This window comes from Enhydra lutris, unplaced genomic scaffold (assembly GCF_002288905.1).
Source record: "Enhydra lutris kenyoni isolate GAN:26980312 unplaced genomic scaffold, ASM228890v2 scaffoldscaffold12, whole genome shotgun sequence".
Taxonomy (NCBI): domain Eukaryota; kingdom Metazoa; phylum Chordata; class Mammalia; order Carnivora; family Mustelidae; genus Enhydra; species Enhydra lutris.
In genome coordinates this window covers 64307567-64379482 of record NW_019154096.1, presented here as the reverse complement: position 1 = coordinate 64379482, position 71916 = coordinate 64307567, and the positions used below count along the sequence as shown (strand labels likewise).

Genomic DNA, 71916 nt, shown 5'->3' with positions numbered 1-71916 from the left:
CATTCTTTCTTTCTTTCTTTCCTTTTTTGGTAGCTATCTGAATTGTAATCTTTCAATTCATAATTCTTATGTTGCCTCACTTTACTTTTTTTCAGGCTGCGCTTAAGCTTGTTTAACTTTAGATAAAGTTAAAGGTAAAGAATCATTAAAGTTTAATGATTCTGTTTTTTTCTGGAAGTACGGCTCTAGGTTATTGCAAATTAATGTTTACCAAGTGCACACTCCCTGAGACTATACCAATGTGATCATTCTGTTTTATTCCCCATAACCCACCTTCACTGACTGTTAAATAAATATTCTGTTTTTATTTTACAGGCTTTACAGAGTCATTTGAAGAAGTGTGGTGGAATATATGATCAGATTTTGGCTTTTCGACCTACGGGATGGACGCATTCTAACAAGTTAACGAGGATAGCAGACATTATCCCCCAGACCAAAGGAAACATTTCAATATATGGTATAATTATTAAATTTTTTAACTTTTAATGTTTGTTACGACATTTTTAAAAAGGAACTGTAAAAATTAGATCTAAGAAAAATGGACACCAGTGGATCTTTAAAAATCGAGTTTCAAATTGTTCTACACTCTCTAAAGCTGTCCCTTTAGTACATCATACACTGATAGACAGGAACATGGCAGGAGGAAAAAGTCATGGGCTAATAAGACATGGTTCGTTTGCGTGCTTGATGCTGTGTCGAGGAACGCGTAGAAGAGGGACAGATGGTGCCACTGGGCCTGGAAGCTCAGGAGCCACCCACTGTCCAACTGTCAGCAGGAAGACTGGATTAGATGCCATGACGGCAATAGGTACAGGCTTCACTCCTTTTTCTCATTTCCCGGTGGAGGTTTACCTTTGTCCTCAGAAATGGCTTATTGTAATCGTGGCTGATGGAAACGTTTTTGATATGTCCCTAGACTAGTGACTTAATTTCATCCCCTAAAGATCCCAGTTAAAGCAGGACCCCTCTTCCCTTTCTCTGTGCCACTTGATCTTTAGGAAAGATGAAGGGATTTTTTTAAGATTTTATTTATTTATTTATTTTGCTTATTTTTTTTCTGTGTATAAAGCTCAGGGACTAGAATCTGCTTACTTGCTCTGGAAACCAAGAGTCTCTTGCTTGTCACTCTTCACATCTTTCTCCTATTTTTTCCAGGATATTCCTGAAATCCATAGCTGAGTGAAGTGCTTCAGAGAAGTCTAATTTAAAAAGAAAGCCTGATTAAAAATAAGAGTCTATAGAAATACATACGAAGTATCTACACAGAAAAGTAATAGGATTATTTAATGTTCAAAGTTTCTGTATCATTTTAATGTTTTAATCTTTATTCTCCATAAAAGTCATTAACAAACTTTTTTATCGGAAATAAAGTACCAAGGAGTTTTTGACAATACTCTGGATTGCTTTCCTTTTTTATTTTACTTTGGGCTTGTGTATTTTTTTTTTAATAATTGGATTTTTTGTCTGCAATATCTTTTGTGTTACAGGAATCCCCTACAGTGAACACAGCAGCTACCTAGAAATGAAACGCTTTGTTCAGTGGCTGAAGCCCCAGAAAATCATACCAACCGTGAATGTTGGCACCTTGAAATCTAGGAGGACAATGGAGAAATATTTTAAAGAGTGGAAATTGGAAGCTGGATATTGATGTTACCCGAAAGGACTCAGATCTAGTTAAGTAACTTAGGTAGAGCTCGTTACTAGTTAAACATTTAGTGATCTGAAATATGCTGTGTGTGGAAAACCTCGTGAAGGCTCCTCGGATAGCTTGTTTTCTCATTTATGTGTAGTATATGTGCCGCCGAAGCGAGCACGCTCATTTATGTTTAAATAGCGTGTTGCTGGTGCCAGGCATCTCTCAGCATCATCAGTGATGATGGAGACTGCTCTCCCAAGCCCTGGATTCTTGCTCCTTCATTGGGAGCAGGTATCCTCTGCATCTAGCCTCAGGAGAGGCAGCAAAGGTAGCCTTAGGGACCAAAGGTCTCATGATCATAGATAAAGGACACTGAAAGCTTTATATATAAGTAATTATGTATCTTTAAAATTATTTAATATGGAACATATTTTTATGAAATAACTTTTATAATGTACTTAAATAAAAAAATCTTAAATTTGCCATAGTGTCTTTTGGTTTTTAGGATTTATAGCTGTGATGTTCATGCAATTTTATTTTATTTTACTTTTTTTAAAGATTTTATTTATTTATTTGATGGACAGAGATCACAAGTAGGCAGAGAGGCAGGCAGAGAGAGAGGAAGGGAAGCAGGCTCCCTGCTGAGCAGAGAGCCTGATGCGGGGCTCGATCCCAAGTCCCTGGGATCATGACCTGAGCCGAAGGCGGAGGCTTTAACCCACTGAGCCACCCAGGTGCCCCTGTTCTTGCAATTTTAAAAAATTTCAAGGGAAATAATTCAACATTTGATACTAAAGAAGAGGATTCAGAGAACCTAGGTAATCACCTAGTAAAGGATGGGGAAAAGTTTGCATGAATAGATGTTTATCTAAACTGTTTACTCAAGATGTCAGATAACTAGAAATTCAGATTGCAACATTGTTTGTTTTTTAAGTGAGATTATATAATTTATGAATCTTGATGTCGCCCACCACAGACAAAGTAGCTGATCCAAAATAAAAATTCGAGACAGGGGTGCCTGGGTGGGTCAGTGGGTTGATCCTCTGCCTTCGGCTCAGGTCATGATCCCAGGGTCCTGGGATCTAAGCCCTCATTGAGCTCTCTGCTCAGCGGGGAGCCTGTTTCCCTCTCTCTCTCTGCCTGCCTCTCTGCCTACTTGTGATCTCTCTCTCTGTCAAATAAATAAATAAAATCTTTAAAAAAAAAAAATTTTGAGACAGGCCAATGTATGTTAAAAATGTGTTTATGGGATTTAAATGAGAAAACACGTATAATGCACATATGCATGTGTGTGTATATGCATATTTTTACATTACCTCTAGCAATGAAATTATCTGGGGGAATTTCTTAATTAATGTTTTCATGGAAAATTATTTCCAGTAATGATTTCAGTAAGGATAGTATTCTCCATGAACTTTATTTTCACAAGCTTGGATTTTACATTGCTGTGGAGGTCAGAGTTAGAGGGATCGCATTTTTTTTAAGATTTATTTATTAATTTGACAGACAGAGATCACAAGTAGGCAGAGAGGCAGGTGGAGAGAGAGGGGGAAGCAGGCTCCCTGCTGAGCAGAGACCCCCCCTATGCGGGCTCAATCCCAGGACCCCGGGATCATGACCTGAGCCGAAGGCAGATGCGTAACAATTGAGCCACCCAGGCGCCCCTAGAGGGATCACATTTAAGGGAGGAAAAGCTTTTAGGGGCACAGTGGCAATAAGCCCAGTTTACCTGTGCTCTCCGCTGACTTCAATTACACATTTAAAATATTCTAACTTACTTTTCTATAAAATATTCTAACTTGTTCGGGCTTTTGATGTTTTAAACTTTTTGTAACTTATAAGTTGTTCCAACTTACAATTAGAAAAAACTTTGTGTAGTCCTCAAAAACAGGCATTTTGGGGAGATGGTCAAGTCACTTATAGTCATTTTAGTTTATTATTTGAGTAATAGTTTTTTCTTAGAACTGTCCTTTTTCATTGGTAAAAAGATTTTTCATGATTTTGGAGGTTTGACTTCAAAAACCCAAGCATGTTATTTAAGGGCAGCCTCAGCCTTTTTATTATCCAATGCATAAAACCTCTTTCGACACAAACAGCACTATTTACAGCAGCTCGGAATGATTTCGTTCGCTGCCATTGCCGCAGAACATGCAGAACCTCATTTAGGGACCACCCCAAAGAGTTTTAAATATAAGTCACAATCACAGCCAAACTCCCCGAGGCTCAGTCGAGAGCTATATATGAAATTCTTAGTTCCAACACCTCACACTTCGGTAGATAAAAAATTTCAATTTTAAAGTGAAATGAAAGAAGAAGAAATCTACCATCAACCCAAAATAAACGGATGACAGCTCTTGAACATCTTAAACACGTGTAGGGGAGAAATAGGATTAAGCCAGTGCAGAGGAAAATGTTTTACTCCGTATTTGGGACTTTTCAGAAAGCTGCTTCACAACCTTACCTGACACTGAGCATTGAATTCCCAGATACAGTGACACTTGACAGGCCGATTCCAAGTTGTCATGACTTCGGTGTCACGGGAAAATCTTTTCTACTTGATGTCAGTGCCTTCTTAAATCTAAATCACTTATCCCCGATTCCGTATTTATTAGTGTACCTAAATCAACTACTGAGTTATAGGCCTATCAACCCAAGGCATCCAGAATTTCCATATTTGGTCCTGAATAACCATCAATAAGTAGACGAAGGAACTAAGAAGGGAGTCATCTTCAAGTAGTAGTCCTCGAAATAATCTGTCTTGAAAGAATATTAATATTGTCTTGTAACCTTTCTGGTGGTTTTACTACCGCTTGTTCAGTTCACTTGATATTGATCTTGGAAAAACGCCAACTAAAAAGTTACTGGAGGGGCGCCTGGGTGGCACAGTTGGTTGAGTGTCTGGCTCTTGGTTTGGGCTCAGGTCGTGATCTCAGTCCTGACATCAGGCCTCGTGTCAGGCTCTGCACTGGGTGGGGAGTGTGCTTGAGGGTCTCTCTACCGCTCCCTCAGCCCTTTCCCCCCTCCACTGCGCGCTTATGCTCGCACTGTCTCTCTCAAACAAATGGGTAAATCCTTAAAAAAAAAAAAGTTACTTGAAGCCAGCAAACCCATAAATTAATGGTTATAAATAATAGAACAGTTTAGATATAAGAACTACTTCTAATCTGAGTAGTTGGCAGCTTTGAACTTGGCAGTCATTATACGATGCTAATTACGTTGCCTCTTTCCCTTAATATCTACCCCTACCTCCAAAAAGTAGACCTGCTCTTTGCATAGGTCTCATTCCCCCCATGATTTCACAGTTCCATTTTTGGTAAGCCAGAAATAATCTGTAAAGCATTTGTTATAAAGTGTACCAAGTCTACAAAACTGACTATAAATGCAAAATGATTATTTTCTTAAATATTCGTAGCCGGGCCAGAACTAGGGTGAGGCAGAAGAGGTTAGGGTGTGTGATTTTAAGGGGACACTGGTTCTCAAGTCTGACCCTGCACTTGCATGGACTGAGGAACTGGGGAGGGAGAGCCTCCCTACATTTTACACTAGGAAACTCTCTTGCCTAACCCTATTTCCAAGCCCAGCTTCATAGCATCTGATTATATGTTTTGCTGTTTTGGTGAATCCAAAGTGGTTTTCTAAATAAAATACTATTAAAGCTTTGTTTTCAATATACATTGACATGTAATTTTTATAATCTACTGAAGAGGGTACATTTTCTATTTTTTAGATTTTTTTTTTTTTTTAATTATTTGACAGAGATAGACAGCAAAGAGAGGGAACACAAGCAGGGGGAGTGGGAGAGGGAGAAGCAGGCTTCCTGCTGGGCAGGGAGCCCAATGTGGGGCTTGATCCCAGGATCCTGGGATCCTGACCTGAGCCAAAGGCAGATGCTTAACAACTGAGCTACACAGGTGCCCCTGAAGAGTGTACATTTTAAAGAACTTCCAGATTCATCAGCATAGGGCTAATTAGTCCCTGTTTTTCTAAAGCACCAAAACCCAGATTCCTTTGAGACTTACCTTCCAGGATATGTAAACACCTTCAGGGCAAGGTTTATCATATTCATTTCATGATCTAGTTCCTTTTTCTGTGTCTGGTCTAGAGACATTTCTAAGTGCTTGAATGAATCTTGAATAGACAGTGAAAAATCCATTCACATCCTAAGAATTTGACTTCCAAAATTCTTTCACGTGTTTTCCTCAGGTAAAAATAGTTTCTCTCCAGAAGAACCACTGAAAATAAAAATATATTGAAACTACGCCATTGATTGTTTTCGGTACATCAAGACATCTGTTATTTAGGCCCAATTCAGTGCCGGAGCAATTTAGAGAATTAGAAAATACGCAAATACGCTTTTCTTTGTCAAGATGTCATTGAGCTCCCCCCAACCAGAGCTCTTATCAGTCAACATTATTTGTTAATTAACTGCTATGTGCTCCACACTATCCTTGGTGTTGTAGGGAAATTAAGATAAGAACTATTCAATCTAGGGGTGCCCGGGTTCAGTCAGTGAAGCATCTGCCTTCAGCTCAGTTCATGATCCTGGGGTTCTGGGATTGAGCCCCGAGTTGGGCTGCCTCGGCAGGGAGCCTGCTTCTCCCTTTCCCTCTGCCCCACCCTGCTGCTTGTGCGCTCGCTTGCTTGCTTGCTCTCTCAAATAAATAAAATCTTTAAAAAAAAATTCAATCTAGCAAGCACGTATTGCGTGATTATTCTGTATAGGCGAAGGGGTTACAAACCTTCGTTGGGGGACTTCTGCATGAATAAAATGGTCTCAAACATAAGAGAATATTAGGAAAGAAAGACCTGCACAGAAGCACTGTAACAGGCAAGCTGTGAGACGTGGTCTAACACCGAAGGGCGTGGGAGCACTTAAAAGGAAAAATTCAAAAAAAAAAAAAAAAAAAAGGAAGGAAAGATTCATTCTCATAAGGGAGAGTCCATCGAGAAGACAACTTTTTACATGGTCTTTAAAAGATTGACAGAAAATAATAAAATATAAATAAATAAATAAATAAAAGACTGACAGACTTCTCATAAACTGGAGAGCCACACAAGAGACCACCAGGTCCTGGAGGCGTGAGCAGCCAAGAGTGGTGGGGGAACCTGGAGCACTGGTGTGTTGGTGTTGGTGGGTCATGCTCGAGCTAGAAAGGCAGCTGGGGAAGATGACTTTCGAGAGCCATTCTAAGTTGTTGGTGTTGGGCCCATGGTCAAAGGAACGAGACTGATACAAAGCGAAGGTCAAGCAAAGCTTTATTTTGCGCCAAGCATCGAAAATCAAACCGAACTTTCGGGGCCGCGCCTCTTACAGAGAGGGCGACCTCTCTCTGCTTCACAGACTAACTTTTAAGGGCAAAGGCCATGTGGTTGGGCCTGGCCACGCACAGGTGGCCAATGAGATTGTAACACAGAGAAAGCTGCACAGTCATGCTAGGTCACACATAAGTGACCCATTGAATCACAATTTATCCTATAGTAGATATTTGAACCAGCCTATCACCTTGGTCAGAATTGGCGTCCAAAAGGCGCCCAAAGGGCCGGGCCCATACTCCTTGGTAGCTAGGGAGACAGTATGTGCCCCCACTGATTGGATACCTCCACCTGGCCTGACCCACCCTTGTATTTGGGCTTTGTTACCTGGGACTGGTTTCCAGGACTTGTTTTTAAATAAGTCCCCTGGGGGAAGAGTGGGGCAGGGACAGTTTAAGTTTTGTTGCATAAACAACAAAATCACTGTTTAACCAGATGGAATCGCTCTGCCTAAATAGGCCCTTACAGTCAGGAGGTTATTCTGAAGAAAATCAAGAGGTTTTGAAGATTTTGGGGCAGTCAACACAAATGTATGTGTTAGAAATGAAGAAAACGTGAGTTAGGAATCGATACACACACATGAATAGTATAAAAGTATACGAATTAGAGATTAACAGGAGAACTGGGCCAACTCTTGAACCTCGACAAACACATTGTAATTATGGGGTCTCGGTGAGGTGTTGATGTTTAAGACAAGGCCCTTGCCTTGGAGAAGCTTAGAATTTTCTTGGGGGGCTGGGTAAAAGCTAACAGACGTAAAATAGTTAAGAGATAGATTTGCGCGGTTTTATATCTTGAAAAGGAGAGAGGGGGGGTAAGTTGGAGTTGTTTGAGCTACTTGGTGAAAGAGGATATATGAGAAACTAATTTAGCAACACAAAACACAGTATGTAAATAATTCATGAGTGACCAATTGAACTGCTCTTTAAAAAGCTCTTTAATTTAAATAAAACTTGGTTATGTAAGTGTTGCTCTTATGTTTGGGATGGTATTCGCTGGCTTAACTCCCTGTAGAGCTCTTGTAGATTATGGATTTAAAAACACCTAAGAACACTGTTTGCTTTGTCCTAAATATGATAGACGTTTTTTCAAGAAGAAAAAGTTTCATAAAGTCAAATTACATTCTCTGTATAAGCCCCTCTGTTATTTCGAAATGGAAAGCAAGAGCTTGAGATCATAAAATGGCATCAAAGCAGTGCAAAGCAGTGCTTTATACACTATTAGATAATGTTATTAAACTGTTTTTTTAAGTTTGTTTGAAAGAACGGTTACAGACTTCCTGTTGAGGCTCTGAGCTCTGATTACATATCACATGGGATAAGTAGATAAAATTTTAAGTGAACTAAAAGCAACAGTGTCTGGAAGGGGAATAAAAACCAAATACCCTGGTTTTGCTAAATCAGCCAGTTTCTATGTATGAAGTTCTTTTATCCACAGAAAGAGTGCTGAACTCTGTTATGTTTTGAGTTTTTGAAATAGGTTTATTGAGATATAGTCACATACTGATTAATACACTCATTTAAAGAATGCAATTCTGGATGCCTGGATGGCTCAGTGGGTTAAGCCTCTGCCTTCGGCTCAGGTCATGATCCCAGAGTCCTGAGATTGAGTTCCACATCAGGCTCTCTGCTCAGCGGGGAGCCAGCTTCTCCCTCTGCCTGCTCCTCTCTCTGCCTGCTCCTCTCTCTGCCTGCCTGTCTCCCTGCTTGTACTCTCTCTTTCTCTCTGATAAATAAATAAACAAAAATCTTTTTTTTAAGTGTGTAATTCAGTGAGTTTTAGTATATTTATGGTTGTGCAACCATCACCACAAAAGAGTATTTTTATCACCCAAAAAAGAAATCCCAAATCCATTAGCCGTCACTCCCTAGACCTCCCCTCCCTTACCCGCCCCATAACCCTTGCCCATTCCCATCCTAGACAGCAACTAATCTTTTGGGGTCTATAGATTTGCCTATTCTGGACATTTCACATACAAGGAATGGGGTATGTGTTCTTTTGTGATATGCTTTTTTTCACTTGACATAATGTTTTCAAGTTCCATCCATGTTGTAGCATGTATCAATACTTTGTTCCTTTTTATGGTCAAAAATAGTCCATTGTTAGAAAATGCCACATTTTATTCATCCATTCATCTGCTGGTGGACGTGTGAGTTGTTTCCACTCTTTGGCTATTATGAATAATATAATGCTGATACTAACATTTTGTATAGGTTTGTGTGTCGACATACAGTTCCAATTCTCTTAGGTAGATACCTAGAAATGGAATTGCTGGGTCCTATGGTCACTGTGTTTAAACTTTTTGAGGAACTACAAAATTGTTTTCTGGAGTGCTGCCTCACTTTACATTCCAGTTAGTAATGCAGGAGGATTCCAACCTCTCCACGTCCTCTTCAACGCTTCTTATTGTCTATCTTTTTGATTACAGCCATTTTGGGGAGTGCGACGTGGTATCTCATTGTGGTTTTTATTTGCATTTCCCTAATGATGTCTTAAATTCAGCATCTTTTCACTATTTCGAAAGAAGCCACGTACAGAGACCTCAGCTCAATGCAAGTTCTAAAATGTATTATTAATCCTAAGCAAAACAGTTTTAAGACTTTGGCTTTGATTTGCTAGAAAATGGTGGTGTTTCAAAATCACATGTCTACAATTTCGTTTCAGTGAGTTTTTTTGAGTTAGTAACAGAACAAATTTAAGATGTGTAGCAAGCATTCCAGGTATCATGAGGTGATTATATACCAGGCAGGTAAGACAGACTTAGTGCCTCAGCTTACAGAAAGGAAGCAAAACCAATCATAATTATAAGTTAGAAAGGAGAATTTAAGATAGGAGGGTTTTAAATATCAGGGTGGATAGCACTAGTTGACCTTGAATAAGCAAAGCTCTTATAAAAATGGCCCGCAATATTGCTGTGATATATAACCATAAATCTTAACCCAGATTTAAAATTTTTAAAATTGCAGCATGCTATTTAAGATCTTCTCTGAAAGCTAGATAAGGAAATAAATAACTTATCTGGGTCCTGTTTAGCCCTGAATCCTATAATTATATAATCCCTGGCTAACATCAAGTTTTCCTTTAAGAACATAATAAGAGCATACTGTTTTAAACAACCCAGCGATTCATATGTCACGAGAATAATCAGCCAAGAAACTTATCTTTTTGTTTCAAAGCTGTTGACTTTTATGTAACTCTATACTCCTTCCAGGTTGTGCTCTGGTAATTTATTCATTGGTATTACAAATTTTAACAAGTTTCTGACAAAGAACAGGTGACATAAGTTGGGAGTCATTAGAAGTTCAGCATAAAGTTCTTTTTGTCACCCTTCAAAATCCCCGGACAGGAGGAAACAGATGGGTTTGGTTACATTAGCCTTGCTGTGCCAAATAAACAGTCAAAGAAAACGTTAACTATCCTTTTGCTGCATGTCTGTAGCTAGGCTAGGAATGGTGCTTGATGCTAACCACGCAAGCTTGTCAGCTGCTAAATATTTAACAATAGAAGCTGGAAATTTTAAAAATATGTAACATTAAAAAGTGTGTTTGAATCCCCATTGGATGACTTTATTTATTTATGAAGTCATCATAAAATAGACGCTGATTAAGGGTGAGACCGAGAACACATTGAGTAGAGGAAGGGGTTTGGATTCCTTAGGGAAGTCCTCAGGGATCAGGTAGCATTCCAAGTGGGCTTTTAAACACGAGTACAATTGGGATTCTCAGTGGGAAGATAAAGCTAAGAGCGGCATTTACATCTTTAAAAAAAAAAATCGAACATAGTTATGAGTAAAAGCTCCCTCTCGAGAAAGAGATGGAATAACATTCTCACATCCAAGAAATAGGTAATTGTCCATTGAAGTCGTTCAGGTGAGAAGCAGAGCAGTTCAAAAACCACCAACAAGACAGATGCCTGCCTCTACAGGGCTAGAGGAATACACAGAGCAAATGAGACACAATCCATGATAGTGGAAATGGAATGGTGTGGGCAGAAGCAGAGTCCAAAATGGGGGTGGAAGGATGAGGAGAGTCGCTGGACGAAAGCCAAGCCAGCTCATCGTCCCCTCCTGGCATTCAGTCACATTCAAAGCAACAACTCGACAAAGACAAATCGGAAGGCTTTTGAATCTTTCCTGCAGTGTCACAAAAAGGTCAGAAAGAGAGCCTCATTTTCAGTGTATTTTACCAAGTTACAATTTACTGCAAAGGAGAGAGTTCTTAAGCTACAATATTCATGGAATTTCAATTAAATTGATGGCCAGATCATGCTTATTTTTTTTCTCCTCTCTCTATCCCAAGACTCCTTTAATACCTGAAAGGTATTAAAAAGGAATCGGTTCAGAAGGATGAGAGATTTCAACAGGAAATGTCTGGAGGACAGAAAAAAATAAGCTGGCCTGCATAGATGATAGATAGTTTGATAGAGGATCTGCAGTGAAATGAAGCTGTGTATTCATGTGCATTGTGTGTATATAATGATGTAAGCAAAAAACTAATGATGCTGTTAACTTGAGGCGAAATAACAGCTGTAGAAGAAAGGAAATGGAACCTACAAGAAAATAAATGGAACCAGTATGCTGTGTGGTTCTGCAATGAACAATATGTACATACTCATGCTGATGTAAATAGTGATGAATGATTCAATCAAAATCAACCATAGGGTGCTATTAAGGAATGGGGAAAGGGGAAGGTGTGAGAGAGAATGGCTACATCAGCTCCCTGCTGAAAACTCTGCCATTGCTTCCAACAGAATAAAAGTGAAATTCCTGGCTGTGGTTTTGAAACCCCCACATCATCTGGTCCCTGTCTGCCTCCCTGTTCTCATATCCTCCAGCTCTCCCTTTTGCAACCACCAAGGCATGGCACAGACTTCTTTCTCTTCTTTAAACAAGTCATGGTCTTTCTTTCCTCAAGGCCTTTGTTCCTGATCATTTCTCTGTGTGAATTGTTCTTTTGGCTGAGAATAAGTCCATCCCCGATACCCATTCTCCTCTTCTTCCACAGTAACAGAACTTTAGCTCAGCTCATGGCTGCCCAGAAGAGAAACCACATTTCAAGCTTCTCTTGCAGCTAGGTGTGTCTATGCGACTACATTCTAGCCAAAAGGAGGTAGGCAGAAGAGGTAAGAAATTGCTGAACTGTGCCCTTAGAGAGAGGTGACTTGCCCTTCTCCTTCTCCCATGTTGCTATTGGAGCACAGATGTGGTGCCGCCATCTTGGACTATACAGATGGTGGAGCAAGAAACTAGAAGGGGCCTGGACCCTGGAAGACCTACCCTCAGGCTGTTCTATAAGGCAAAAAAATAGACTTCACTCCCTTAAACTATTGCAGTGTCTGTTACATGCACCCAACCCGTATCCTAATTAACACAGCTCTTACCATAGATCTTCACGATGCAACTCAACTCAGATGCTGTGTCAGAGGAATGTGTCTTGACCACCTTACCTGAAGTTGGTCTTTTTTTTTTTTTTTTAAAGATTTATTTATTTGAGAGAGAGAGAGAGTGAGAGAGAGAATGAGAGGGGAGAAGGTCAGAGGGAGAAGCAGACTCCCCATGGTGCTGGGAGCCTGATGTGGGACTCAGTCCCGGGACTCTGGGATCATGACCTGAGCCGAAGGTGGTTGCTTAACCAACTGAGCCACCCAGGCAGCCCGAAGTTGGTCTTTTTAATCTCTACTACTATGTTTTATTTTCTTTATAGCACACAATGGTATACTAAATTGTTTTATTTAGTTATTTGTTTTGTAATTGTCTTTCTCCTAGAATATAAGTTTCATGAATGCAATGATTGTATTTGTTTTGTTCATTGCCTGGAATAGTGCCTGGCCCTGTGAATAATATATATTTTTGAATGATTGGCTATATCACACTGCAAGTTGATAGGTAAAATAGATGAATCAATTTAAAAAAAAGCGTCAGGGTGCCTGGGGATGGCAGAATCCGTTAAGCATCTGAGTCTTGGTTTTGGCTCAGGTTGTGATCTTGGGGTCATGAGATTGAGCCCTGAGTCAGGCTCCATGCTCAGTGCAGAGTCTGCCCCAGATTCTCTTTCTTCCTCTCCCTCTGCCCCTCCCCCCACTCATGCAGGTTATCTCTCAAATAAATAAATAAATAAATCCTTAAAAAAAAGTGCCATACCCAAATTATTTAGAAATATAGAGGTAAGTTTGGAGAAATAGCAGATAAAATATTCTTAAATGGCTGCTTCTAGAAATCAGGGCTGAAATGGGGAGAGGTGACACAGGGTGCTGCTGCTTTTTATTAAAAATGCTTTAACATTATTTGATTTTTTTTAAACTTTGGAAGAGGTCAAAGTTAGAAATAAACAAATCAATAAAACACTGTGGAGTCATCAAGTGATGTGTGGAAGCATGGCTAATAATGTGGAAAGACAGCCATGACATGAAAATAAAGTGAGTGGGTTACATAACAGATTGGTATGTAGAGCAAGATCCAGTTTGGTATATGTACAAAACACATACGCATAAAAAAGACCGTATTATAGTCAATGCATATGGCAAATTCCTAACTTTAAATGGAAGTGGATATTCAATTTTTTATTAATAGAATCAGTTTTTCCTCATTAACAATGTTGAATGAATATAAGACTTCAGGTTTGAAGGGATACCGTGTTGCCACAGGCCTTGGCCAAGCCCTTGCTTTAGCCATTTAATGAGAAGTTTTACCCATTCTAAGTGCAGTAAGGAGCCACTGAAGTATATTAAGCAGAGCTGGTGCGAAAAAAAAATCGGTTGTAGGTAGATTTTTCTCCCCTGTATTGTGGAAATGGTTTGGAAAGGCAAGCTTTGAATCACAGAAATGAATTAGGAAGGAGGTGAGGCCATCAAGGCAAGAAAGGAGGGATAGGAACCTATCATAGGAGAGTAGCAGTCTGGTAGAGAGAAGGCGGCTGTCTCAGAAACAAGAGGGTGCTGTTAGCAGGATGGGTGGTGAGAGTGAGAAGTGTCCGAGGCTGTGAGCTCCTGGAAGGCAAGGGCCTTTTTGACCTCATAGATTACTCCATCCCTTGCCCACCTAGCACAGTCTCTGGTCCATTCTGCCATGAGTAAATGTTGTGATCTAAAGAAGAGGAGAGAATCAAAGATGAGGCTCAGAAGTCTGATGAGGTTACCTGGGTGAGGGATGGGGTGTTCGTTGAACAGTGACATGAGGACCGGCGTGGGTAGAAGGAGACCGGGGAGGAGCTTGGACTTGCACTGTTGAAATTCCTGGTGCTCATTCATCATGAACACCTATCACGATCTCACCTCGAGATAGGTTTGCGGTCACCAGAATAAAGATGGTGCCTTGAGTCAGAGAAGGGAATAGTGCTTCGTTAGAAGAGTATTGGGTGAGAGGAGAAGATAGGACAGACCCTCTGAGCAGCTCCCAAATTAAAGGACAGTTGGCTAAGGAGGAGAATCAAAGGAAGTGACCTGAGAGGCAAAGGCGGGGATATCGGGCATCACAAAAGAAGGGAGAGTCCGCAGTGAGAACAGTTGCCAACAGAGCATCAGGATCAGTCCTGAAAAACACCCGTTGCGTTTAAAACAAAAGGGTTGTTGGTGACATCGAGTGGGGGTTTCAGGATGCCCAGGGCAACTGGAGATTGGGAACCATTTTACTGTGTTAAGGAGACTGGTGGAATGATCTACGACCTTTCCTCCTTTTTAGTTCTCTCCCCCTTTTTTTTGAATGTGTCTCTGAACTTGTACCCACCGCTGCACTGTCACCTTCTTATCAACGTTCCAGTGGCGAGTTTGGCAGCAGGGAGGTTTTTCCACTTGGTCACACTGGTAATCTGTGCACTATCAGGAGGCTGACAGGGACTTGTTTGTGGTGGTTCTGAATGGGGCTGCCACAAAACCAGTCCTCCAAGTACTTGGCTTTCCCTGCTGCATGATTATACCCGTAGTTCCTGCATGTCCTTTCCATCTTTCCTGGAATAAAGACACATACACATGCACAAATCCAGAAAAAGGATAATCGACTTTGTGATATTAAAAATTACACTGCCAGGGGTGCCTGGGTGGCTCAGTGGGTTAAGCGGCTGCCTTCGACTTAGGTCATGATCCCAGGGTCCTGGAATCGAGTCCCACATCGGGCTCTCTGCTCTGCGGAGAGCCTGCTTCTCCCTCTCCCCCTCCTTCTCCCTCTGCCTGCCACTCTGCCTACTTGTGCTCGCTCTCTCTGTGTCAAATAAGTTAGTAAATAAGTAAATAAATAAATATTTAAAAAATTAAAATTACACTGCCACCATAGTCTAGATTATTGATTGACATTTGCATTGTGTATTTTCTGAACTTTCTTGCTCAAGGATGTTCTCACCCCTGGCTATTTTCTGAATATAGCCTTTTCCTCTTCTTTGTTCATCCCTCAAGCCATTATTTCACTTTCTATCCTAGCTCCATAATACTTTTCCTTTATAATCAACCAGGCCTGTTTCTTGATTCTCCTTGAACAACACAAAATCTCTCTCATTTTTCTCATCTTTCATGATTTCCTCTTTGTAATAATTCTTGGAAGCAGTGATTTGCAAAATTATATTGGAATATTAAGGGCATATTGATTTTGTGGTAGAGTGTACTGTGTTCAAACGAAGTGCTTCTAATTATATACTACCTGTTTTATCATCAAAACATTCATTCAAAAAACACTTCACTGAGCACCTTCCTACTGGTGGGTCCCACACGTGTGCCGTAAATACCCATAGCAAATACAAGCCCCAGCAATTATGCGATACATTTGTGAATGACTGAGAGACCTCAAGCAGCCACTGACAGGAGGTTTGGGGGACAAGATGAGATGAGATTAGTCTTCACACTTGGAAAATCCGGGAGATAAAGCCAGGGTCGCGTTCCACAGGGGGAATGGTGGTCTCTGTTACAGCAGCCCAGACAAGGGCAGCTGAAGCGATGAATGGCAGGTCTTGAGTACCTTTTAGTGATGAACAGGAGTGGATAAAGCAACCCACACTCCACCATGCCTCTCTGGTGATGAACACCTCTTGACTGGAATAGCGACCAACCAAAGGGAAAGGGGGGTTTTTCCAGTTCCATTTAAGCCTGGTGAAATTAGCCAGAGGAGCTGGGAATATAACATCATTTTTTGATGGTCTGAGGGGCCAGGGGTTAGCTCTGCAAAAATCATCATCATACAACTTGTAATTAATGTAGGGCTCTACATTAAGAAGAAATCTTGCTTAGGCATCAGATATAGTAATGAAAACCTTTGGCTTAATGTCCAGAGGCTAAAATTTAGGCCTGGTTCTGCCACTAATTTTGTGACTTTTAGCAAATTAATTCACTTCTCCAAATTAATGAAACCCAGTCTCAGTTTCCTCCACTACAGTCGAGAGAGCAGATTGCTCTCTAGATCATGCTTCTACAATTCTGTGTGTCTTTTAGCTCAGTTTCTTTCTTTCCTTCTTTTTTTTTTTCAGTGTGTTTCATGTTAGTGTTTCATGTTTCATTTTTCCAGGGCTTAGACATAATGGTATTTATCAGCCTAATTATTGCAATGAATCTGTTCTACAGTATTAAAATATGTCAGATGAGAAAATGTTTTGTGTACTCCTCACTTAATATTTACCTTTCTTGTGTATAAACAGCAGAACTCCCCCGGCTTAGATATGGGATCACGGAGGTGGACCAATGGGGAATCAGTCCCTTGTAAGGGTACTAACTGCAATATGGTTATATTAAGTCTAAAATAGGGCCAGATGCCCACAGCAACAGAACAGGCTGTCAGTAAGTGGTGGAAAGAGAGAGCAGAGCATTCATTCTTTAGTATTCTCAGGGTATAGTCAACACATAGAAACAAAACAAACCCACAGAGGTAGATTATTCATTTTGATCAATAAGGTATTGGTACAGATCATTGGTACAGATCATTGATAAGGTGTTGGTACAGATCATATTATATCAATTGCCAAATGATCATTTATGGTTCAGAACTGCCATTTCCAGAATCACTTAGTGATGCGTTGCATTAACAGGCTTTGGCAGGACTAAGGGAACTCTTTGATGATTCCCTGTGTGGATAACACACCACAGTATCTGTGTGGTACATAAAATAAAGTGATGGTCCAAGAGGCATCAAAGAAAAGGATGCATTTAAAGGTTTGAGGTGGTTATGGGGAGAATCGAAAATTGAAACATAAGGAAGTTGAATGGCCCTGAGTAAGAACTGCTCATTTCGACTTGTAGGAGAAAACTTTTGCATCCCATTGCCTTCCACGCATCCAGGATTCCCTCTATAGGCTTAAGATAGTCACATTTCCAGAGGGGGGATGGATCTATTCCCAGTAAGGAAACTCAAGACCAGGCAATGGCCCCTGGTGGGGGCACAAGGAAATAGAGCTATTTTGCTTTTGAAAAAAAGAGTAGCTTTTAAAAGTTGCATTTCTCTCTCCTCTCTTTTTCCTCTCTGGATTATTCTCCAGAGGCAGGTCCTCAACCACAAAAAGCAGGGCTACAAACAGTGCCAGGGGTCAAACCACTGCTAATGCTCACCCATTCTTGCAACTCCTTTCCTCCTGACTGCATAGCTAAATGTTCAAGAGATAATAAGCATTTCCCTCTGTTTATCCCTAAAGGGTCCATGGAGACATTTTTTTCATCATTTCCTGGCTTGGTGAGAGAGGATGTTGTCAACCATCTGCCATTTTACTAGTGAGATTACAGTGTCAAGACCAAAGGGCAGCTGGTTTGCTTCACCGATAAAAGAATGAAAGCCCTTGCTTGTAAATAGCTTTGTCTGTGTTAGCAACCTCTTACATGGTCTTGCTACCCTCACATTCTCCAACTGCAGCTTCAAAAGCTCTGCTCCATTCCTAGGCTATGGTGACTGATTTTGATAATCAGCTCTTCGAGTTTTCCTTGGAGGCAGTGTCTTAGCACCTGTGTATGATGGCTTTGAATGCGGTGGGACAGATGACTGTGGCCTGTGGCAGGTGTGCCTTTGCCTGGTAATGGTGGTGATGGGGTAAGGTGGGGAGTTGAGGGGGAAATGCTCCCTTGCTACCATCTGAACAATGGTGTGCTACTGAATTTTGCCACCACTTTGCATCGCATGTGTGATGGTTATCTTAAACATATGAAAGGGGATTTATTCCCAGCCAATGCTGAGGTGCTGGAGAGGCGGCCTCTTGGCTTTTTGGAAGTTCTGAATCTCACGTCCAAGTTCTGCTAGGAGTTGATACTGACCTACTTTGTCTTCTAAAAATGGTCATGTGACAGAGTTTGCAACAGTTTCTGGAAAAAGAGGTAGGGTGAGAGGAGAAAAGAGTATAGTGCCTAAATGAACCAAAAAAGGAGGAGTCAGAGGAGAAGGGAAGGAGAAGAGGAAAGGGAAGAGGAAGAGAGGAAGGGAAAAGGAAGAGGAAAAGGAGGAGGGGGAGGAGGGGGGGTAGTGGAGAGAACAGGAAGGGGAAGAAGGAGAGGGAGGAGGGGAAGGAAGGTAACCAGATGATGAAATGAGGCCAGTTTTTGGGGGGGGGGGGAAGCATTTGCCATTATATCTTCCCAAGGCTTCCAGAAACTTCCCACTGTGTAAAGCTTAGTTCACTCACAAAAGGGTCTTTTAACTCCTCATGGGTTTCTTTCTGAGCTTAGGCAGAAATTACTCCAGATGGCAGCTTAGTAAGTGGGTGGGAAGAGCTAAACCAGCTCTCCCTCATTCTAGGCTTTCTCAGAGCATGGTCCATGGGCCTTTCTTAGAGTCACCTAGGGCTCTAGTTTAAAAAAAAAAAAAAAAGGACAGATTCCTGGACCTAAATCATATCTTCAGGGGTGGATTCTGGGGATTTGTAATCTTCAGGTGTTTTTACTTCTGTATTTAAGGAGGAAGGGCCCCAGATGCTTCTTAATGCCCATAAAAATTCACGAACCACTGCTTTAATCCGTAGGACTCAGAGCTCTGTTTTTCTCTCTGTAAAAGATAGCATTTAACAGCTTTTTAGCATTTGAATCATCAGCCAAGACACGTGGGTGTTGCTTAGCTCTAAGCATCCTGAAGCATTAGAGAAATATGTAGGTACAAATACTGAAAGAGAAAACTGTGGCTACATCGTTACGACACAGAGTCAGAGAGCATAAAAGATATTAGTTTAATAGGTCACTTAAAACAGTGGGAACCAGGAACCATATGAGCCAATGGCTTAAGCACGTAAGTAAGCACATGTCCTGAGAAAGAAGGTGCACCTGAAAACGGAGCTCCAAGAAGGAAGTGGCTTTGCTGGGGATCCCTTCACAGGCTGCCCTTCGGTGAATTTCCAGCACATGGCTCAGCACGCACAATCTGTGGGCTACCAGGCCAGCTACTGTAATCTAAGGCAGAAACACATCACGATCTAGTGCCTAGCCAGGTGGTTAGCATACCCCCATCCTACAAACCCATGCTGCCATGTTTTCTCTGGTGGGCTCGATGGGCCTGAGCTTCCAGAAGCTACTCATGAATACCCACAAAGCAGAGGGAAGTAAGGATCATGGAGAGGGGCCCAGATTGCCGATGGTGTGGTGAAAAATAAAACACAGAGTGCACGGAAAGCCTGGTGTCCTAGAATACTGAAGGCAACAGACAAAACAGCCATGTAGAAGTCCCTATGCTTTCCATTTTGTGTCCCATAATGACACATCCATTAAACATCATTTTTCTCTGGTAGGAGTTGAACAAAGAAATTCCTGTATGCATTTTAGCTTAAACCAAACTAAATCTATTAAAAATAGGATCTGAAAGACAATCTGAGGGTTTTGAAGGGCCGGGGGGGTGGGAGGTTGGGGGAGTCTGATGGTGGGTATTATGGAGGGCACGTATTGCATGGAGCACTGGGTGTGGTGCATAAACAATGAATTCTGTTACACTGAAAAGAAATTAAACAAACAAACATAAATAAATAAAAATAGGATCATTAAATAAACAGGATCAAAGAATCAAACATTTTGAGAAGAAAACAGTCAATGGTAGCTTGCTTTTGGTCTCCAAAATTAAAGATTTTTGGCAGTCAGTAATTCCCTTTGAGTGGATTAAGTGAACATTTTGTGAAGTGATGAATAGAAAACAATTCTGGGGGCGGCTGCCTGGCTCAGCTGGTGGAACATGCAACTCTTGATCTTGGGGTTATGAGTTTGAGCCCCGCATTGGGGGTAAAGATTACTTAAAAATAAAATATTTTTTAAAAAAAGAAAGGAAACAATTCTGTTTTTTTGTTTATAAAGGTTTATGTTGATAAATTAGTCCTCTGCTTTTCCTTCATCCTAGTAGGGTTTGATAAATACTGCTTACCTATTGACCCTACATCCTTTTTTGTTGTTGTTTTTTTCTAACAAAAAACCTAGGTAGGTGACTAGGGAGATGTGCCCAGCAGGGACAGAGGAAGAAAAATCTGGTTAGGAAGAGGGAACAGCAATGTGCATACATCTCGAGGCGAGGAAGAACTTAGAGCCTTTCAGGAGCTAAGTGGAAACCAGTAACTGGAGTGTGGGAAGCTCAGGGACGGTGACCATGATGGTGGGACTGCCATCATGTGGGGCCTGTGTGATGATGACAAGGCAGCTAGTTTCCATGTGGGTGATGGAATGCTGTCAGAAGAGTTGGGAGTGACCTGATCCACATGTTCAAAGATGTGAATTTGTTTCTCAAAATTTGCAATAAATAAAGGTAGAAGAAGAGGAAAATAAAATAGTCCATATTTTGTTGTTATCCTGATTTTTTTTGGTTGGTCAACTATTGTTGCTGACAATTAATTGATTAGACTTTATATTATTTTATTTAATTTATTTATGTTTAAAACATTTTTATTTATTTTATTTGACCGAGAGAGAGCTCAAGCAGGGGGAAGCAGCAGAGGAAGAGGGAGAAGCAGGCTCCCCACTGAGCAGGGAGCCAGACAAGGAGCTCGATTCCTGGAGTCGTGACCTGAACCGAAGGCGGATGCTTAACCGACTGAGATACCCAGGTGCCCCTAGACTTTGTATTATTTTAAAAAGTAATAAATACAGGGACCCCCCCCCACTTTTCAAATTCACATTCCACCACTTTGCTTTTCCGAAGGTACTACCTGAGTACCGGCTCTCACTAACCATAAGAGATCCAGAGGGGCTTTTTGCTTTGGGGGAAAAAAAGATGGAAAGAGAAAACAGGGGTCAGTGTTTCTTTGGTGTTTGGTGGCAATCCCCTACAGAGGCAGCACACCCGAGCAGTGAGGGTGTCGATGCCAACTTCCCTCCCTGGGGGCGACAATCAGCATCTTGGCATGAAGCCTCCGGAGCTCTGAACTGTGTCTGTGAGCAACTGTGCTTTATCTCCATTTATTTTGTGCACCCGTTAACAGGATGTGTCTGTCCTAGGCATCAGAAAAGCCTAAGGAGCACCTGGCTGGCTCAGTCACTTGAGCGTCCAACTCTTGATTTTGGCTCAGGTCACGATCTCAGGGTCCTGAGATAGAGCCCTGCATTGGGCTCCACACTGGGCATGGAGCCTGCTTAAGATTCACTCTCTCCCTCCCTGTCTGCCCCTCCCCAACTCACCCTCTTTTTAAAAAAAGAAAAAGAAAAAGAAAAGCCTAAGAGAGGTTATCTTTTGAGTCTGGAAACGCTCAAAAATTTTCCATGTAAATGAACGGTAATTACCTCCAAGCTTTACAACATTGGCTCACATAGGGTTTCATAGGAGCAGTCTACTCTTGGTTGGTAGGGGTGGGGTGGGGGGCTGAGGGGGTGGGCAACCTGTGCTTAAAACAAGGACCACACTTTGGGGTGACTAAGCATCCATAGCCAGCCACCAACCCGGGACCCCCAAGTCATGATAGACACTTGATAATTTCTTCTTGCTCATGCTGCTTACTCTACTTCTGTCTGGAAAGGAAAAGACCCAGATAAGGAATATAAATCCATGATGTCTGTAAAACATTATCAAAAGGGATACAAAAGGAGGCTAGGAACGCAGTGAATAGAAACCACAGAAAAACTTGTCGTGGAATAGGTGTTGAACTTCTGAGTTGTTGACTACACACATGAAGCCACTGTTAACGATTTGTATTACTCCTTACGACATAAGCTTTTTATCTGTTTACTTGTTAAATTTTGCTGTGTTATCAGGCTCCATTAAGATTACTGACCAGGGCTCCTGGGTGGTTCAGTCAATGAAGCGTCTGCCTTTGGCTCAGGTCATGATGCTGGGACCCTGGGCTCCCTTCTCAGTGGGGAGCCTGCTTCTCCCTCCCCCTCTGTCCTACCCACCCCCCACACTCATGCTTTCTCTCTCATTCTTGCTCTCCATCTCAAATAAATAAATAATATCTTTAAAAAAATAAAAATAAATTTTGAAAGTTTACTGACCATTCATCACTTATATATTTTGAAAGAAAAATCCATTGTATTTCCAATTTCTTGCCATTTCTGTATTTATCGTTGCTTCGGTAATCAGTCCATTCATCAATTTTTCAGAAGCCCAGCTTCAAAATTCCACCCCCATACTCTTCCAAATAAAATTGTTGACACTCAGAAACGTAAAGAAACTTAGGTAAAAATTTTGCACGTACATGTGACCCTAATTCATCCAGTGTAAAAATGACCTTTGAGAGTAAAAATAAGAGGAAAAAAATCACTGTTGAGAGGGGATGGGATTTCAATGTTGTACCACTTCCAAAGCATTAGATAGGTCCCTTAGACATTCCCAGTGTCTTTTATTAATCCATTGGGTATATCACTCAGAAACTTACTTAACCCTTTTTGAGCACAATTATGCTTTCAACCTGTACCTCTTAATGGGGTGAGGAATTCCTTGATTTTATAGGTGTTTGGAAATGTGTTTATCTTAAATTCACTTCCTTAAATTATACTTTCAAAATGTCCCTAGTGCTCTATGCTCAGTCTCCACCTAAGCTCGGTGACCCCCTCCTTCTGGGGCGACTTTGCAGGGGGAGGGACAACAGCACTCCTTTATACTCCTAGGAGAGAGGTTGATGAGGAGCACTCTGGGGAGAGGGACACCACCCAGACACAATCAAAAAGGAGCCTGTACAAACTGTAGCCTGGGTTCCTTAAGAGAAAGGAAATTAAAGCTTGATGGAAAGCCTAAGGATAGGAGGTGACCATAGTCACAGGCTGGGGAGTCAGGCAGCCTGGGGTGCAGTTCTTGTCCTTACCAGCACATTGTTTAACGTCTCTAAGCCTCATCCCTTCTTCTGCAAAATAGGTTAATAATTAGTCCTCATTTCCTGGGGTGCCTGTGTATAAAAAATGAGAAGATGGGTGTATGCTAGGTGCTCAGCACAGGGCTGCCATGTCAGAGGTCTAGAACGTTCATCTTGATTGGCTCCAGCTGGCTCTGACTTTACAGAGGGTCATCACCATGGCAAACTTTCATCTCTAGGACTCTGGACACAGCAGCCCCCCACACCCTTCCTGTGCAGCTCTGACCCCTCTCCAATGCAGCTTGGAACGTGGCATTGAAATCCCCTGATGGTGTCTTGAGTGTGCTATGGTATATACAGAATTTCGGTTGCACACCCCTTCCCCAGGACACGATGTTTCATTAGTATTTGTTTTCAGCTGTGGGATTTTGAGCCCATGCTTTCAGAATACTCCATTATGACTTCGCAGGAGTCGAGGTGATCGCTGGATCCCAGGGTTCCTGAAGCACGGTTGCTTACACTGAAACTTTCTATTTCCATTCTGGCCACTCTCGGAACTCAGCAAGCCCTTCTACCATTTATCCTTATCCACTTGGCATTCCGCTTCTGGAAAAACTTAGCATGATGTACGAACTTGTACGAACCCAATTCTGGGTCATTTGTAAAAATTTAGGACTAATTTGAGCACACATTCCTAAGAAGTCACTAATATTGGCAGTTTCTATTTAGAGAAGAATCATCCATCTATCCCTAATCTTTGAGTTCCCAGCTCTTCTGGTCTGAATTTATTTTATTTTAGGACTAAAGCCATGGGCCCAGGCTAATTTGCATGTTAGCTTTACATGGTTAGGTCCATCTGTATTTGAGATTTGACTTTTTGCACGATTAGCTTTTAGCTCCTGAGAACCATTCCTGAGACTCAGTACAGACCTCAGGTTGGAGACACCAAGTCTGACCCCCAAGCACACAGCCATATTGGCTCTTCCGCTAACTCTCCTTTGCTGGGCATTGTGCCAACATGCATGCTCGGACTTCACTAGAGGACACAAATTGCAATTCTATTTTTCTTAATGTCTTTATGTCCCCGAGAGTTCTTGTCATGAATTAAGTAACATAGCTGAAATTGATATCTAACTTGATAAACTTCAAGTGCTGGAAAGCCTGAAATCACCAAATTCCATGGGAATCACTTGCAAAGCTTTCCTTCTGTTGTTGTGTTTTGTCAGTCCTGAAATATTAGCCAGGTATGGGTTTCAATCCAATGAAAGCTATGTGGGGCAGAGGGAGAAGGAAAGAAACTCAACCCTGGGCTCAATCTCATGACCCAGAGATCATGAGATCATGGCCTCGGCTGGAATTAAGAGTCAGACGCTTAACCCACAGAACCACCCAGGCGCCCTGCCACTCTTCAGTTTAAAAGCCAAGAGTGAATCCTGCATCCTTGATACTTTTTTGTTCTGACTCCAAATTCCAACAATATACATGAAAGCCAAGCCTCTCTTGCATTAAAATGCATGATGGACAGCAATCTCCCTCTTGCTTGTCTGGTGCACCATTATTTACAAATCCCTGTCCCACTCCCTCTGCTTCCCAAATCCAGACCAGTATGGGCAGATATCCCAAAAGCCTTGACTCAGAGCTTTGGTAAGTCAGTTTGTTCTCTTTCAAGAACCAGGTCTGGGCCAGCTGGGAAAGTTCCCGGGGACAGGGTGGGGTAGAAGAACCTACCTACTGTTTCTCTGTATCCTTGTATCCTCCTGAATGCCACCAGTTCTGCCTTTGTGTGTTCTACTCAGTAACCTAGTGTCCTTCCATCACAGGGGACCAGCAAGGTGCTGGGGGATTAGAGCAACTCCACGCCTCTTATTCCTTCTCCACGTCAGCCTTTGAAACCCTCGAGTCTTCTGTGAGCTTTTCAAGGCTTCTTGTTATTTCATCCAACGAATCTGGGAGTGAGGAGTCCTAGGTTCAAGTTCTCATTTTGCTACTAACTGAGCTACCTCGGGCAAGTCCTTCCACTTTGCCCTCCCCCATCTTTCAACCTCAGTTGGGAGATGAGAATGTTAGATCTGATGGCATCCCACACTCCCTTTAGCTCTGGGACTCCATGGAGGAAGAATCTTTGAGTGTCTGCTCCGAATGAGACAGGGAACAGAAGTCCTGGAGCCCGCCCATCAGTAACTATGGTGTAGTCCGCGCCCGCAGGCATACCAACGAGAGTCAAGTTTATCAGTCTCAGGCTACGTGTTATGAAATGCCCAAGCAGCTGACTTCTGAGGCTCACAATTTTGACTGCAAAGCCTGAAAATAATACTGATTATAGTTTGTAAACAAATCTGTGAGCTCTGGGGAGGCCAAATATCAACAGTCTCTTGCAATTTGTTGGCACAGGAACAGACATCTGCAAATTGTAGATATTTACCTAGATGAAATACAATACTCGAAGGGGATTAGACGACATTTCAGTAAAAATGAAATGTCCAGTCACCGTATCATAAATTTAATTCCAACCAGAATCTTTATTAAGCCTTTTGGGGCAGGAGGACATGGGGATATAAACATTTTAAAACTCGGCTGCTCTCCAGAAGCCTGCAGTCTAAAATGCAGCAATGTTCTTTCCAGTTGCTGAGAAGAGAATGTCCTATTTTAGTCACATTTAAGTAACTTTAATTGAACCGTTAACTCCTTGTTAGCTAGTTCTTGAGACACCGAGAAAAAGTCAAGGCATGTACAGGTATCTAGAAAAATGGCTACATTTTGGCGTGTGTATTCTCGGCCACATTTGACAAGGAGTCAGGGTCGTTATAAGACCGTGGCCCTTAGGGTAAAGCTGTACACATGGGAGGCTCTCGAAAAATGATTGCTGATGGAATGACCTTGAAATTCCAATATACCCGAAAGTAAATTTTAATTAAAGGAAGTGATTAGCACTTATACACTTGAAAATTGTATAAATGGTTTGGATTTCCCTTGCTTTTCTACCTAATCTCCATTTTACAAATAAAGAAACTGAAGCTCGCGGAGATTAACTTGCCCAAGATCACCTTGTCAGGGCATCAAGAGTCTTCCACCTTTAATTTTAAATTCCATAGTTCTTTCCAAAGTCCTGATGGTGTAAACCATAGATAAGCACAGAAATAAATATGGATAGAGATATTTCTCCCAATAATTGTATGCTTTTGGAGGTAAGGAAGTCCTTGAGAAAGAACAGCATTTTTGTTCCGCGGTTTTTTTTTTTTTTCCCTCTGCTTCTCCTCCTCTATCTTCCAGGCTTTCCTATATACCTTGTTTTGATTGCATGTGTCGAATTTTTAAAAAATTGTATTAATTTACTTGATAGAGGGAGACACAGCGAGAGAGGAAACACAAGCAAGGGGAGTGGGAGAGGGAAAAGCAGGCTCCCTGCTGAGCAGGGAGCCCAAGGTGGGGCTCGATCCCAGGACGCTGGGATCATGACCTGAGCCGAAGGCAGACACTTAGCAACTGAGCCACCCAGGTGCCCTGCATATGTTTGAATTTCTGAAATATCGTACCCAGATAAAACTTTCAGAAAAGCCAAAAAACACGACCTTGAGAATATATTTTTTTAAAAGATTTATGTATTTATTTCTTTGAGACAGAGAGAGAGAATGAGTGGATGGGAGGGGCAGAGGGAGAGGAATGAATCCTCAAGCAGACTCCGCACTGAGCAGGGAGCTCGACAAGGGGCTCTATCTCAGGACCCTGAGATCACAACTTGAGCCAAAATCAAGAGTCCAACTCTTAACCGACTGAACCAACCAGGCCCCCTGAGAATAATTTTTAAGAAGTCCTTCAATCTTTAAATATTCCTTTTGGGGGTGCCTAGGTTGCTCAGTGGGTTAAAGCCTCTGGCTTCAGCTCAGGTCAAGATCCCAGGGTCCTGGGATCAAGCACCGCATCAGGCTCTTTGCTCAGCAGGGAACCTGCTTCCCCCCTCTCTCTGCCTGCCTCTCTGCCTACTTGTGATTTCTGTCTGTCAAATAAATAAATAAAATCTTAAAAAATAAATAAACAAATAAATAACAATAAATATTCCTTTTGGTGCCCAATGTGCGTTGACCTGGCTTCTTAACCAGCCTGGCATCTGGCCTGGTTTTTTATTTCCCTCTACTGCTACCTACTGGTGGTAGATCTGCAATGGCATCTTCCAGAACATAGACCACGTGATCCATTATGTTTCTAGGGTCAGCTTCTCCGTTAAGACCTAAATCAGTGCTTCTCAACTCTGGTTGCATATTAGAATCAGATGGGATGTTTCCAAAAACTCTGATTGCCAAGCCCTTCCTCCCCACGAGGGATTCTGATTCAATGTGGTCTGGGAGGGGGCACATGCATTGGTATTTTTTTGAAAAGCTCACCAGAGAATTCTAATACGCAGCCAGGATTGAGAACTACTGACCTTCTCTATCAAACGTCCTAGTACAGAGATAATTAGGAAGGTTAATGTAACCATGAAAAATATGCATTCAATTTTGTCATATCTAGACCGGTTTTCTAATTTATGAACAATTTGCTTCAACTCTATGTGACTTTAATGAATTAAGAAAGATTGAAATTATTTTCTCTGCAAACTTTTAGGATTTTCCTCATGACTAAACAGGAGTCCAGCCTAAAATGAGTCAGCCTTATTATTTCTCACATTACATATTTATAACCTATGATATAAACAAATGCTAAAAATAAAATGATTTATGAAAAATGTATGATTCAGAGAGATAGGCTTGCATTTCAAATTCGTGTTCCTATAAAGTTAGTGCTCCTTTACCACGAGTCTGGGTTAGACTAAGAAATCAGAGGCTTTCTTACTGTTTTACGCAGATAGAAAAGGTAATTTATCGGAGATTGAATTTCTGTTCGGTCATGAAGAAAACCGAAATTTGCAGAAGGAGAAGATAATATATGATTTAAACACACAGACACACACACACACACACACACCATACATCATGTATAGATCTCATGTATTTTCACAAATTGCAAATGAGTGGGAATAAGGGTTTGATCTTCTCGGCAATGAATTTAACAAATGATTCACAGAACATATGTTAGAATAAGTAAATATTTATGCTATGTTCCCAAGAGATGTTCCATAGGCCTGCAGGTTAGGAAATGTCTCCATACCATAGTCAACCCCAATCCCAAACCCAAAGAAAGACATGGCTTACTTATTCTATGAATGTCAGAATCTTTAATCCTTACCTGTACTGCACGGCCTTGACCCTTTGACCTGCTACACTCCGTGGGATCAGGGAAACTGTAGCTGGGGCATTTTCTCCCTCACTGTGTGAACTTTCTGGGAAAAAAACCAAAACCTGAAACTGAACCAAAACCCAAAAATCCCACCCAGTATCTTCTTAGCTTAAAAAATTTTAGGAACACGCAAGGGCTTCATAGACTTGTTAGGGGGTGTCTTCTCAGTCTAATGGGGGAGGACTGTCACTGCTATTAGTCTCCATGACAATTTGTACTAGAAAAGAAAAAGTTACGTAATATAATCCAGTCCTCAGTAAAATGAATCTGAAATTTCCACTGAACTTAAAAGATTTCCAATAAATTCAACTCTTACGAAAAAATAAGGAAATGGTGAAGAGAGGCAGAGTAAATTCAGTTGGTTTTAGTCTTATGCCTGATTTCAACCAGATTTAAGTTCTGAAAATATTGTGCAGTTATTTATTTCCATGGCTGAAGGAATGAGTTGCAAAACTAGGGGGATGGGATCTTGAAATAATCTGAAAACAATCCCCCAGCCCGGGCTCATCCTTTTGTTATCTATAGGATTAGACTGTACTCCTGTGACTTTCCTAATGTTATAATTTTGGATTGGGCAAGATTCTATTTCTGATCACTCAAAACAGACCTCGGGGAAGTAATGGGACTTTGTAAACGTCTGTTAAAATCATTTTGTACATGGAAGGAAATAATTTCAGTGCCCTTTGGTACCAAAAAGTAGACAGCCAGCTCTAAATTCCTGAGATTATAGTGTGGATGTATGAACCAAAATGCCATCACTAAGATGAATTGTTCCACCTGGTTCCATTTAAAACTAAATGGGATTACTCACAGAGATCCAATCTACTTGACTTAAACATCAATTTCTTTGGGAGGGAAGGTTCATTATCTGGAATCCAGAGGTGGGTTTAAAATGGAGCTGGTGGGGAACCAGAGAGCTTGTCCCTTAGCTGGGGTCGTTACGGTCGGTGTTGGAGCTCAGACTAAATCCAGATGTTTTGCTGTTCGCCAACACCCCACCGCCTTGGGAACCCTACTGTTGAGTTCATGAGTAACATTACCCTCTTTTTGGTTCTTCTGAGAAATGCCAACCTCTGCAAGTTTTTAACTGATTTCTTCCTTTTTTTTTCTGGATGGTGCACTGTATCATTCGAACGTTAAATTCAGAGCTCTGTGTATCCAAAAGAAGTTGCTAGGAAATGTCTGATCCCTTCCAGCTTCCTTGCAGAAATGCAGCAAAATTACGAAGTGAAAAATGCCTGAAGTCTTTACAAGGGTACACATGTGGGATTACTACTTCTCAGAACAAAAACAAGTTATTTAAGAGATTACATTTGTCAGGAAGGGAAAGATTAGGCTGACACTAGAAACCACAATCCAGCAAGACCAAAGATTTTAGGAATAACAGAAAATCTGTGAAAGTGTTTTGATATTGTTAGCATGTTAAGTGTATTTAATATTTTCAAGCAATTAAAATATATGTATTTCAATGAATTCTGGTACACTGAAAAGAAATTTAAAAAAAAGAGAAAAATGTTAAAATAAAATGAAATAATAAAAAATAAAATAAAATATATGTATTTAATCAATAGCATAGTTATACTTAACTATAGAGTAAATACATTACCAATTTTTAAAATATGTATATAGTTAAGTAATAATCAGCATGCACAGTGTTTAGAAGAATTTATTTTCAATTCAGTAGTCGGTCCTAGGAAAAAAATTTGTAGAAAATATATAGTCTCTGTCAACTTTGATGGAAAACACATCTATTATTATAAATTCTTTCCTCTTTTTAAAAAAGATTTATTTATTTATTTGAGAAAGAGAGTAAGAGGGAGAGAGATAGAGAGCACGAGATGGGGTAGGGTCAGAGGGAGAAGCAGACTCCCCCACTGAGCAGGGAGCCTGATGTGGGACTCGATCCTGGGGGTCCAGGAACATGACCTGAGCCAAAGGTAGTCGCTTAACCGACTAAACCACAGGCAGTCGCTTAACCAACTGAGCCACAGGCAGTCACTTAACCAACAGAGCCACCCAGGCACCCTATTATTATAATTTCTATGCTGGAGGTGATGATTTTACCAAAATACAAGCTCTATGAGAACAGCAACTTGGGCTTTTTTCGTTTATCGCTGTAGCTTTGGTGCCTTGAATAGTACCGGGAAGGTAACAGGTGCTGGAAATTACTTGTTGAACCAATGGCTTTTCTTAAACAGGTGTAAGTTGGTCAACGAGTAGCCAGGACTAGAAACTTGGGAGGATTTACGAAGGATTAAGAATATTTCATACTTGGATCTTTGTCTCAGTTTCAGGTTGAGGTTGATCATGCATTTGGGAATAAGGAAGTGATTTCAGCTTTGACTCTGATTTCTGTTTTCCAAATCTTCAGCCCATGTGTTTACGGGGCGGTGTTCACCTTGACGATCTGTAATGCCACAGATGACAATAGAAAGAAGGGTGCTTCCTTCCTCCCGTCTCTCTTCAGGGTTAGGTATTTACTACATATTTGTAGAGTTGCGCTGGACTGTGGAACTCAGGTCTTAAGGGCTGCTTCCTATTTTTCTTGGCAAATGTTAACCTGGAAACAAATCGACATCAGGCCTCAACATACAGACATCTTGTTATTCAGGCCTGCCACAATGATTAAGTTTGGTTTTATTTCCAGACCTGAAACGAAAAGCAGTTAACATATGGAGAAATGCTGCACAACTCCTTTGCACTTGCCAGTCACTTTCAAAATAAGTGCTATCTGCAGAATTTTCCATGCAGTTTGGTGATAGATTTATGTTCGATTAAGATGCTCTGGTTAGGGGGCGCCTGGGTGGCTCAGTGGGTTAAAGCCTCTGCCTTTGGCTCAGGTCATGATATCAGGGTCCTGGGATGGAACCCCACATCAGGCTCTCTGCCTGGCGGGGAGCCTGCTTCCTCCTCTCTCTCTGCCTGCCACTCTGCCTACTTGTGATCTCTCTCTCTGTCAAATAAATAAATAAATAAATAAAATCTTAAAAAAAAAAAAAACCCAAAACAAAAAAAACCCCACAAGGTGCTCTGGTTAAGTATTTCAACAGGAGGCCCCCTATGGGGTCAGGTGGTTGACATCAAGGGGCTAAATTTGCTCTATGTATCCCCCACCCAACCAGGAAGACTCTTGTGAGACCCTGTGGCTGAATTTTCGCAGGACGGTGCCAGGGGGAGTTGAGCACCCAAGGAGAGGGAGCAGGGAGTGCACTTCCTTACCTCCCTGCCACACCTTCTGTCCCTACATAGTCCTCAGAGTAGGTACAGTCGACATCATTACATGCCAACTTTCAACACCCTTTACTTCCTTTCCAGGTAGGAATCTTCACAGTCTAGGGTCATGGGATCTCCAGTTTTCCCATCTGAAAACACTTATGGTTTTGCTGGGTATTCAGCTTGGTTTTTAATAATGGATGTCTTGAGAGAGTCCAAGCAAATGCAGTGTGTGATAGTAGAAGCTGTACCTGAAGGGCACTGAGTCTTCAAGTGATTTGCTCCTGCCATACACTCTGGCCACAAACTCCCTATTGGCTGGGAGCTCCAACTTGAAGGCACAATATATATTTTTTAAGATTTTATTTATTTATTTGACAGAGATCACAAGTAGGCGGGGGGGGGGGGGGAAGTAGGCTCCCTGCTGAGCAGAGAGTCTGATGTGGGGCTTGATCCCCGGACCCCGAGATCATGACCTGAGCTGAAGGCAGAGGCTTTAACCCACTGAGCCACCCAGGCACCCCGAAGGCACAATATTTATGCCATGAAGTTGGGTGGCAGGTCAACGGAGTCTTTGCCACCGTGGGGGAATAAAAGCAGGTAGGGATGCTTCCTACCTTAATGGTCATCTAAAGAGTGTTTGGTTTTTTTCCTGAACCAAAAAGGTGCATGATCGAAAGAGGCTTAATGTGAAGCCAGATCACTTCTTGACCCCCCAAACCATAAATTCACAGCCTTTGATTGTTCTATTTTGTACAAGGAGGTGAGAAAGTGACTTCTATCACGTCATTGCTATACTAGAGGTCTCGCTTTAAATTCTTGAATTGCTTGGAGCACGTGGACCAAATACATGCTAGAACCGAACAAAGCCTCTAGCCTAGAAATTTTCCGATACAGTAACACATAGAAAGAGTTGTCTTAGTTACACAGCACAATGAGAATAGCGGAGAATTAAAAGCCTGGGAGAAAGAGATAGAGGGAAAAAAATGCCAATAGGAACATAAGAAATGCATCTAGGTAGTAATAATAATAAAACTTGGGACTCTTTGCTAAACCTAATGAAATTCAAAGAAATTTAGACAAAGATCTCAAAGACCTATCTTCCTCTGAAGAATCCCTGAGAGATAAATTCTCTGTAAAAATGATTCCTGTGACTGCAGTCTATCAGATGGGATTAAAGGAATAATCCTGCTAATTCAGTGACCAGCCAACCTCTCATTATTGTCTTTCGATACGGATAATAGCCAATTTAACCAGCAAAAAAAGTTTTTAGATATTAACCTTAAAAAGGGGAAGAAAGGATAATTTTCCAAAGGGAAAGTAGTTACTGGAAACCACCTTGATTTTATGTTGACATTAGGACTTAAAAACAAAACATGAAATCTGACATCAGTAAAACTGAAATGATTCGGGGAATACCCAGGAAAGGTCAAGTCAGATGAGTTGGATTTGTCATTCCAGCAAAAGGTAAGGCAAGTTTAGGAATTTGGGGGAGGTATCTATAAGGTTTTGCATTTCTTAACATTTTGTGGGGAATATTAGCTCAGGTAGACCTATCATCCCAGTGCGTCAGAACCCCCTGGCACTATCTCTCTCGTAACCCATCTGTAATTTGCGCCCTATTTCTGGGTCAGTCAAGAGCATGGAGCCGGACTTCTCCAGCAACTTAATAACTATGTGACCCCAGGCAAATAATTTCACTTTTCTGCTCCTTCATTTTTGCATGAATACAATGGAGGTGATCAAAGAGGTAGGTAACCGCTTAAGATTGGTGTGAAGATTCAATGAAAGTATGCTACCAAAGGACTGGGCACAATTCCCGCTGTACCCCAAACACAAAATAAATGGTATGTTTCACGGGGCGTCCGCGTTCCTCAATAATCAAAATCTTTCTAAAAATGGTAATTTTCATTATTGTTATGTGCAGTGATATTTTCACTATCTTGCTCATTTCAAACTCGTCTTTCTCCCTTTGCTCAACCTGCTTTCTCCCTCATCTTCCCAAATATCACTCATCCTTTTAGGCCAAGTTTAAGCCTGATCTGTTCCAAGTGGCTTTAGACATTCCCTTGTAGGCACCTCTTGTTCCTCTGAAATCCCACATCGCCTGTTGTTTGTACGGTAGATTTTAGCATTTAAATACATTCTTTCTTATGTTACTTAGGTTACTTGGCTCAGGATAGCCACCTCTCTCTGAGTGGATTTAGAACGACAGGCCTGAGGGTAATCAAGGATTCCTCAAAAGATTAGATGATCCTTTCTCCCGCAAGGTAGTATTATTTCCATTTTACAGATGCAGTAACTGAGGCCCGAGAAGCGGAGTATATGCTCTAGGCCCCAGGTCAAACTAAATGAAAGGTCAGTAGGACTGTTCCATGGGCTTGGGAGCCAGGCCAACCTGGGTTTGAATCTGTGACCTTGGGACGATGACTTAACCTCTGTGAGCTTCCGCCTCCTCTTCTACAAAATGAGGTCTTTCACGTGTGAAACGATAGCACTTACCTTGAAGTGTTGTTTGAAAGGTTAAATGAAATACTGTACATAAAGCCCCTGGGAAGGGCATATGTTGTTCAATAGATGCTCCAAAAAACAAAACAAAACAAAAAAACAGACCCTTTCCATTCCTTTCTGTAAGTGTAAGAAAAGAAAGCACTTTAAGGCACCTTTTAAGCTCCAGGCCTGTATTAAGCAGCACTGAGTAGATACTTGTTTATCGACTCAGGGCAAAGTGAAGGATATTTGCTAATGAAAAACGTGAGAATTCTATTATCCCGAGAGTGTCTGAGCAGCATGCCTTTATCATGAGTCTGAGCGCTCTCAAAGACCCTAACACAATAGCAGTGACAAGACACAGCTTGCTTGCAAAGAATCCAGACTTATGTGCAATAACATGTTTATTGACAAATATCCTTAATAGATTTACATGTCACAGAGGAAGTAGGTACAAAGTGATGTGGAAACACAGGCAGGCAATTGGTTCTACCTGAGATAGAGGAAGGATGATACTTGGTTAGACCTTGTGGGGTCAAGTGTTTAAATGAGTAAAAAGTGAGTAAATCCTCCATTAAAAGTGCTCACAGCACTGGGGTTAGCTTTACTTTTATTTTTTTTCCATTAATTTCTGAATCCTAGAGAGTTAATCAGGCAGTTCTGGTACGGTTTTAATGATGCAGATCGTCTACATTCTCAAATTCAGCAAAACGGGAGGGAAGGATTGCAGGAGGCAGAGGTGGCTATGGAAAAGCTCTAAAGCAGTGAATGATGGGCACGTGCCTCCCAGCCCCCGTCAGACCCGGCGAAGAGAAGCATGTTTCCTAAACCGATGATAACACTAGTATCAAGTCTATTTATACAGCTCAGTAAATAAATAGTGCATTAAAAATGTTCACAGCGCTGCCTAATAAATCCACAGCCCAGCTCAAGCTTGGCTTATGTAAGCTGAGAGGAGTCCTGGCAGACTTCTCCACGGTCTCACCCACTTTGTTTGGAAGTGTGAGATATTAATTAAAGAAAAGCGGGATTACTGCATGCAGACTAATTAGAGCTGGCTGCGGCTTGCTAGCCATCTGCAATGGTGAAGACTGATGCCTCCCCGCATCTCTCCCTTGACTCCAAGCCTTACTGCTTCTCTGCTTTGCTCAGTGCTAGAGCTTCTCCTCTCCTCACTGTGTCCTCATGATTTGGTCGTTGTTCAGGCGCTGTGAAGATGTTTCTACTACAACGTTAAATTTTGTGATTTTCGTGGTTTTTGTTTTGTTTTGTTATTGCGGTTTTTTTGTGTTTTGTTTTGTTGTTACTGCTGTTGCTGTTAGGGTTTTGTTTTGTTTTGTTTTGTTTTTTGGTGCTAAGATAAGTTTATGAGAAAGCAGGATCTGATTAGCAAATAAGGCAAAAAAACATTTGATCAAGGAGTTACCTTTCTTTGGAGTACAAGAAATCCTACCAGTCCTAAATATGACTGAGCAAAGATAGCAGTTATGTTTTCGAAACAGCTCCTAGACATCTTTAGAATAGGGATTAGAGTAGGGAATATGTCTTCTAGCTCCTCTTAGACAGTATCAATAGCTACTTAGCTATTCGTAATTTGAGAAATAGTTTGCCTTAGATGATTTATTAGTATCTTTCCTCTTTTTCTGTGGTCTAGCCCTGCATGTCCTACCCTTGTAAGTACTGAGGCCTCTCTTGTCCTCTCTAGCCATCATCCTTCTGCTCTAAGTTAAGACTCAGTGTTATTTACCCCTTAGTATGAATGAGTCTTTAAGCAGGTTCTCTAGTCCTTGAGGTACTTTTATTTACTTTTTTAATTTTTAAAAATATTTTATTAATTTATTATAGAGAGAGAAAGAGAGTGTGAGCAGGGGAGAGGCAGAGGGAGAGAGACAATCTTAAACAGACTCCACCCTGAGTGCTGAGCCCAATATGGGGCTCGATCTCACGACCCCGAGATCACGAACTGAGCCAGAATCAGAAGTCAATGCTTAACTGACTGAGCCTCCTAGGTGACCCGAAGTACTTTTAAGATTTAATGGTAATAAGAATTATTACCTATAAGAGAGTTAAAGATTTTTGTTAATCAGGCAATCAATTGTTTCTTACATAGGGATGCCCTTACCATCTTCACATGAGGTAATGTTTTAGAAAAGACTGCTCCATCCGTCCCTGGAAGGGGAAGACTGTACCTGCCTTTAGTCTTCATCAGTTCTAAATGGAGCCTGTCTCCAAGGTTGGGGGAAATGCCTTGGTATCCAATATCCAATTTCCCTACCCGAGTTGAGAGTTTATGAGTGAAATTTTTTTATTTTTTTAAAGATTTTATTCATTTATTTGACAGACAGAGATCACAAGTAGGCAGAGAGAGAGGAGGAAGCAGGCTCCTCGCTGAGCAGAGAGCCCGATGAGGGCCTCGATCCCAGGACCCTGGGATCATGACCTGAGCTGAAGGCAGAGGCTTTAACCCACTGAGCCACCAAGGTGCCCCATATTTTTGTTGAGATATAATCTACATATCATAAAATTCACCTTTTTAAAATGTACAATTTGGTGGTTTTTAGTGTATTCCCAGAGTTGTACACGCATCACCACCATCTAATTCCACACATTTTTTACCATTCCAAAAAGAAACCCCATCAGTATCCATGAGCAGTTATGCCCCCCATTTCCATCTCTCCCCTTAATCTACTTTCTGCCTACAATTGTGTGAATTCTGGGCCTTTGTGACTAGCTTCTTTCACTCAGCCCAATGTTTAGAAGATTCGTCCATCTGTAGCGGTTGTCAGTACCTCATTCCTGTTTCTGACTACATCATATTTCTGCATATCATACGGACAGATCACATTTTACTTATCCCTACATCAGTTGATGGACACTTCCATTGTTGGGCTATTGTGAATAATGGTGCTATGAATATTTATGGACAACTTTTGTATGACTATATACCTCAGTTCTATTTGACGAGTTTTTACCCCTGAGCAATTTTTACAACCATATCCTTAATTAGGTTATCACCTCCTTGAGGTCCCATCTTTTGTTCTTGTTAATATCACCAGCGTGTGGCACTGCGCCCTGATCCCAAGAGGTGCTCCAAAGGTACTGACTGGTGAGAGTTCAAACAGCTCGAATTGTATAAGGACTAAGGGGTTCTCTACTACGGACTTTGAGAACTTCTCTGGTCCTGACAATTATATTGTGATGGTTACACTGGGGGATTGACCAGAGGTAAAATTCCAGCACCCTCCCACCTGTAAGAGAAGAAGTCACCTTTCCTATGAAGCTTTTCCCAAACCTACTACATAGGATTAGTCTTTAAATTGTTTACTCATTTAAGGGGCACCTGGGTGGCTCAGTCAATTAAGCATCTGCCTTCGGCCCAGGTCATGTTCCCAGGGTCCTGGGATTGAGCCCCACATTGGGATCCCTGCTCAGTGGGGAGTCTGCTTCTCCCTCTTCCTCTGCTCCTCCCCATGCTCGTGCTGTCTCTTTCGTTCACTTTCTCTCTCTCAAATAAAGAAATACAATAAAAAAAATAAATTGTTCACTCATTTAACACTGAATTTGTACTTTAACTAAGGATTTAGGATCACGGACTTGCCTCGTAGCTCTCTATGTGTATGTTTGTATCACCCCCACTCAAGGAGAAGGCTTACAAAGTCAAGGATCCTTCATTACTCGTCTTCTGTCCAGAGGACCAGCCCAGCAGCCTTTGTTAACGGAGCTGGGCGTTCATCACTTGTTAACGTGAACGTTACATGGATCCAGATGACCATCTAAAAGGAGAGATGTAAAAAATGCTGAACAGTCATGAACAGGAGCCTCCAGAGAATTCTCCCGGTTCCTGAAACATACGGTGTGGACTTTTAAGGTTCTCCTGGGCGAGTGGCCCAGAAGATGAATGGATATTCTTGAAACCAGCGGTGGATGAGAAAACTGAGTCATTCCACACATTCCCTGTTTTCCTTGGGAAAGTGCGCTCCAGGCTCGCCGTCTACATCTCTGAGCCTTGGGGGTTATCCTCTTCAGGAGCTCAAGCCGCCTCCTCCTCCAGGAGGCTTTCAGCACAGTGTAGAGCTCAGCTTGCGGCCTCCAGAGCTAATCCATCTGGCTTAATTTTTTGCTCTGTCATGTACTAACCACGAACGAGTTAACTGCCCATCCAAAACAAAGCTGCGGTAAGATTCCGTAGCATGGCCACGCTGGACGGAAGCCACGACCAGCCCTCCTTTCCACCATCATCGCTTGCCTCTCCAAACGCCTGCATCACCACACGGTTTGGTAGTTCGTTGTTCTCCACTTTTTCTCACCGAGTACTTGTACTTGGCTTCTGCTCATTTTCCTGGCGGTCTCACCCATGCGGACCACACTTGGAAACCAAGAGGCAAGCAAATGACAGCACCACAGGCATCACTGTCAAGAGAACTGAGCAGCCCACACCAGTGTCATGGAACCCTATACTAGAAGCGAGCGGGCATTAGTCACAAGATCTCTCACACTCAGAGCCTATATTGACTCTTAGTTTGCGTAGGTTTAAGACAAGCTGCGCCGTCTGCTTCCCCAGCCCCCAGCAGGAACACAAGCAATCCGGGATCACTTGGTAGAGAAGGAGATAGTCTTCAGGTCTCAGTACTCCTTAGGAAATACGCAGGGTGTGGCGAAGGAATACCACAGCCATGACCCCGAGTAAGAGGAGTTGAGAAAGGGAAAAAAGGGCTGGCAAGTTTTAGAAAGATGATGAACATAATTTTAAAATTAAACTTATGGAATAGTGCTTCCTCAAATGACATCAGGTAAACCATAAATTACAACAAGTCGTTTTTCCCTTTGTCACCACGTCATAAACTCTTGTGAAAGGGTTTTAGATCTTGTGTGTGTGTGTGTGTGTGTGTGTGTGTGTGTGTGTGTGTGTATCTCTACAGCTCCCAAGTCAATGTACTCGGAGAAATCTGCTAACTCTTGAGAAAACAGATTACCTTAAAAAGGCCCACAGTTTGGCTTTAAAAATCAATTGGATCTGGCCCCGTACCCCCAAAAGATAGGTTATCAGAATCACTGATGTACTTGAAAACACCATCAAAAAGAATGCTTAGGAATTATATAATATAACCCCAAATTTAGTGATTCCTTCTTTCAAATATATTGGTCAAGCACTCATCATGAATGACACACCGTATTTACATGCTAGGATCATGATGGTGAACAAGACAGATGTAAATTATTTACCCCTCTTGGGGGTTTGACATTCTGGAGCGCGCTGTCCACCAGGACGTCCTGTGAGGATAGTCTCTATCCGTGCTGTCCAATACCTCAGCCTCTTGCCACACAGGGCTACTGACCACTCCAAATGTGGCTAGTGTAACTGGAAAATGCAATTTGAATTTTATTTAATTTTCGTTAGTTCAAATTGTAAAAGCCACACGTGGCTAGTAGCTACCGAATCAGGCAGCTCCAGAGTCTAGGACTGTGAGTGCAAGATTCCCATAAACCCTTAGTTTTCCAGAACCATCTAGCCAGAGTTGGTATTGACAATGCCTTCTGAGATCCTTCCAGATCCTTGACCATTAGACAAAGAATTCATTAACTCAGACCCTTTTAAAGACTTTTTGCAATAAAACACATTTCTTGCATATCTGGAAATTCAGCTTCACTAAAGAACTCTGAGTTAATCCACATTCTGAATCTGAAAGGCCTCTCCCTTTGGGCCTGTTTATGATACTTTAAATTCTCCTTATCCTAAAAGAAACTCTCTTGGGATCAGCTCTGAAGAGAAAGGTGGGGGGCGGGGGCCATTGTGGGCTTGGGCTTCTCAGCTTAGTAAAGAATTATTGTTACCTGGTGCCTGAATGGCTCAGTGGGTTAAGCGTCTGTGTTCCGCTCAGGTCATGATCCCAAGGTCTTGGGATCGAGTCCTGCATCAGGCTCCTTGCTCCCTGGGGAGCCAGCTTCTCCCTCTGCCCCTCTCCCGCCACTCATGTGTGCTTGCTTTCTCTTGCGCAAAAATAAAATCTTTAAAAAATAAGGAATTATTATTTTCCACCTGTCTTCTCTGTCTCTCCCTCTCTCAACACACACACGTACATATACGTGTGTGGCTCACTCTACATAACCCCAGATGCCTTTCTGGAACCCACGCGAACATGTCAGCAGCTTCAAGGAAGGGTGGATGTGTTTGGCCCGGCGCATTCACTGCATATCTCACCAGCTGCTGTTTAGAATCGACTGAACCGTTTGTGTCCTCAGCAGAGAGACAAAGTGGGAAGACAGAGACTCCCTCTGGTGTGGGTTCTAGAGGCTCGAGGCCATGAGCAGGAGGGAGCGCCCAGGGAGATGGTGAAGGCCTTGAGGTGAAGCTGTTGGCCTGGGAGATGGAGGCGTGGCCCGGGCCTCAGGGAGCCCAGGTCAGCCTCTTTCCCATGTCTGGGCTCTGGTTTCTTCCCCAGCCAGACTGCAGCGCTGCACCAGAATAGTTTATAATCCGTTCTTGTTACTGCCTTTCCTCTACAAGTATGCCTAGAACAGGGCCTCCCTGTGGGGATAAGGGTCAGTCACTCTGCGGGCCCTAGCCCCACCTTTGCCCATGTTTATCTGCCTGGAACCAAGTTAGAATGAACATCAAGACAGTTCTGGAAGCAGAGAGGTCACAGATGGCGTAATGCACTGAGGAGGGGTGTGGATGTGGCTGGGGGTGGGCAGTGTGAGGCGGTCTGTCCCACCCTCTCTGCTCTGGGGAAATTATATGAGGCACACGTCTGTTCAGCCCTGGCCTGGAGACCTGCCCCCACCTCAGCAGACCATCCTCCAGCTCTCAGCTCAGGGACAGAAGACGACTCCAAAAGCTGGGGGACACACGCCTTGATCACCAGACTTCCGGGCCAGTTCAGTCAGCAGCTTTCCTTGGGGTCACTACCTTTGTTGGGAGGAAGAAAGGCCCCTCACTGGGCAGGGACCTAGGTTGAATCCTGGGGGAGAGTGGCTGGCCCCTGGCTTGGGGAAGGGGAGGCACAGAAGAACAAAGGCTGAGGAGGAGGAATGGCCTGCAGGAATGGCTTTACCGGAAGCCAAGCAGCAGGTTCCTGTCTCCATCCAATGCCAGCTGCATCTAATGGCCTGTGGCAGCAGGGTCAGGATCCCATGGCCTCTGGCAGGCCCTGGTTAGGACATCTCCCACCCCCCCCCCACCCCCCGGGACCAAGAGCAAGGAGCCACACTGGGCTTCTCACCTCTGGAACAGAGTTCTCTTTGGAGGAGGAGGAGGCAAGGGGTGGCCACCATTAGCCTTTTCCAGAATTATTGAGAACTGTGGGCCCTCGCCCGTCAAAACCACCCACGTGCCCATTCCATGTCCTGCAGCCTCTCAGAAGCCACTTTGCCTCTTACCATGACCCCGGGGCTGCTGCCCCTCAAGGGTCCCTTGTCCACCTAATCCAATCATCTGGAAGTGGCCGTTAAAATGCAGATTTCAGGGCCCACCCTGGACCTAAGGAATCAGATTGGGTTGTGGGTGGGGGAATCTGGGAATGTGCCCTGAGGCTTCCTTTTGGAAGCAAAGCCCTCAAGTGGGAGGAGCCCCTAGAGCATGCCCCCGGCTTAACATGCCCCCAGCTGATTTGGCTACAATAGGAGGGCTGGCGGGCCCAGGGCTGGCACAGCGCTCTCATGCTGGAGGGCAGAGAAGAGCCTGGTGAGGATATAGTTCATCCCAGGAAGGGCTTAGGGCCTGGTGGCTAAGCTCTGTCCATCTAATTTTAGCTTTTATTAGTATTGTGGTGTAGACTTCTGAGCCAAACAACGGGAGGACCTTTGGGCTTCAAAGGAGTGTATCTCCCCACATTGCTGGTTGCTGGACAGTTTTACTTCGATGGTTTTGCATTTCCTTTCCTGAAGTGGCTTGGTTTCTTACTTTTAAAGATTAAAAAAATATACATATTTATGTAAATTCTCTATTTTTATAGAAACATATTTATTTAAATTTATGTTTATATAATAAATGTAAATAAGATATAAATATAAATCTATTTCAAGAAGAAATATACATTTATATAAATATATATTTATATAATAAATATATATTTATATAAATATATAAAATTTACTTATTTTCCACTTGTATTTTTTTAAATAAAAGTGACATGCTCATTGCAAAAAAAAAAAAAAAAATTCAAACATAATAGAAATGCCTCCCCCACATGGCCAACCGTGCTCCTACTTCTCAGAGATTATTCTTACGGAACAAAACAGCATTGTCAAAGCAGCAGCTGCATAACCAGCACTGAGTGCTCACTGCATATTGGGCAGTGTCCTAGCTGCCGTCCACACCTCACCCATTTAAACCTCACGACAACCAGATGAGCTAGGCATTTCTCTCTTATTAGGGTTGGGGAAATTTTGTATACACATATACATATATGTAAATACCAATAATTTATTTTTGTAAAAATAGGACGATGTCATGCCTGCTGTTCTGCAAATTGCTTTTTTCTTTTTCTTTTTCTTTAAGATTTTATTTATTTATTTTAGAGAGAGAGAGAGAGAGAGAGCACAAGCAGGGGGAATGGCAGAGGCAGAAGGAGAAGCAGGCTCCCTGCTGAGCAAGGAGCCTGATGCGGGGCTCAATCCCAGGATCCTGAGATCATGACCTGAGCCAAAGGTAGACGCTTAACCGACTGAGTCAGTCACCCAGGCACACCGCAACTTGCTTCTGTCATTCTTACTATATTGCAAACATCTTTCTGTGACTCACATGTAGAATATTTAACATCTTCAGAGCAACCAATCCCAGGAAGTGGGATTCCCAGGAAGTCCTCATAATTAAGCAATTCCTAAAGAATTTATTTTTTCTTACAAAAATGCAGTGAACATTACAGAACAATCTGGGTTGGGTGAGTATTTCCATTGGACAGATTTCTGGAAGTAGGAACAGTAGGTGAATCCACACACATCAGGTCATTCCGTTGCATACCTTGACCCGATACCATGCCATGTGTCAATGACATTTCAATAAAACTAGGGAGAAAGCAGAGTCTTCAATCCAGCTTAAAAAAAGAAACAGGAGGTAAGGATTTTTAGACAATCTGGATAACAGATCTGTATTTGGATGTGTCTTCTGTCTACTGAAGGTCTTTTCAAACCTCAGTCCAAAAACAAAGTGAAGATCAGGACATCTGTTTCTCAGATTCTTAGATTTCTTAGATTCTTTTTCTGCCACTATACAGCTATGAAACTGGGAACCACAGAGGATACCGCTTTACTATTGTTCCTTTCCGACATGCTGTGTTCTGTCAGTTTCAGGCCTACAACAGAGTGATTCGACAATCTTGTACATTACGCTCTGCTCACCACAGTTAAGTGTGGTCACCAAACAATATTATTGTGGTATCATTGGCTCTATTCCCCAGGCTGCACGCTCCATCCCGGAGACTGCCCTATTTGATAACTGGAAGTTTGTACCTTTTAATCTCCTTTGCCTACTTCTCCTGTCCCCTCCTTCTGGCTGGCCACCACCAGTTTGTTCTCTGTATTTATGAGCCTGTTTCTGTTTTGTTTGTATTAAACGTTTGGGGCCTTGATGTCTTCCGGCACAAAATGACAACGTGGTAAGACATATTTCCTGAAGCCTCCTTATGCTCTAACGTTCCCAGATTTGATTAGTCCTTTCACTCTCTGCCTCCGTTTTCCTGTTTATGAAAAAAGACTTGATGTTTTTGGCCTGTAGGATCAATTACTGTATCAATTAGTTAAAACCTTTCAAGTTCAGAAGTGTTAAGTCATTGCCTTAATTCCTTGTAGAGAAAACAGATCTTTACTGTATATGACCTGAAACTGCTTTGACTTCTAGAATAGTTACTGGGTCTTTAAGAAAACAAGATAATTATTGAGTCCAAGAGGCGACTCTGCCAGGCATTTTGGACCAAGGGCATGACAAGGAGCAGGAGGTGTTTGGGAGAACTGATATGATATCACATCTCTCTGGAACCTTGCGTTCCTGGAATGAGCATTTCCCACCGTATGTTCCCAACAGAGAAGGGATTACGTGGGGTACCGCCTCACAGAACACACCGTGTTCATCTTACATGAGGGACTTACCCAATCTCAGTGGTGTGTGGGACAAAGTCTGAGATATTGAGGCCTTCCATTTCCTCTGTGTTCCACAGTCATTACCACCCTTGGCCCTCTCAACATCCCGGATGCAAATAGCCAGAGAGGGGAGTTATCCCCGCCGTTAAGATGTAGATGCCGAAAATCAGAGAGCTGTGTTAACTCACCTCGTCTCACACAGCGGTGAGGGGGCAGAGCCCCTGCAGAGTCCAGGGACCCTCTTTGCTCCTCTGCGGGTCTTGGCTTGTTACTCTCCACTTCCTTTGCACTGACCCTTTCTAATGGCCGGACTCCTCTTCAGTGTCTTCCCAGGTCCAGACTTACCCAGTTGACAAGGTACAACACGCTCATTTTTTAAGGAGCACATGCAGGAGACAGCATGAAATTTCTCTGAATTTGGGATCCGGCCGATGGTGAGTTTTATTTTCTACAAGTAAGAAGGAAACTAAATGACTAAAGATTATCCTTATGATTGTTTGTTCTCAGTCTGTCCTCATTAACACCCTCTGAAGCTGGTTTTGAAGAAAATCCTACCATGAACCACAAAATCTGGCCAGAGGAGCAACGATGACTTACATAGTCAGGTGGAGGATGGATTTTACTCTCTGGCGGCCGCCAGCCTGAGCCTGTAGAGTAGACCCGATGGGCCCAGTTGTACCAGGATGTAAAAGCTTCTTGAAACTAGAAAATCCAGATGAAACCATAAAAAACCAGCACAAACAAGGCTGGACAAGCCCCGGACAAGATCAGGGGGAAATTAAAGTTTGATGTGTCTCCCCTATAATCTAGCATCTCCTCCTTTCTTTTTTTATACACACCCCTTCCCCCCAACCCTTTAAATCTCACATGGCCTTCTCTCAATGTCCCTACCCTGTCCTCAACCCAACCTCCTCGTCTCTCAACTGTAGCCCAACAGGAGGGAAAGTGGATGGGATCAGTCCAAATGCTCTAAAACAATTAGGGCCCTTGGCTGCCCCTCCTTTGGTTCCACACATCCCCCTCCTTCCAACATTCTTTTCCCTTCCAAGGACCAGCTATTTGAATTTTTAAAGAGAACTGGACATCCATTTTAACATAAACAATAGTCAGGAATGGGAGGGGGGATGGGAAAGTAGAAGTTTTTGATCTCCCAGATAACCATGTTGGCGAACGTCCCATATTTCTCCATAACATCTAATTGTTATCCAATAGAAAGGGACAGGCAAAGTCAGCACAGGAGAAATGCTGTTGTCGCCTCCCACACAAGATGCTTCACAGTCTAGAAAGGAAGTGTTGGTACTCTGTAGTTAGGAGTGCCCAAGTGAACTTCCTGCATTTGCTCCCCAGCAAACCCTTCTCCACACCCCACCCACCCCTCTTTTTGGCTTCAGAGCTGATGCCTAGCTCTTTGGATCAGAGTACTGTTTGGTAACATTCAGAAGATTATATTGAACACTTGGCTACAGGGTAGGTTTCTGGCCAAGGAAATACATTATAGTCCCCTGGTTGTTGGACTGAGCCCCTGACATCTGCTTCTTTTCCAAACTCCTTTCCGGTCTTCAAAACCCAAGCCAGACACCACCTTCTCTGAGACGCCTTTCTGGTCTTCCTCAGATAGATTCACTCCTTTTCCCTCTCTGTTCCCGCCCTCTGTTCACATCTTAAAGCACACACTGTACTGTAACTAGCATATAATGTGCCTATTTGAGCCATAATATGTGAGCTCCTTAAGCTTTGGCTGAGGCCATTTATGTAGCTCTAGGACTTAGCCCAGGATCCAGCATAAAGGAAGCGTTCAGTCAATGGTGAATGAGTGACTGAAGGGAGGAATGAGTCCTTGCCCTGCCACTAACTAGTTATGTCCCTTAGATAATTCCCTCATCCTTGCTGGATTTCTCCATTTAGAGAATATGGATATGTTTTTTGGTTAACCAATGAGGTTATTGTGTAATGCAGAAGAGATAAGAATTGTAAACCCTGGAAGAAATTGGAGAGATCATCAAGCACAGTGGTTTTCAGGAATTTTAAGCCAAGGAAACGTTTCTTCCGGGAGAGCTAACAGAGCCAATGTAGGAAGCAGATAAATGACAAATGTAGATGATTCTTGTTGAAGTCTTATATGCATACTGTCCCCTTCTTCACCTCTTCCTCAAGTCCTTGTCTCTTACGGGCCCGAGGAGCACAGGTTGAAAAACAACTATCTCACTGTAGAGAGACAAAGGTGAAGCCCAGAGAAGAAAATGATTTTCCCAAGGTTATGTGGCATGTTAGAAATAAACATAGGCCGGGGAAGGAATTTGCCCCACCGAACCAGCACCCGCAGGCAAAGCCATGGCTAGCCCTTTGAGAACATACATAGTTAATACACACTCACACGTTCTGTTTAATTCTTCCAATAACTCTGTGAGGAAGATATGGTGAGGCCAATTTCTGAGATAAGGAGCCTGAAGAGTTAAAAAGGGTACCCTGGCCCACATGCCCCAGCCAATAGTTGGAGAAGGAAAAGCAGTAAACGCAACAGAGTGCCTAGGGTGGGCCAGTCCCATTTGTAAGCACGCGATACCAATTATGACAGTTAATTCTCCAACAATGAGTATGAGCCTTACCCCCAATTTTGCAGAAGAGAAAGTTGAGGCACAAATTGGCTAAAGGAAATGGAACACACACCCTGAGCCAATGGGATTCCCTTGCAAGCTCCTTCCACCACCTCATGCTGTGTCTGAGGTCTTGGACCCTGATGTTCAGTCTCCTACCCCTGGCCCTCTCCAAATACTCCTTTATATGAAACAATTTTGAAAAGCTTCTAAAATAACATTCTGTCATTTGCATGTATTTGCATGCACGGTTTAGACTCCACCCAAGACCTTGGTCTTATTCCTGGCCAGGGCCGGGCAGCAGGACTCACCTCCTTCTGGACAGACCGGCTGAGAAACAAGGAGGCCTCGTCCAGGCCATGGGGCTTCAGGTCGTTCACGGCCAAAAGATGATCTCCGTGAAAAAATAAGCATCCCAGGCGTGCGGGGCCTTGCCACTGAGCCACACTGCAATGAGACACGGCATTCAACTCAAGTGTGAGACTGTGCCCACAGGACACAGACTAGGGTTCCCTGATGACCACCACAAGCTTCTTAAGCTATTGTGCACCACATCTGATGCAGACAAACTCCATTTTCTTTCGGAATATTCGCTCATCTGTCACTACTGTTGGACCCTACCCTTCTTCCAAAACCAACTCTAATCATACCGTCTCTACACAGTCCTCCTACATTCCCCTTCCTTTAATGACTCTCCCTGCCCCAGGACTTCTATTGCACGGTGGGAACACCCATTCCTTGTATATTTAAATCACATGCATTTTATATTTGCTTGTTTATGTGACTGTCTTTTTCACCAGGCTATGAGACCCCAGAAGGATAGCACTACCTTCAAAAAATATTTTTTTACAGCCACGTAACTCCAAATAAAAAGAAGATGTTTAATAGGTATTTACTGAAAGGGAGCACGTGATGATTACACAATGACTATCTAATGAACAATACGTGAATGGAGGAATGAGCAAGCCCAGGCACAGAGAAGTCAACAGTTTCAGTCAAGTATTTACAAAACCTCTGAGATTGTTAGGAAATTTGAAAAAGTGGAAGATCGCGTTTCCTGCCCTCTTACAGAACTTGTCACCCCTTTACATTAAAGGGGTTTCTTCCCTTGTAAAAATGTAATCTTCCACCCAAACAAATTGCAAAGGTTTTAAAAGGATTTAGAATCAAATAAACAGTGCTGATTTTAAGAAAATTCTCTCTTTTGCTTCTGTCCCTGACCAAGAGGTGTCTGGAAGTCTTTGACCTTGGTCCTACCTTTTCTTTTAGACCTTAGATTCTTGTTGACTTCACACACTTCATTCATTTATCCCATAGTCATTGCTCAGTGATTAATGACTTAATAGTCATTGCTCAGAATGATTTCCCCGGACCATACCTATTCCTTTCTGCTTTTTTTTTTACCTTCCAAGTATCAGAATCTTGCTGCTTACTGGACTTTTGGGTCCTCCTATCTGCAACCCACAGCAACACCCTTCTCTCTGCCTCTAACCAAAGACCTTTGGTGATAACAGCAACACTACCATCCAAGCTCTCTGTTTTGCCACATACAGAGTTTCAAGATAATTGTTGTCTCCCTATCTTCCCACCCCATTTATAATCAAGAACCCTCAGATCTCCCACCTACCATATCTGACCTGCGGCTTCTGTGAGAGTGAGATAATTGATGATGTCGGAAGGAGAAAGGAACACATTTAGTTGCTCCACTTGGCCTTCATCAGGGATGTTACTATGAGATAAAATGTTTGTAAAAGTCACATCAGGCCATAGTCTCTGGTTCTGAACTGACTTCCTGAATAGACTTTGCCCTATTACATCTAAGATGGTATTTTCCAGTTAAAGATTGCCCCCCAGATTTGCAGAATATGAATTTAAGTTATTCATTAATGCCCTCCCTACCCCTCTTGGAATGTGGTAGTGCATGGCAGATAGTAGAGTAAAAAATGGACTAAGTTGATAATATATCACATCTATCTGCTCATTTCTCCACTGGAAATGATTCATAGAAACGACAATGGAAGAGTGAAAATGGAGAACAATCTCATCAGATACCTCTTGGCATCACTCAAAGCCTATCCCTTCCCCCTCCCATTCTATAACCAGACACCATGCAACTTGTGTGCCCGTAATTTTAACTGTAGACATTGGGGGACACGCTACTTAGTTCAGCATGATCCAAAGTTCCAGGGCCTGAAATACTAGCCAGGGGAGAATTTTTAGAAATATTTGAAAATGTTACCCACAGCCCAGGGGACCGCTTTACTTCTAGCTCTGTTACTCACTGTCCATCTCATCAGTGAGAAGGGGAAGCTGGTCAAAATGTTGGCTGACTTGGAGATTTTTAGGAATTACTTTAAATTTCGAATTCTCCGTTAAAAAAGGAAAGCTGCCTTGCTCTAAGGGCCCGTAAAGTTTTAGAAATTAGAACTTTACTTGATTAGAATAGATAATTGCACAACAGTAAGCGAGGCCAACCCCTTTTTGTCATTCACGGTCTGTGCTTCCATATTGGCAGGTGGAAGACAAGAGTCACTTTGTGAGTCTTGTTCTTGTAAGTGAAGTCCCCCGTTCTGGATCTCTGGAAGGGCCTGGGATTCCTTGTTGCTATCAGCAGTCTCGTGGGACATCTCTCTGAAAACACTACGGTATGAGAAATTAATACAATATCCTTTTTCAGCAGGTCTGTTTACAGCTTTCTATGGTCTGTGAATCAGATTTCAGTAGCTAGGAGCCTTGTGAAAACTAACAAGGTCTTCAAGTATGCCTAGCCTTCAGAATCACAGAATCAAACTTGACAGACTTTTCTTCTGAAAATGGAAATGGCGTCAAAATAACCCTTGACATTGGGAGGACTTAGAGCGCAGAAGGGAGAATGCGAGTATACATTCAGAATAGAAAATAAGTTCCCCAGGAGCTAGAATATGGTCTGAGGTGATCACTCAATGGTTTTCAGGAGGTAGAGAAATCATTCTCATGTCTTCTTGTTTTGAGACTATGGAATAATAGAGTAACTTGGTCTATGGCAACGCTTTTGAATTAATATGTCAACAGTAATGGTTCTAAAAGAGTGCGTTGGTTAAAAATCAGTTTTAAGAACACGGCAATTTTACATACTAGGATTTCATTGACATGTAGTGATTCTCAGTTGTCTCGGAGAACTGGTCTAGACTGTCAGCCTCGGCAGATTCACCAGAGTCATCGGAAGCGACGAAAGTATTCAACTGCAGACAAGAAGAATGGACGTAAACGCAAGTCTACCAATAGCCAGGGACCTCGTAACCCTTCCATGATGGCCCTGGGCCCTGAAATGGTAAGTACATCCCCCACGGGATGAACAGTGGCCTTCATTCTAGGAGACTGGACTCGGAAAGCCTCTCCAACTCCAAGTCTGTTTCCTCCTCCTGGATTCCCCCATGCTCCCAATATAGCGTTTTATTGGACTGCAATGCTGGACTGCATTTATTCTTCTGTTTCATCCCCAGGCACTTAATGATATGAACTCTTTTTCCCAGCCGGTGCTGCTGGAGGACCCTGTCACCTGGCTGGGCCAGACTCCCACACAACACAGGGTTGCAGGGGGCTGCAGAAGTCCTAGAAATGCATCCTCCCCCCCCAGCCCCAAAGGCTCTCCACAAACCCCTCATGACTAAGCCATTGGGGGAAATGGTTGATCCAGAACCCTGAGGGCTTTTAGCTGCCTGCCTAACAGATTCATCATGAACCCATAACTGGAAAAATCAGTTTTTCCGCTGCTCCCCTATAAATGGTGGACTTCCAGGGCCAACTTTCTGGCCCCTGGTTTCACCTGGATGGCACCTTTGCCCTCTGGCCTGACGAAGCTGTGTTCAGGCTTTGTGAGGTCCCACAGCCCCCTCTGACTTCCTTGCCTTCACCCATGTATCTCCTCCTTCTCTGAACTTCTACTGCACAGTTTTGTACTTAATTTGCGGGGGCAGGGAGGGGGATCTTTTTTACCAATGGCCTTTTAGCTCAGTTTTACCAGCCTTACTAGTTCAGTTTTACGTGGTCTTCTCTCTGGAAATCACCTCCCCTGCCTTCCTTCCCTCGTGCACTCCATGCATTTTCCGAGCATCTCTCATCAGCATGGAGTCCTTCCTGTCTGGTCTCCTGGGTGCTCCTATTCAAGAGTCAACACTGTGACACATCACCTGAGCCCCATTCATCGCTCTGTTCCACAGAAGCCCGCCTAGTCCCCCAGGAACAGCACGCAGCCAGGGCCCAACAAATATCGGTACAAGGAATGAAGGGTTAATGGATGGAGGGGGTTACCTCTAAAAGAATGCTTTTAGGACTAACATAATAACTCTCTTCTTCTGTATCTTCTGTAGTCTCTGACAAGAAATCATGTAGTAAATGGGCTTGTCTGAGTCCTGGAGAATTTTTTTCCATTAAATGCTGGATAAAGAGATGAAGACAGAATTAATTATTTTCTTTCTTTCTCCCTTTCTCCATCTTTCTTTCCTTTCTTCCTTCCTTCCTATCTTCCTTCCCTCCCTCCTTCCTTCCTTCCTTCCTTCCTTTCTCTCTCTCTCTCTCTCTTTCTCTCTTTCTTTCTCTTCTTTTTGCAGGGGACAGAATTAAACCATATGCTCTTTGGAAAAGCCATCCTAGATTAATTGAGGTGAGAAGATCAGAGGATCTTCCAAGGTTGCAAGAAGAAGCCCACACAACTTGAACTTGCCTCTTGCATCTGGATCACCTTGGTGATATAAAAATATAAGCCCATCTTTCCGGCTTTCTCTACAATTGGGATCTGTAACTCAGAACAAGTGGTTCACTCTGGCGGGGCTGGGGGAGTTTGGGGGAGTGGTGTTCTAAAGGCACTTAGCTCTGCCATGGAGGTCCCCACCCGCACCTACTAGTTTTCACGCCATCTGAGAAGGTAATTAGCCCATGGTCAAGGCACCACACCTTCCCTCTTCCTGCTCAATATTCCTCTTTTGTGTTCTGCTCACATACTTCTATTGTTTCCATAGAAATGGAATTTGCTCATGTGGATCATGTGATAGCATGAATTATAGTCTTCACGGTAATGCAGGTTCAACCAACTACCACCTTCCCTCCCCAGCAGATACAGGATAGTCTACTGAAGCAGCTGCTGTGAGTGGCAGGAGAATTGTTCTAAGTACAACTTAATTCTTCTAAGAACAATGCCTGGGAGCAGGGGGTTTTGAAAAGGTCTTGAATGTGTTCTAAGAAGTCCTTGAAGGAAAGGGATTTTAAAAACATAATCCTTTCAACTGTGTCCATTTCTTTGGTACCAAGATCATGAAACCAGACCACGCCGCGCTGGGGGTGAAGAAGGTTCCCACTTAGTTTGGGCAACAACAAGACCCAACAAGGCAGACAGTACTTGTAACCGGAGCTGACTGAAAAATCACGGAGTTGGAACACAGCGTGTGAAAAGGCAAGACAACCCCCACATTATCTTTAGGGAGAGGGGTATTGTGCGTGAAAAACAAGAGGCATTTACTGAGAAGAGTTATCTTTTGCAACCCATTTCCTGCAAATACCAAATGAGGTGTTTGGCCTGGTGAATTTGATTCACTATAGAAAGCTTTTAAAATAGTTGGAGAGCTCCAGCTAGAAAGAACAGGAGCTTATGCTGTATTCAGACCTGCTGCGTACCCAGGGAGAAGGGAAAGTCAATGGTTACATCTCTGAAGGACAAAAGGTATCCATGGCAGAAAAAAAAAGCAAGCAAACAAACAATTACTCAGCCCACTTATCCAGACTTGGGAAGATTACAAATCTGAGCAAACCAGAGAGTATAATCACAAATCACTTTCAAGGGCCAGGTGCATTTTTTCCCCTCAAATGGATTTCACTAGAAAGAAAGACGAAGTCACAAGCACACACACACACACACACACACACACACACAGGGAAGCAAGATTGATCTGGGTAAGTGAAGGAAGTTAACAAGAACCTTGGTGTTCCCCCAGAAGTACAGATGATAGGGCAGAAAACCAAGTGGTGTTTCAGGAATCTTTTCACAGAGGTACTCTGTGCCCTCTGTGTGAAAGGGAGGAAAAGGCTGGCAGCCAGGCTTTTGGTTAGCTGGAGGGCTCCCCAGCTCACATACGTGGATGCAGGGCGAGGGGCGCCCAGAATGAGTACCTTTCGAGGTAGGCAGGGCGAGCAGTAAGACTCATTGTGGTACAAGAAACAGACTGAACGTAAGACCATCACTAGTGCTAAGAGTCATTCTTATGGTGGGTTAGGCTTAGAGCAAAGTGTCAGATACATTGGTAAGACTTCTGAAGCATCCGCGGACCCCCAGGCAGGGCGTCTGAGAAGGAGAGAGAGAGACGGGAGTCTGATTACCATGTCTGGAAGACTGTTTCTTGGTGTGGTGGGGCCGACCGCTTCTGATGTGCTGGAAGGACCAAGGAGAGGGCTGGGGTCTGAAGAGGGCCTTTTACCGCCCAGTGAGAATTTCTCCTGCTTACGGAAAAGAAATATTACAATCAGGGCACGACTGATCTTTTCCCTGGAATTAAACAACAGCCTTGTGTCTGGGCTTCCTACCTCCTGTCTTTTACCACGAACATTTTTACCCCAGCCAGCCTTCTCTCACTAAGACAGGACGCAATCGTGCCTCTCTGCCGCTTCCAAACCTTTGAGGACTTCCAGCCTGGCCTTCAGATGCCCTGAGTTTCCCTAGACCCACCTTTCCAAAGCGACCCCTCTCTGCAGCCCACCCCTTGGCTCTGATCATTTTACTCATAGACCCGTCTCACTTTCCTTCCTCCTTGGCCTCCGCTTTCTTTGTCAGCATGGAACAACTTAGAAAACACGTCAAAACAATGCCTAGAGACTGAGTTTCATTTATAAAGGTCTGCCCTAAGAAAGGACTCGTGTAAATTCGCGAAGGTTCTCGGGAAATAAATGAAACACTTAAACCTATTAGTCTTTACATGAAAGAGATATTGCATTGAAAACGCAAGAGATAGGAAAAAGCATTTTTACAGAAACCACCCTAGACATAGTCATTCAAAAGGTAGCCGTTATGCACCTAGCATAACAATGATGGAAAATACTCTAGCTTCAGCGACTCTTCCTATAATGCCACAGTTCCCCTTCACTCCTCCGGCCCCAGTAATGAAGACCTGAAGTGTCTTGCAAGACACAAAAGTATTTCTTCCTATTGTTACTCATAAAAATGACAAGGACGTACATTCTCCCACTTATTTCTTCCTCATATTAGTGCCAGGGGCTGAGAAGGAAAAGAAAAAGCTACCATTGTTTCCTCGTGAAAGAGGGTGTGCTCGTGTGCCCTGGCGTTTCATGAGGGAGGGAGTCACCTGTGGGCTGTGGCGTGCTGTCTCTCCCCCGAGGCAGAATGATGACACGAAGGAGACCCAGTCTTTAATCTTCTCCCTGTCGATAGGAATAAACTCGCAGCTGGTGTGTGGCAACAATAGCACCTGTGTTCCTTTTGAACCAGAGAAGGGTTCTTTTATTAAGGTTGGAACAGGCAGTGGGAGCAGGTACCGGGGAAATAAAGATTTTTTTCTGAAGTAGCTTCAATGACCCACGGACTCCTCACCACCTCCACACTTGTGCACTAGAATTAATCTTCACGCCGCCTCTGTGAGGCGAGCGCAGGGAAATGGGGGAAGAATGCTGGAAAATAATGGTAATAATCACAGGGTTTGGAGCTCTTGGCTTTGACACTGATTTCTTTTGTGCTCTTAAGCGAGCCCCTTCACCTGTCAGTGCCACTTTTGTGTAGCTATTCTGGTATGCCTCCCTTCGGGGAAGGCATGTGTTTATGAAGAATGGGTTTGAATGCATTTATATAAATCACATCGTCTTTTCTATTGACTTTTCACGATGATGTAAAAAGAGAGCCTTTGGCCTTGGGCTTCATCTGCAACAGATCAAGGGTCTTCATAACTTAGGGCGTTCGCTACCTCCTCTTCCTCCCCTGACCCTGGCCTTCCTGCCAAGCAGATGATCATCTATAAAGGATCCATTAGGCACTTTGCTAGCCCCAGGAGCCCCTCTTAAAAACTGAAGACCCCCTCAGGGATGAGTACTGCCCCTCCCTAACATAGGCGGCTTGGATAGTTGTTTGTGAATTGTTTGTTGTTTTTTTTTTTTAAGATTTATTTATTTATTTAAGAGAGGGAGAGAGCGGGTTGGGGGCTGGTGGGAAGAGGCAGAGGGAGAGGGGGACAAGCAGACTCCTTGCTCCACAGGGAGCTCATTCTCACAACCCATGAGATTGTGACCTGAGCTGAAATCAAGAGCCGGACGCTGACCCAGGGGAGCCACCCAGGCATCCCTGAGTGTATTGGGTCCTTTCACATGAAGTGCATCTGGGGTGATGGTGATAGGGGTATGGGTTGAATTGTGTCCCCTCAAAAATTTGGATACTGAAGTCCCAACCCCCAGTACCTCAGGATAGGACCTTATTTGGAAATCGGGTTGTGTTGTTGTAGCTGTAATTAGTTCAGATGACATCATACTGGCCTCCTAATCCAATAAAACAAGCGTCCTTATAAAAAGTTTGGATGCAGAGACACACACTCAGGGAGAATGCTGTGTGAACCTTAGAGTTCTGCTACCACGAGTCCAGGAACTACCAGAAGTTAGGAGAGACCTGAAAGAGAACTTCCCTAGGACTTCAGAGGGAGCATGGCCCTGGGACAGCCTGATTTCAGATGCCTAGCCTCCAGAACAGTGAGACAATACATCTCTGTTGTTCTAGGACACCCAGTTTGTGGTCCTTTGGTATGGCCGCCCTAGGAAACGAATACTGGGATTTTTCAAGATATTGTCACAAATGGGGAAGACTATCAAGATGGTCTTGAAGGGTGTAGCCATGGGCTTCTGATCAAAGGGTGTTGTTTATCGGTTTATAATGTTTCATTTGTCTGTGTGTCTATTTTTTACTGGGCGCACAGGAAACACTCTGTGCTGTCTTACGACTTACCTGTCCTGGCCAATGAGGAAGTATTCCCTGTTAGTAGTTCGTATGGACATCACCTCATCAGGGAGACATTTAAACATCTTCTGTACAGATTGCATTTTTTCCTGGCCATGTATGCCAACTTCTACACTGGAATTCCTGTCAGATACAGACACAAAGTGTTAAACAGATTCGAACATGAAGATTAGCGTTTCATATTAGGATTCAAAGTGAATAAAATTTAGATCTGTTTGATCAATGTCTGATAATTTCAGAAAAGACGTTTAGATCTGGTTCACCACCGATAGAGAATACTTTACTTGGCCTCAAACTTAATTCAGAGATTCTTTTTTCGGTTAGAGTCTTTGTTCTACAAAGTATCATGTTTTCTACTTTTCTTTTTGTACAAATTTCTGAAAGCAAAGACAAAAAAAAAGCCAATCTAAATACTTTAAAAAAATCCATGTTGACTTTATGAAGTGATGATTTTATCAGCCCTCATCCATAAATTAGTGAATCAAAATCTTTTGTAACTAGATGCTTATTGAGTAATAACTTATGAACTATAGTATACAATACAAAATAAGTATTTTGCTATGTTTTACTCAAAAATGTTCCTCATTTTAACTTCTTTTCAGCAACAACTACTGTTGAGTGTGAAGCCTTTGGTTCTTTCAGTCAATTTAAATTTCGATTTGCAGGCAACTTGTTTGTATTCTCAATTGGATACACACCGGTCGATTTCAATGGACCCTCGGCGATGTTGGTCTTTGTAATAGGAAAGACGAAGGCTCCTTTCCCCACTCTTGGAAAGAATGAAAAACCGCCTTTTCCAAGAAGACTGAAAAAAAAAGAAACCATTTTGCATCTTAGTTAAATCTCGGAAGAAAAGAAAGGATTTTTAAAATGCTCACAAGCCTGTGGGAGGCCTGTTAAATCATGGTGCACACTTACAGCAGAGAAGAAAAGCTGAGGAGGTGGGGATTTAATAAAATAATCTTGTTTGCAGACTTCATTTTCATAATAAAATGCCAATGGTTTGCCTAATAAAAGAAAGTGAACAGATTCAGTGTTTTTTCCCTGTAAATTTTGGAAAAGAGAACTGCTGCAATCAGAAAACACTATTTACCTCTGGAAAGGTCTGCAAATTATTCAGTTATGGGAAAGAACATCTGTAATGGGGCCAGGAAAACAGAAGACAAAGGACCACCACGGTTCCTCTTACTCGTCCACAATCAGGGCCTTCCTTCAGAAGACATGTGGAAGCTCCTTAATGTCTAGCTCTAGCGTCTGGGGGCACCTTGCTGGCTCTCTAGCTGTGAGCCAAGGTTTGTCTCTACTCTTGGAAGAACCAGGCTGAGGAGCAGGGTAATTCTGCCTCGCCTTGGCTTAGCAAACAAAAGCAAAACCACCTGCTATTGAAAATGAGGTGTCAGAGTGGTTAAATCACAAGGTTTCCAAAATATTAACTGCTTCTCAGTAAGTACTGAAATGTATAGGGTCTTTTTTTCCCCCTGTATTTTCAAAAATGTCTTCCAGAAATCTGCACTACTTTTATTATTTAGAAAAACATAATGTTGTTATAATAAAATTTATTAAAAAAACAAAAAGAGCTTGGTTTTGCTTTCACATCCAGGCTGTTCTAGTTTGTCCTTGATTTTATAAAAGACAGACTTTACTAAAGAGTTAGAGCTTTTATATTAAGTGGAAACAGAGTCAGGATTAGGTAGCACAGTTGATGGGGCTATTATGCTATCGTCTATCTAGTAATTCTTTTTTTACACTTTTTTTAGAATAGTTTTTTTTTCTTTTAAGATTTTATTTATTCATTTGAGAGAAAGGGGGAGAGGGAGCAGGAGCAGGGGGAGGGGCAGAGGGAAAAGCAGGCTCCCCACTGAGCAGGGAGCCCTGGGTGGGGCTCCATCCTAGGACCCTATGATCATGACTGAGCTGAAGGGAGATCCTTAACCGACTGAGCCACTCAGGTGTCCCTTCTTCAACATTTTTTTAGAAAGTCTATTTATTGGGCACCTGGGTGGCTCAGTCATTAAGCGTCTGCATTCAGCTCAGGTCATGATCTCAGGGTCATGGGATCGAGCCCTGCATTGGGCTATCTGCTCAGTGGGAAACCTGCTTCTCCCTCTCCCTCTGCCACTCCCCTTGTTTGTGTTCCCTCTCTTGCTGTCTCTCTCTCTATGTCAAATAAATAAAATCTTAAAAAAAATAAAAAGTTTAAGTAATCTCTACATCCAACTCAAATTCATGACCCTGGGATGTCACATACTCTTCCAACTGAGCCAGCCAGGTGTCCACAGAATTGAGTAATTCTTAGGCAGCTGTCCTCACCTTGCCTCCCTCTCGTCCCTCTGAAGCAACTCTGTCTGCTTCCCATCCCTCATCCCTATACACACACACCCCACACACACTGGAAAAGGAAAAGAAAAAGAAAAAAAGAGAAGGAAACAATATTGCTATTAGCTCTTCTTTAAAATCATCATGTGGCCTTGGATGAACACAGGTTTATTTACTGAACAAGTATTTGTAGAGCACCTTGGATCACCATCTCTCTGTTTCCTCATCTGTAAAATAGAGACAATAGAACTGACCTTACGAATTTGTGGTGAGGACTGAAGGAGTTAATACATGGAAATATCTCAGCACTGGGCCAGGCACACAGTAGGGCTCACTGAAGAGTAGCTATTATTAATAATAGAAGAAACTTTAGCCTTTGTCATTTGCACGGTAAACCAGTCTCTCATCTGCCTATAACATAGGTCCTCTTTGGTGGTACTAAATTTAGAGGATTCAAGGGATGTAGGTATTTTATGAAAATTTGGTGTTGGAAGTCTCTAATAACATTGTATACAATTAGATGAATCTTTTTTTTAAGGTGGGGAAGGGCAGAGGGAGAGGGAGAGAGAATCTCAAGCAGGGTTCATACCCATCATGGAGCCAGACATGGGACTCGATCTCATAACCCTGAGATCATGACCAGAGTTGAAATCAAGAGTCAGATGTCCAGCTGACTGAGCCACCCAGGTGTCCCTACAAGTAGCAGAATCTTAAAGTAAAGTAAGGGCACCTGGGTGGCTCAGTGGTTAAAGCCTCTGCCTTCAGCTCAGGTCATGATCTCAGGGTCCTGGGATCGAGTCCCGCATCGGGCTCTCTGCTCAGGAGGGAGCCTGCCTCCTCCTCCTGTCTCTCTCTGCCTGCCTCTCTGCCTACTTGTGATCTGTCTGTCAAATAAATAAAAAAATAATAATAAAGTAATGTAAACATCTGTGAAGACGTTGCCCAGTTTAGACATTCCCAGGGTGTCCCCAGTATTCACACAGACTACCAGCTCCAGGGCACAAAACCTCTGACAGTGTTTGTTGACCATGGCAATGGTACTGTTTTCTCCAGAACTGATGCTGAAGAATTACCAGCCCTCACCCTTCCATCAGCCTTATGGCCAGTCAATGATTAAATCATGCCTGTTTCACTTCCCAAATACTTCTGGGATCCATCCCTATTTCCCTGTTCCTATCAGCACCGCCTTCAAGATCTTCAGACGCTTCAGTATGTTTCAGTTCGTGTGAATTCGAGAACTTTGCATGTTTTTCACTGTACTGTTTCCGTAGCTGTCCATTTGGACGCCCTAATTCCAGTCTTGACATCTTCAAATCCATTCCTGACATACCCTTGAGACTAAACACCAAATCTGACTGATCTAGGTCTTTGGGCAAAGACAGAAAAACAGAGACTGGGTCTACCAGACAGAGATATAAAATAGTGGTTTTCAAGACACTGAGCATGGGCAGCTAATGTCACTGATCCGTAAGAGATGGGAAACAATCCCAGTAAGTCCTACAATCCCCTTGAGAGAGACTCCAGGCTACAGCACAGGAAAGGGGAACTGAGGTGGAACCAGGCGATGGCTGGGTTGAGGAGACAGAGCTAAGGGTTCTGGGAGATCAAGGCTCTAGGGTTCACAGGACAGAGTGCTGGAGAGGGAAGAGAGAGTGAAGAGCTTCACACAAAGAATCACAGAAACACGCATCAAGTTCTTAAGTATTCAAGAATATAAATCAATATGTGGGTGTGAGGAAACTACCTGAGGCCAAAGAACCACTAGAAAAAATTAGAGGGAACAGTGTCTGGTGCTCTTACAGAACCAGAAGAATTAACTGTTCCCTCCAGCCAGACTGGTAACACTTATAATTTGTGGGGCATTGGGTAGGGTGCTTCAAGAGGTCTTGACTCAGTAGTGAGGGATAATTATCTCTAGGCTGAGGACTGTTCCTTAAAAGGATCACATTGTTTCCAAAAAACTTAACTGCCTCCCAGGACAAAGCTCAAGGTTTTATTGAAATACAAAAATATGCAGCACCCAACAAGGTCAAATTTTCAATGTCCGGCAATGAATCAGAGACTACCAACTATGCAAAGAGGCAGGAAAATCATGGCCCATAATTGGGAAAATAATTGATTGAAATGAGCCTAGAACTGACACAGATGTTCCAATAACCAGAGAAAGCCATAAATCAGTTACTATAACTGTGCTTTATAGATATGAGAAATTAGGTAGAGATACAGGTGATATCAAAAAGATCCAAAGTGAACTTCTAAAGGTAAAGACTGCAATGTCTCAGCAACAAACAGACAGACAAAAACACAGGACAGATAGCATGAACAGCAGATTTAGTGCACGTGAAGACAAAGTACTAGGGACTATCGACATGAATGCAGAGGAAAAAGAATAAAAAAACATTAACAGAGCAGCAGTGCACCGTGGGACAATTTCAGTGGCCTACAATATAAGTAATAGAATCCCTAAGTGGGAAAGTGGACAGGAAAACATTTGAAGAAATAGTGCCAAAAAGTTTATAAATTTAAGGAAAATTATAAATCCACAGATCCAACAAGGTCAGGAACCCCAAACACAGGTACATGAAGAAAATGGCATGAAAGCACATCGTAATCAAACTGCTCAGAACCAGTGATAAAGGAAAAAAATCTTAAAATCAGCTGGTGGTGGAGGGATGGTGGTGGTGTTTGGAATATGTACACAGAAGGAAAAGGAAAAAAAAAAACTAAGATATTAGATTTCTCACCAGATACAATGTAAGCCAAAAAAACAGTGGAGCAACATATTTAAAGTACTGAAAGAAAAACACTGTCGTTCAAGAATTCTAAATGCAGCAAAAATATCTTTCAAAAATAAAGGCAATTTCAAGACATTTTTCAGACATACAAAAGCTAAAGGAATTCATCAACAGGAGGCCTGCATTGTAAGAAACATTAAAGGAAGTCCTCTGGCTGGGAAAAAAAATGGTATCAGTAGAAATCTGAATTTTATTTCCTGTTTTCCTTTTTATTTTCTTTTATTTTTTTAAAGTTACCATAAAATGTATTATTTGCTTCAGGGGTATAGGTTTCTGAATCATCAGTCTTATACAATTCACAGCACTCACCATAGCACATACCCTCCCCAATGTCCATCACCCAGCCACACTATCCCATCCCCTCCCACACCCCCCAGCAACCCTCAGTTTGTTTCCTGAGATTAAGAGTCTCTTATGGGGGCACCTGGGTGGCTCAGTGGGTTAAGGTCTCTGCCTTCAGCTCAGGTCATGATCCCAAGGTCCTGGGATCGAGCCCCGTATCGGGCCCTCTGCTCAGTGGGAAGCCTGCTTCCTCCTCTCTCTCTCTCTCTGCCTGCCTCTCCACCTACTTGTGATCTCTCTCTCTGTCACATAAATTAAAAAAAAAAAAATCTAAAAAAAAAAAAGAGTCTCTTATGGTTTGTCTCCCTCCCCGGGCCCATCCTGTCTCATTTCTTCCCTCCCTACCCAGGACACCCTGTCCTAACGAAATCCTGTCATTTGCAATGACGTGGATGGAACTAGAGGGTACTATGCTAAGCAAAATAAGTCAATTGGAGAAAGATAATTATCATATGTTTTCTCTGATGTGAATATTTTTTGTAATAATTGTTTTTTATTTTATTTTAAGATTTAATTTCTCTATTTGAGAGAAAGAGAGATAGTGAGAGAGAGCATGAGCAGGGGTGGGAAGAGGGAGAAGCAGACTCCCTACTGAGCAGGAAGCCCAATGTGGGGCTTGATCATAGGATCCCAGGATCATGACCCAACCTGAAGGCAAACACTTAACTGACTAAGCCACCCAGCTGCCCCTGGAAATCTGAATTTATATAAATAAATGAAGAACACTGAATGGTAACTGGAGAGGTAAATATTTGAATTGTTTTTTTATTTTTAAATCATTTAAAATTCAACTGATTGTTCAAGCAAAATACTAACAATATGTTGTGCAGGTTGTAGCATATGTGTAAGAAAAATACAGTTTCAATAAGTAAAATGCATGAAGGCCAGGAGGGGAAAATAGAAGTATACTTTTGTAAAATTCCTATATAGTATGTGAATTGGTATAATTTCACTTGTAATAAGATAGACTGGGTTATGTTAAAGATACATACTATCAGCCCTAAAGCAACCACTAAAATAACAAAACAGTTACAACTAATAAGCCAAGAAAGAAGATGAATAGTATCATAGAAATACTCAATTAGTTCAAAAAGGGGCAAAAAGGAAGAAAAAGGGGAACAAACTAAAAAATGAGACAAATAGAAAACACCACTATGATAGACTCAAGCCTGATCATTTCAATAATCACATTAAGTATACACATCTAAACAATTCAATTAAAAGACAGAGATTAGTCAGAGTGGACAAAAAAGCAAGACCCAACCATATGGTACTTACAAGAAATGTATTTCAAATATAAAAAATATATAAGTATATAAAAAATATGTTCAAATATAACACATTTTTCATTTTTTTGGAAAATATTTTAAAAAAAATACATTCAAAAATTAAAAATTATATACTCAAATACTTTTAAAAAACCTGTATAGTACTTATAAGAAACATATTTCAAATATAAAGACATGAATAGGTTATAAATAAAAGGTCAGCAAAAGGACATACTATGCCAACAGCAGACCAAAGAAAGCTGGGCTGGCTATTTTAAACAACATATTTCAGAGCAAAAAAATATTACCAGGGATAAAGGGTTTTGTTTTTTTTTTTCCATCATGGCTCTGTTTTATTTTTTTTTTTCATTTTTTTTAAATTTTATTTTTTATAAACATATAATATATTTTTATCCCCAGGGGTACAGGTCTGTGAATCGCCAGGTTTACACACTTCACAGCACTCACCATAGCACATACCCTCCCCAATGTCCATAATCCCACCCCCCCTCCCAACCCCACTCCCCCCATTAACCCTCAGTTTGTTTTGTGAGATTAAGAGTCACTTATGGTTTGTCTCCCTCCCAATCAAAGGGTTTTTTTTTTAATAATGATAAAGGGGTCAATTAATCAAGAGGACATAACAATCCTAATTACGTACCTAATAATAGAGCTTCATCATACATGAAGCAAAAACTGATAAAACAGCATAGAGAAATAGGCAAATCCACAATTAGTCAGGGATTTCAATACCTCTCTCTCCATAACGGATAAAAAGAAATAGGCAGAATATCATAAAGATATACTGGACTTGGACAATTTGTTCAATGCTATCAACAAACTCGTTCTGATTGATATTTATACAACACTCAACGACAGCAGAATGAACACCTTTCTCAAGGGCACATGCAACGCGTACCCAGGCAGGTCATGTTCTGGGCCATAAAACCAGTCTCAACACATTTGAAAGGATCCAAGGTTTACAAAGTATATTTTCAGAACATCATGGAATCAAACTGGAAATCAATAACTGAAAACTTTTAGGAGGGATATATATGTTCATTATCCTGATTGCGGTGATGATTTCCCAGGCATATACACATATCAAAACTCATCAAACTGTACATTTTAAATATGTGCGGTTTATTGTATGCCATTTTCACCACAAAAAGCTATTTCAAAAAAATACGACCAGCCTAAAATGCAAAGCTAATGATGCCTTTCTCTTGCTCAAAAGGCTACAAGGATTCCTGGTCTTATGAGATCAAGGTCAGGCACAGTAGAGTGCCATGGCCTCATCCTCAACTCTCCCCTGCCCTACTTTCTACACCCGTTGTCCTTTGACACACCCTGCCTCTAACCCACCCACTGCTTTTTGTTCATGCCACCCCTCTCTGCTGAGACCTGCCCTTTTCCAATCTCTTTTAAAACCCTACATATCTTGTAGGGTCCAGCTTCAATATCTTCTCATAAAACCTCTCTGGATTCCCATAACTACTTGTATGCTTTTCCTCAGATCCCCATCACATTTTATTTCGTGATTCCTAGCATACACTGATTATTTGTGCTTATCTTAGCTTCTCAATACAGATACTCTCGTGTGTTTAACTTCCCAACAAAATTTATAAACTCACCCAGTGCAATGACTCTATAACTTAATCTGTATAATCTCTAGAGTATGAAGCACAGTGACCTTACTAATAATAGGTGCTTTGAATAGGTATTCAAAACTGTTTACTTCCAAGTTGATTTGGATAATTTGCTTTCTAAATTATTTCACCCCACACTCAACTTTCCTAACTACCCACCTGCGATGAATCATGTTAACATGAACAAGGACATTTGAGTAATACACCTTGAGCTACCTCTCTGACCACAATTCAGGCAGTTTCTTCAAGTGTGAATTTCCTACTAAATTACCAAATATGGGGTGCCTGGGTGGGTGGCTCAGTGGGTTGAGCCTCTGCCTTCAGCTCAGGTCATGGTCTCAGGGTCCTGGGATCGAGCCCCACATTGGGCTCTCTGCTCAGAGGGAAGTGTGCTTCCCCCTCTCTCTCTGCCTACTTGTGATCTCTCTGTCAAATAAATAAATAAAATCTTAAAAAAAAAAAAAGAGGAGAAACAAGATGGGATTGGGAGGGAGACAAACCATAAGAGACTCTTAATCTCACAAAACAAACTGAGGGTTGCTGAGGGGAAGGGGGTAGGGAGAGGGTGGCTGGGTTATGGACATTGTGGAAGGTATGTGCTATGGTGAGTGCTGTGAAGTGTGTAAACCTGGTGATTCACAGACCTGTACCCCTGCGGCTAATAATACATTATATGTTAATTAAAAAATTAAAAAAAGGATTAGGGTCGCTAGCATCTTTTAAAAAAAATTAAAATAAATTACAAAATACTCTTCAGTCTTTTCTGGTCTAGTGTGTGTTTGAGTAACATCTCCAAGCAACAGATGGAACAGCTGGTTGATGAAAATCAGAAAATGTCAAATTTCTAGACAGGTGAGCTCTTACAAAATAATGAACCGAATCCAACAGCCCCTGCCACACTCTCCATACCAAGAATCATTGTCCCCGAATGCCACCCCTTAGCCTCACTAAAACTGTCTTCTGGATCCTGGTTAGCTTGATGAGAATTGTTTGTCACGTTCAATAGTTTTTTACTTCAGAGAGTATACGCCCTGGGTACCTGGACTCTTCTGAGGTCTGGGTTCCATGATGGCTGTCTGTTCTCCTCTGTCAAAAGGAAGAGTGAAAGGCCACTTAGTCCTCAAACAACAGTGTGCTTCACTGATAAGCCACTCGATCGTGGAGCCTTAGGACGGTGCCCACAAATGTCCCTGCGATGGGTTATCAGCCTTCCTCTTTCCAGTCTGCTCCTGAGGCTGATAGTCGCCACAGTAACAAGGTCACATCCGGACAACTTGTGTTCACCGAGGGGCAGTTCTGTGGAGGTGTTGGAAGGAGCCCTGTTCCCTGGACTTTCCTGCTCCATAAGGGACTGTGACAACAAAGTCCCTGCGGGAAGCAGCACCAAGGAGGAGAGATAAGGACAGGGCACCAGCAGGATATGGACCCAATGCAGCTGAGGAAGCCTGTTTCGCCAAGAGGAAGCATAAGATAAACCCTCCTCCACGCCAGGAACTTGCTTTCTCCAGAGGGAAACTCAAGAGCAAGGACCAGGGCATAGCCCCGTTCTTTTAACCCATCTCAGGTGCCTGCCTGGCTCTGGGGGTGAAACGGACTCCCGAGAGCTGGAGCTCTTTCCTGGTAGCTGTGGGGAGATCCCTTGACCACCTTGGCACCCCGCGAGAAGGGGGACCCCACAGGGGAAGGGCCTGGGGGCAGGGGAGATCTTTCCAACCAGGGATGTGTTGGTGATCAGAGCAAGACTCAAAATAGAGGGCTGCATCAAGCAAAGCAGAGCCAGAGCAGTCCCAGGAAGATGGGAGGAGGCCAAGGGCCCTTTATCTGTATTTTGCATGTTACATATAATACATATAATATGTATTAACATATTAATATGTGTTAGCATGCAAAAATTGTGTCAACCAACTCTAAGGCTCCTGGTTAATAGTAGGCTGTTTGTGGTTTTGGGGGGGAGTCAAAAGTTACCCGTGGATTTTCCACTCTGGGGGGGGGGTCATCGCCCCTAACCTCCATGTTGTTCAAGACTCAACTGTGTATGTATAGAAACAATGGATTTCCTACAGGACATATATTTCATATTATATGTATGAATTTCATATTACATATTTGCAATCTATGTATACATACAGGAAATCCATTATATATGAAACCTATTATATAAATTTTGCTTCTATAACATAAGCAGAACAAACATAAGCTTATGTTATAGAAACAAAATTCTACATTATATATGAAATCTCATTCAATTTCATATATATATGTATAAAATACATAGATTTCACATATATTGTTCCATATACTACAGAACTGACACTACTTTTACAATGGTGCAATAAAATACATGGATTTCACATATATTGTTACATATACTACAGAACTACTTTTACAATGGTGTAATACCCATTTTACAGATGAGAAACTGTTATCAGGGATACTAAGCAATTTGCCTTTGACCACATAACTAAAAAGAAGCAGAGCCAGAATTCTAACCTCAGAGTTGTCTGAACCACTTTGCTTTTCCTATTTAAGAAAGAAGAATTAAATCTTTTCATAGTTCGGCTTGCATTTCTTCTCATTGCCCACAAACAAAAAAAGCCTTTCAGATTTATCTCTTTGATCTATTCAGGAGAATCGACCCACTATCACTACCTATAACCTGTTTATTTTAACGTCATTTGGGATTTGTTCGGTGTGATACCAAGAGGTCTTATTTCCTTCTGACTGTACAATTATGAACCAAGAACCCCAAACAGCAATTTTGCTCAATTAATATTTCAGATTACCACAGCCTTGGGAACCTAAAACATTCAAACCAAGCAGTACTTACTAGTAGCCGGGGGGTCGCTGGTTCAGTTCTCAGCAGAATGCCCCATCCGTCGGTCTCCTGACCATATCACTGTTCGCTCTGAGCACTAACTGGTGAGGTGAAAATTAAATACAATCTGTTTGAAATGTAAACCAACAGGAAGTTCCTAAACTGCTACCTTAGGGAAGATTTTGTGCTGGCCTTTAGCTAGTGTGGAAGCTGATGTCCTAGGGGAAATCCCAGCCTTTCATTTTTGTGGCTTGGCACAGAACTGCCCTTGGCATTCCAACTGTCTAGCATCAAAAAAATAAGAGCAAACAAATTAAAAAAAAAAAAAAACCCACAGTCTTTGTTCACAATCACAATGTTTCTTATTGAGAACAGTGTCAGCCTTGCCTTGACCTCATACACTCATTACTGTTGCAATAATGCCGTTGCTTCCCACCCACCCATATCCTCCCAACATCCTCCTGGGGAAGGTAGGGGAGATTCCTTTGTACCAGACGAGGAAACAAAAGCCTGACTTCAACACACTTGCACATGCCAAGGGTCCCCAGGACAATTTGCTTCTTCATCCATAACAGTTGTCATCAACAGGGTGGCACGAGGCAGACTCCTAAAAATAAAAGTTTTGCTCACTCTCCACCCCCTCTCCACTGCTTGTGTGCTCTCTCTCTCTCTCAAATAAATACTAAATAAAATCTTAAAAAAAAAAAAGTGTTGCTCACAAGAGGCATGGCAGTCAAACCTTGTTGAAATTCTCTTTTTGCTTCCAGTGTACTCTTCTCATCTGGTTCTCTTCTGCTTTGTCTCTTTGTTGGCTCCTCTACCTGCTTGCACGGTCTTCATTTCAGAATCCCCAGTTTCTTCCTTATACATTCTCCCCCTCTGCAAGTACTTCTTGATGCTGGGAATGTTGAGAGTCTCTTGAGATTGGTGACCTTGAATTTAGCAAGATTCCTGTCTGACTGATGTGTGGCATTCAGTTGTTCAGGAACAGAATGGGGGGAGCTGAGGGGTGAGGTTCATTTCAGGTTAATGGTTTTATTTTATTTATTTATTTATTTATTTATTTAGTGCCAGGGAGTTATCACAGATAGACAAAGGACCAAGGGAACTTACCATATTTGCAAAAGCCTTCCCCAAAGGATGAACCATGGAATCAGAGGCACATACAGAGGAGAGAGAATAGAAGGGGACTCTTAGGGGGGAAGTGCTGGTGAGATTGAAGAAAGATGGAGCAAATTGGCGGAAAAGTATGAGGTCTGCATAGAGACAGCATGACTGACGATCTTAAAAGTAGAGCAGTTGCAGGGAGTGGGTGGCTTTGCTATCATGTAAAAGGAAGATCATTGGAGATGAGGAGGTCAAGGAACTGAGAGGGTAGGGTGTTTGGTCATCCACTTGGACATCCAGGTTATCCTTTTTGAAGGTCTCTAAAGGTTTTTGAAATATGAGAAAGAGATTAAAGGTAATCATCTACACACACCCCCCAACACATACACAACACTGTCTATTTTTATACTTGGATTCATTCGTAGAAGCAAAAGCAGATACAGATGTCTAAGGATGACCCTTGGATCCATAGAAGATCAAAGTCAGAATATTCTTTATTTCAAAAGAATACTTCGGTCCAGTTCCTGGGGAATAGGGGATGTCTATAGGTGATAGAGGATGGCCTGAAGATTGTGGCTTAGGGAGACAGATAAGAAGACCACCACTGGGGCCAGATGAGGGATGATGGGGTTTCTTTTTTCTTCCTCTCCTTTCACCTTATTGCCCTGAATCCTTATATGGCCCACTTGGCTGGCATTGGAGCAGTGGGATCAGGGTTGTTAGGGAAGGGGTGGCAATGTAGCTCACAATAGGAAGAGAGAGAAACAAGCAAAGTAGGATAAAGACTCCCAAAAGTTGGGACCCCACAGAGTAGCTTTTTTCCCAAAAACCCATCTCTTGCATAGGGTTGGATGCAATTTCTGGCACCCTCTGTTTCTTAGATCCTCCTGTTGGTCAGCCATGAGGCTTCCCTGCTTCTCAGTTATTTGGACTTTGATTTCTATTGTAACAGAAATAACTGTCTTTCTTTTCTGGGCTTGGAGAAGAAAAAGCCTGTTCCATATGGATTTTGAATAAACTGTGAATTTGAGGAATCAGGCAAAACCCATAAAGTCAGCACTTAGCATTATTTCATTCTTTTGCTTTTGCTTTCTGACAGATGTGTGCATGTGTTATGTGTGCGTGTGTGTATGTGTGTGTGTGTATGTGTGTGTGTGTCTATTTTCTAATGTTTATATCACTTTCATTTTGTGTTCATGTTGAAGGCAGTTAATAAGAAAGAATATTTTATTTCAGCATTTATTTGTCCCAATTGGATAGCAAGCACTATTGGGGAGAAAAGAAGAATTAAACACAGACATTGTTCTTAGTGGCCTTATAAGCTACTATGGGAGGTAAGCGGCAAAACAAAATCAAGCAGTGTGTTAGTCAGGGTCCTAGCAGGGGATAGCACTCTCCAAGAATTTAGGGAAGAAAGCTATTGAAGGGACTGTCTATAGAGGTGTGGGCTGGATTAAGAGAGCCAGCAAGGGGTGGAGAAGCATTCAGTGTCTAGCAACAGTGGGAAACTTGTACCACCTCCAGGCCTGCTGGGGTAAGAGGAGGGGGTGGTGTTTCCAGATTCTGATGAGAGTGGTAGCTGTGAGTGAGGTGCCATGACACAGAAGCAGTGGTTTTAGGAAGGCGAATGTGCCAACTGTCAAAACCATGGTCCTCATGGAGAGAGCAGGGTTGGGTAGAGGTGGGATAGGAAGGGGAGAAGCCAGCAAAGGACATTAGGAAGGAGCAGGGGAGTATGTGACAACACAGAAGCATGTGGTATCTGAAAGTGGAAGCCAATGTTTTGGAAGGAGAGAGGGGTCATCCACGGCAAATGCTGTCAAGAGGGTGAGAAAGATGAGAACTGAGAACTGGTCACTGGATTTGGCAAGATGAAGGCCATCATGACCTTGGCAAGAGCTATTTTAGTTGAGTGGTGTAGACTAGAAAATCTGATGGGAATGGGTTAAAAAGAGAAATGGTCCATCTGCTGGGGTACAGAATGTAGCACAGAGGAGTAGAGAATAGGGGAGAGTTGTTTTGGAGAAGCAAGTGAAGATGATCCAAAAGGGAATCCAAAATGAAGATTATGAAGTAGTGAGTGCTGTCAGAGCAATGCAGAGCAGAAGTAATGGGAATCCAGAGGAAGGACGTGTTCTTCCAAAGATGGAAGAAGATGAAACCAAAAGGGAGATCTCATGGAGGAGGTGACATGACACCTCAGCTGGGTCCTGAAGACTTCTTACCCTCCCACTCCCCAATTATCCCTGGCACACATGTGAATCTTGGATAGTAGACACTGTCTTGATCCCAGCCTTGGCCTCACCCACTGGTTCAGCAGAGGAATCTGTCTTGTGAGAGGGATGCTGGGTCAAAGGCTCCCTTTCTTCCTCTGGGAGGTGCAATATGTGGATGGAAGAGCATTTTGCTTCCTTGAGGGAAGTCAACCTGAAAATGAAGCTGACACAAGGAAAGAATAGAGCTGAAAGAATCACAGAGATGCAGGGCATTCCTCTTGATGACTGGGACATTTGGGATCAAACCATGCTTGAATTCCACCCTTCCTCTGGACTAATAGATTAGGAGAAACTGATACTCCCTTGACTATCTAAGTCAATTACATTAAATGGTCTTATGCAAATGGAAATGATTTTGGCTGAGAGATGTTATGATTTGAACATTAGGAATTAACCCAGGGATAGAGATGGGAGAGGGAGTTAGGGAGGAAAGAAAGGATAAAAAAGGTATGGTAAAAAAGAAGGAGCGAGCACACTATTTTTGAGCATGGAGTCAGAATTTTCAGATTCATTGCTATGCTCTGTAACTTAGAGAAGGCACTTAACCTCTCCATGTCTCAGTTTCCCCATCTTGAAAGTGAGATTGATAATAGTAGTTACTTGATAAAGTTGTGATGAGGATTAAATGAGCAGATATTTATTTTTTTAAAGATTTATTTATTTGAGAGAGAGCGAGACAGAGAGTGCAAATATAAATAGGGGAGAGGCAGAGGGAAAGGGAGAGAAAATCAAACAGACTCCCTGCTAGAGCAGAGTCCCCACATGAGGCTCAATCTCATGACCTGAGCTGAAATCGAGTTGGGTGCCAAACAGACGGAACCACCCAGGTGCGCCTGAACTAGTTTTTGTTAGATGCTCTTTTATCTCTGTGCATGCTTAGTTGCCTTGCTCAGGTACTGGTCATAATATTTGGAACATCATATGTAGAAAGCAATTTGAAGGCGAAGGTGATATCCTCCTTGAGAGATTTTAAATTTATTTCTCTCAGGTCTCTGATGGTACTACCTATCTAGTTTTTTCACCCATTCAGATGTGGCAAAATGAGCAGATATTTGTGAAGAGCTTACAAGAGTTCTCGGAAGGTGGTACGTACTTTACAAGTATTTGTCAAATAAATCAACGGCATTGTGTCTGCAATCTGCAACTGTGCATGAGCCCCACATCTAAGGAGAGGCGCTGAGCTCCCTGATTTGGAAGACTCTCCAAAATACTCCACATAGTGACAGTGTGGGTGCCAGATGACTCTTCCCATGTTTCACACGAATAAAGAGAGTCCCGAGGGGCTTAGAAATCATCTAAGAGAGAACTGATAAACATCATGATGGAGCCGAACCCATCAAATCCAGAATCAGGACACCAAATTTATGTTGTGGTCTGCTTCAATTCACTAGGAGAACTTGGGGTTGTCCCCTTTCTCCTTCTAAGGGTAAGGGGTGACAAGATGACTGCCAGGTACCTAACATCCCTAAAAGTCTACAGTTTCATAAAGCCACCTTAATTGATTCTGTAGTTTACCATTTACAAAGCCTTTGCAGTGCCTCCTTCTGTTCACATAAAAACCTCTGAGGGAGGGCAAGGCAGATATTCTTCTTCCTGTTTTACAACCATGAAGGGAAACTAGCTGATAAGGGGCGCCTGGGTGGC

The 71916-nt window shown here is 42.4% G+C and overlaps 2 protein-coding genes across 3 annotated transcripts in view; one reads left to right on the top strand and one right to left on the bottom strand.

Moving 5' to 3' along the window:
• Positions 1-2117, top strand: part of LOC111144876 (DNA cross-link repair 1A) — a 21003-nt gene extending 18886 nt beyond the window's left edge. Inside the window, exons 8-9 of the mRNA XM_022499447.1 lie at positions 316-457; positions 1488-2117. Coding sequence (XP_022355155.1) covers positions 316-457; positions 1488-1648 — 303 coding nt within the window. The 3' untranslated portion in view covers positions 1649-2117. The remainder of the gene's footprint in view (positions 1-315; positions 458-1487) is intronic.
• Positions 2118-43582: 41465 nt separating this feature from the next.
• Positions 43583-66988, bottom strand: LOC111145324 (pleckstrin homology domain containing S1). 2 transcript variants are annotated; one of them, XM_022500162.1, is made up of 13 exons: positions 66902-66988; positions 65114-65160; positions 56623-56711; positions 56403-56509; positions 55693-55827; positions 54056-54131; positions 53076-53192; positions 51018-51143; positions 49842-49948; positions 49161-49367; positions 48355-48456; positions 47039-47174; positions 43583-44581 (listed from the first exon to the last, which is right to left on the bottom strand). In XM_022500162.1, the coding sequence occupies exons 2-13, from the start codon at positions 65139-65141 to the stop codon at positions 44402-44404; spliced, it is 1410 nt and encodes a 469-aa protein (XP_022355870.1). In that variant the 5' UTR covers positions 65142-65160; positions 66902-66988; the 3' UTR covers positions 43583-44401. The 2 variants fall into 2 exon arrangements, with proteins under 2 accessions (XP_022355870.1, XP_022355869.1); XM_022500161.1 differs by lacking the exon at positions 66902-66988 and having other exon boundaries at positions 44402-44581; positions 53076-53195; positions 65114-65141.
• Positions 66989-71916: the final 4928 nt, after the last annotated feature.

Coding starts and splice junctions, on each gene's coding strand:
- LOC111145324 (XM_022500161.1), bottom strand. CDS start 65,141: ATGGAACCCAGACCTCAGAAGAGTCCAG. Junction 55,828..56,402: donor GGGTCCATTGAAATCGACCG/GTGTGTATCCAA, acceptor TGTATCTGACAG/GAATTCCAGTGTAGAAGTTG. Junction 48,457..49,160: donor CAATTATCTATTCTAATCAA/GTAAAGTTCTAA, acceptor TTTATCTCATAG/TAACATCCCTGATGAAGGCC.